Genomic DNA, 60,000 nt, shown 5'->3' on the forward strand with positions numbered 1-60,000 from the left:
GATTGGGTGAAAACTATTAAGGGCAGACAAGAGTTTTCACGAGAGTAGTAGAAGCTGTCTTAGAATTGGAAATGGAGAGAGCTAGTGGTTTGAAGTAAAGGTGTGACTGCGTCAGGGATGTGTCATGTCGCCATGGCTGTTCAATATGTCCATGGATGGGGTGATCCGGGAGGCAAAGTCGAGGGTAATGGGCAGGAGATTGGAGATGGTTAAAGAAAATGGAGAGAAGTGAGAGGTGAGCCATTTATTGTTTGCTGACAACACTGCGCTTGTGGCAGGGCCAGTTGGGGATTAAAGGGGTTAGTGACAGAGTTTGGGAACGTTATGCAATAGGAGAAAGTTGAAGGTAAATGCGGGTAAAAGCAAGGTGATGAGATGTACAAGGGGAGAGGATGGGAGTGAGTTGGAAGTCTTAAAGGAGAGAGGCTGAAGGAAATTGATAACATCAGGTATTTGGGATCACATATGGCAGGAAAGAGAGGAGTGGAGGTGGAGATAAATTGTAGACTGAGAGAAGCAATAAATGCCTTGGGGGATTAAAAGGTGTCACGATAAATAGGTTCTTAGGAATGGATGCAGAGAAAGTTGTATGAAGGGGTGGTTGTGCGACGGCATTGTATAGGGCAGAGACGTGGAAATTTTGGAATGCGTTTGAGATGAAATGTCTGAGAAATATGGTAAGGTCACTTGGTTGGACAGAGAAACGAGGAGGTGAGGAGGAGAGTGGGGGTGGAAAAGGAGATGGCAGATAGGGCTGATGAAAGAGTATTGGGATAGTTTGGACACATGGAAAGAATGAGTGAAGAAAGATAAGTAAATGAGGTCTGGAAAACAGAGGTGGGTTTAGTGATCTTGAGGGGACGACCGAGGATTAAATGGATGGATAAGGGCCGTTGAGCTAGAGGAGAATGTCTATTGAGTAAGGAAGTGAGAAGGCAGGAGATAGGGGTGAGTGGAGAGTGGTTGTGTATAGGTGATACTGTGATGCAACGAAGGGCAGTGGGGTTAGGGGGTGCCTATATGAATAGTATCTTGACGCAACTCGAAGGGTTTCTCCCCGTCTTCTCTTTTTATGCATGAGGGGGCAGGGAAAGGGGTCACCGATTAAGTGAAGCGGCCTTGCTGTGGATGTACTGAGTCTTTCTACACTGTTTTTGACCGAGGACATGAGGGGACAGGGAAAGGGGTCACCGATTAAGTGAGGCGACCTTGCTGTGGATGTATTGAGTCTTGCTACATTGTTTTTGACCGAGGACATGGGCGGGATACAGGGATGACCCGTCATCCATGAGGAGCTGAGAGGGGAGAAGGGGGGTGGATGGGAGTAGAACGGGTGGGGTTGGGTATATGCCCTTTGAGTTTAGCTACCTCCCTGGAAAGAGGGAAAAAGCCCTTGGTATATAGATAGTATATAGATTATTATTATTATTATTGTTATTGTTGTTGCTATTATTATTATTATTATTATTATTATTATTATTATTATTATTATTATTATTATTATTATTATTATTATTATTATTATTATTATCATCATTATTATCTTTTTCTCATCATTATTATTATCATTATAATTTTTTATGCCGTGACGTCCTACTGTCGTCACTCAGGTCAGGTCAACCGGGTAGCTGCTTCAGTTAGTGATATGGCGAGTGAATGTGTTACTGTGTTCAGCGCCGAAGAGGTACAATCTCTACTTTTTAGAATTGAAGCCTTGGAGGATGCTGTTAAGTGCCTTAAAGAGGAGAATCGAGTTCTCCGCTCGAAGGCCCATAATACGGAAGACAAAATTAGCGATGAGCATGGATGGAATACGGTGAAAAATAAGATGCGGAAAAGTGGAAAAAAGTCCTCACCAGCTCCACTGAAATGCAAAAACGCGTTTCAAGTGCTGACGAATCTGCAGGAAGAAGAAACTAATGAAATCCAAAAGAAGAAGGAAAGGGCAGACGCTGGATCCCTGCCAACAGGTAAGATTTTGGTAGTAGGAGACAGTCAAGTGAGGTATTTAGACAGGGTTTTCTGCGACAAAGATAGGAAACATAGGACGCAGGTGTGTTTCCCCGGCGCGGGCATAGGAGATATTAGAGATAGGATTGAAGAGTGTCTAGTAGGGGAAGGTAAGGACCCAGTAGTTTGCTTAAGTGCCGGAGGAAATGATATAGGTAAGTTAGGGAGTGAGGAATTATTTGCGCGGTACCGGGATGCGCTAGACAAGATCAGAAATAGGGGAGGTGTTCCTGTAGTATGTGGAATCCTTCCGAGGTGTAGAGTTGGAGGCATGTGGCATTCCAGGGCTATTGCAATGAATTGTAGGCTGGCAAAACATTGTAAGGCCAATGGATGGGCATTTGTCGACAACTGGGACCGCTTTTATGGTAAGAATCACCTATACACAAGGGACGGAGTGCACTTGTCTCCCAGAGGATTTCGGCTCCTTGCTGAATCCCTTGAGCGAGAAGTAGGCATCCTACAGGTTTTTTTCGGGTAGATTACGTGGGAGTAGGGGGGGGGGAGTATCGGGATATAGTTTAGGCAATAGAAACAACTTAGAGGACTGTGTAAAAAATCACCAAAGCAGATGGTGGGAAGATAAACTTAAAGTTTACTATACAAATAGCAGGAGCATAATTAACAAAATTGATTTGCTGCGAGGTAAAGCATGCGTAGAAAATTTCGATATTATGCCTATTACTGAATCCTGGATCAACATGGCTGATAAACATTTCCTTCCGGAAATCGAAATAGAAGGATACAAGTTTTTTCACAAGGATAGGGTCGGCAGGAATGGGGGAGGTGTAGCACTTTTCGTTAAAAATACATTAAACTGTATTATCAACAATTCGATTAAGGAAGAGGACTGTACGGAATCTATTTGGGTAGAGATTATAGGCAAGAATAAGAAAGTTATTATTGGCGTCTTGTATACACCTCCTAACCTCAGCATTGAGCAGACTGATTCCCTGATTCATGAAATTCACAGAGCGTCCCAGTACAAAAACGTTGTAATCATGGGAGATTTTAACTATAGAAACATTGACTGGGAAACTTTAATAGGAGATCATGAAGCGAAGAAATTCCTAGATGTGGTGCAGGATAATTTCCAAAAACAAGTGATTACCGATCCTACGAGGGGACAAAATACCCTGGACTTAATTCTAACAAATAATGAGCACCAAATTAGCAGCGTAATAGTGGGAGATCGTCTAGGCTTTAGCGATCATTAAGAAATAAGATTTAATGTTATTTGGGAAAAATTAAAAAGTACGAATAACGTTCAAGTACCAGACTTCAGGAAAGCAAACTTTGACAATATAAAAACCTATTTAAATTGAATACGAAAAGCCAGGCGGACGTTTCAAACATTCTCGATTCTCGTTGCGGGGCTGGTAGTCAGGTCTGGGTCACGGAGGGTAATATGCATACCTTAGGCCAGGTCATTTGTGGGCGAGGGCCCAACACTCAGGTCAGCAATTTAGAAGAAATGTATAACAATCTAACTGATCTAACTATTAATGCACAAAACACATTTATCCCCCTAAAGTCAATCCGGAAAAATAGTAATACTCCCAAATGGATGACGGACAGATTGAAACATGAGATCGGAATCAAAAGAGGACTTTACGTAAAAATAAAAAACGGGGAATCACACCTTAGATCAAGATATAACGAAATGGCAAAGCTGGTTAAAAGGAATACACGTTCAGCGAAACGTGATTATGAAATCAAGGTTGCCAGTCAAGCAAAATCCAACCCAAAGGTTTTTTTTTCACCTCTATAGAACAAAAAATAAAGAAAGAATAGGACCAATTAAAAACGATGAAAATGTCATGATAGAATCGGAAGAAAAAATGAGTGAGGAGTTTAACAATTATTTTCTATCGGTGTTTACTAATGAGAGGTTAGATAAAGTATTTGACTGCGATCCGATTTTCAGAGGGGATTAAGAAAGTAGTCTTACTAATATCAGCATTAGTAAAGAAGAAGTAGTCAAGCAGATTGACAGACTAGCTACAAAATCTCCGGGTCCAGACGAAAGTTTTCCAAGAATGCTTAAAGAGTGTAAATTTGAAATCTGCGACCAGTTAACTGAAATATTCAATAAATCGGTAGACACTGGTTCTGTTCCAACTGCTTGGAGGCAGACAAACGTTGTTCCTGTTTTTAAGAAGGGAGATAGATCGTCTATATGCAACTACAGGCCAATCAGTTTGACATCGGTTATAGGAAAAATGCTTGAATCAATAATAGTAAATAGACTCAGAGAACACATTGAAGGGCATAATTTAATTCGTGATTCACAGCATGGTTTCTCCAAGGGTAAGTCATGTGTGACTAATCTTCTATCCTTTTACACTAAAGTATATAAGGCGTCAGACAACAATGAAAATTACGATGTTATTTACCTTGACTTTAGCAAAGCGTTCGACAAAGTGCCACACCAGAGACTACTAAATAAAATCAAAGCCCATGGCATAGGAGGAAAAGTGTTAGAATGGATTAGAGCTTGGATTAGTAACAGAAAACAGCGGGTCACCATAAATGGAATAAAATCTAGGTGGGGCAATGTTACTAGCGGGGTCCCCCAGGGCTCGGTTTTGGGTCCCTTGTTGTTCCTTATGTATATAAACGACTTAGACGATGGCTTAAATAGTGATGTTAGTAAGTTTGCGGACGACACTAAAATAGGACGCCTAATTAGGTCAGGAGACGACGCCCAGATTCTGCAGGATGATCTTAATAAACTGTTAACATGGTCGGTGAAATGGCAAATGAGCTTCAATATCTCTAAGTGTAGCGTGTTAAACGTAGGCTACACAACCCCGAAAATAGATACAACTTAGATAACACGTTTTTAGAAAAATCTGAGTGCGAGAGGGACTTGGGAGTTCTGGTGAGTCCGGACCTTAAAACCAGGAAGCAGTGCATTAGCGCCAGAAATAAAGCTAACAGTGCATTAGGCTTCATTGCTAGGACGGTAACGAATAGAAGTGCAGAGGTAATTATTAAACTCTATCTAGCGATAGTTAGACCCATCCTTGACTATGCGGTACAGTTTTGGTCTCCGTCCTACAGAATGGACATAAATTCACTAGAATCAGTACAGAGAAGAATGACCAAAATGATACAAGGACTCGGAAATTTGCCTTACGAAGAGAGGCTTAGGCACCTAAACTTACACTCTCTGGAAAGACGCAGAGTGCGGGGTGATCTAATAGAAGTGTTCAAGTGGATCAAAGGCTATAACAAGGGTGATACAAACAAGGTCATCATAATAAAACAACAGGGCAGGACTCACAGTAATGGGTATAAACTGGACAAATTTAGATTTAAGAAGGAAATAAGCAAGAATTGGTTTACTAATAGGGTGGTCGATGAATGGAATAAACTTAGTAACCATGTAGTAAGCGCTGAAACTATCAGTTGTTTTAAAAAACGGGTAGACAACTTTATGGATGGGGATGACAGGTGGTGATGGATACGGAGCTGCCTAGTGTAGGCGTTATGGTCTTTTGCAGTCTCCTTTATTCTTATGTTCTTATGTTCACTTCTGTCATAGACCCTGAACATTCCGATCATGTCATCTCTCCTCTCTTTTATGTGATAAAGATTGGGCAAGGATAGGTGACGTGCCAGTACCATAGATAGACAATTCTTAAGTACTACAATGCCACAGTAAAGCCAATACTGTTCTTTAAATTCCTATGATCTATTTTTCGTATTTATGTGTTACTACTATATATCTATTTATTAATACGCTTGTACCTGTGTGTCACGCAGGATCAGAACCGATTGTTATAGTTCAGTTTTTTATTTAGTAGTATTCAAACGTCTATACAAGTTTAATCATAAGTTACATGAAGATAATCAAATGTCTATAAAGTTTATTGTGACATGACATAAACAGTTAAAAAAAATATTGCTTTTATGATTGACCTAACGAGAAAGAGAGATAGATAGATAGATACATAGATAGAGAGAGAGAGAGAGAGAGACGACTCGAGAGTCCGCTGCGCATTCCGCGCTTACAACGGGTAACGTGTGACGTCATGTCGCGTTGCTTTCTGAGCTCCTGACAAAACCTCACGAAAATAAGTAGATAAATAAAAAATAAACAGTATTCAAACATCTATACAATTTTAATCATAGGTTACATGAATATAATCAAACGTCTATAAAAGTTTACTGTGACATGACATAAACGATTAAAAAATTCTATTGCTTTTATGGTTAACCTAACGAGAAAGAGAGAGAGACGACTCGAGAGTCCGCTGCGCATTCCGCGCTTCCAACGGGTAACGTGTGACGTCATGTCGCGTTTCTTTCTAAGCTCGTGACAGAACTACATATTAATATCCGTCTTAAGATATTCTCAGGGATTTTTAGCTTAGGGTGGAGTTGTCCCTGCTACACAGCGATTAGCGAGATCTTTAGAAAGTATCTCCAAGAAAATTATTAATGCAGAAAACAGCATCACCTTCAACAAAATTTGTGTATTAGAAGACTTACTGCCCGTATATACTATATATATATATATATATATATATATATATATATATATATATATATATATATATATATATATATACAACACTGAATGGGTCCCAGTGACTAGAGATACATTTTTATCAACCACAATGCACTTTAATTATAAGCCATAATGATCGAAAGAACCGTGGAGGCATATGCAGAAATTGAAACGTGGTACGCCCGAGGACTCGAACCAACGGCGGCAAGCACGTGACCAATACACCATCAAGAGAGATATAAGTTGAGCGCAACTTTTCTTATATATATATATATATATATATATATATATATGTATGTGTATATATATATGTATATATATATATATATATATTTGTATGCTCGAGTTACATACACATACACGAAAGTTTGCGTTCAACCATCTCCACTATGATAGTACATTGGTAAGTATACGAACGCGGGAAAGTATTTGTACAACACTGAATGGGTCCCAGTGACTAGAGATACATTTTTATCTACCACAATGCACTTTAATTCTAAGCCATCATCATCGGAAGAACCGTGGAGGCACATGCAGAAATTGAAACGTGGTACGCCCGAGGGCTCGAACCAACGGCGGTGTATTGGTCTAAGTCACTACGGCACTGGTCACGTGCTTGCCGCCGTTAGTTCGAGTCCTCGCTTGTACCACTTTTCAACTACTTCAGTGCCCACAGCGACAGAACTAAAAGTGGTATACTAATAGGATTATTCCTGAGAGCACTAAGAATATGCAGCCCAGAATACCTTCAAGACGAAATAGACCACATCACCACTACATTCAAAACCACTTCCCAACAGGAATCATCGCCCGAGCCCTACACAAAGCTAAAGAAACCAAACAAAGAAGCATATCAGAACCACAAACCAAAAATGAAAATATCCTCCTCATAGCACTATCATCGGACCTAACTCACCTCCTAACTAAGAAATTAAAACCCATAGGCATCACAGTAATATCAGGCAAAGGACGACAAATACGCGACTTCACAAATAACAGACAAAATCCCACTCAACCCGACTGTGTTCTATACAAAATCTCCGGCTCGGGATGCACCCTTGCCTACTATGGTGAAGCGTACAGGGGATTAAAGAAACGCCTACATGAACACAAAGCTAATGTCCGTCACCACCGCACAACAAACACCTGGGCAAACCACACAGAAGAAAAATAACATTTATCTCAATGGAACCAAGCAAACATTTTACATGAAAACCTAAACAAACCACAAAGAAAAACATTAGAAGCAATATACATAAACACCAATGATTGCATCAACAACAGAACAGGAGATATCAAGATTGCAAAACATACCGCCAAATACACCATGAGACAGTTGCTCACACCTGACCCCATATGACCACCAAGCCAAGCAGCATACGGAATCTCACCCCGCATCCCTCATAAACCACAGCAACTGCCCTATAAATACAAATGCTTTCATTCTCTGTAAAATATTATCTCTGAAGAGGCCTCAAAGGCGAAACCGGTCAGGAATAAAGTCTCTTGTTCCCAATCGTGTCTTTCCATTCTTACCATTCATACACTCGTCATGATGTCACGATACATATATATATATATATATATATATATATATATATATATATATATATATATATATATATATATATATATATATATATATATATAAAATCTTGGTTATACATGCCCCTTAATTTCCCTTGTTATTTTCGTCCATTTATTCCCATAATTTTTCGATCATGTTCTGATCCTGTTTCATGCCCGTTCTCCTGTCACAACATCTTAAAGTTTGTTTTCAAACGTCGAAATGTATCCCACTTCCTGTGCAGCTGTACTCGACTCTCCTCGCTCCAACATCTCGCACTCAGCACCTTATTCTTCTGTTTTCTCGCCTGCAAATACCCTAAACGAACTTTGAAGATTATCCTGTCATGTGCGCTTCTATTGTAATCCATTTATATTGATGCCGATGGATTATTGATACTGGGTCTTTAATATAAAATGTTCTTGGACATGACCTGAGCCACGCGACCGGGATAATTGGTTTTCTGATTCGTCGCTCACTTAAAATAATTAATCCATCTCTCTCTCTCTCTCTCTCTCTCTCTCTCTCTCTCTCTCTCTCTCTTTCTTATTTTTTTCTCTCTGTCTTTCTCTCTCTCTCTCTCTCTCACTCTCTCTCTATTCAAGTTGATACATTTATGATCACTTCCATGATATAATATCTACATTATTCGTTTAAATACGGCAATGATTAATCATATGAAAAATCTCTGACTTCTTTTTTATCCACGCAAACCACATGAAAACATGGCACTGTAACACTGCCGCCAGTCTATTTTATTCATATCCGTGCATAGGTTAGAAACACTGTTAAACTACAATTCATTAAAAAATAAAGGATATTCGATGCGCTACATTTTTTTTATTTCTGTAGTGACGCGCCGCTGGTCAAAACCAGTCTGGCCGTCACACAACTCGAGCTAGACCTATATACTCGCTGTAGTTGGCAAGCATAGTTACAAGCCAAACCTAACCACAGCAGTTCATTCTGCTTGACGCCAGACAATTTTATTTTGATTTTTTTAAATTCCCTCCCTTGTGGTAAAGATTATGCAGAATTCTATAATTATTGTGTCCATGCATCGAAAAAAACAAACGAAAAAGTAATGTCTATTGTGAATTACGATATTGGAAAATTATGGTATCTCAAAGACAATGACGCGACGCTCTCGGCCGTTGCGATGACATTGACGACGACATGACGTCATGGTATTCCGAGGAAACACATCGAGAGGGTGCCAGTTCCTTAATAAAATACCATATAAGAGGAGGAATATTGTACAAATTACACCTTGTTTGGATCACGCACCAGCCACAAGGAAGCAAAAGTGACAGGTTATAGGTCAACACCTGTGCCTTATGTGCTCGCAATGACAGGGCGGAAAGATCCAAGCTCAGCCTTGAGTAATAGTAGGTGGACAAATGCGAACCAGCTATGTTATGCGCAGAGAGATCGATAGGGAGGTGGTGGAGGGGCCCCAGGTGGATGGGAACGCCCGACGTCCGCTCCTCTCTGGGTGTGGTGATGATTCAGAACCACCTGTTCATTGAGGTCGGAGAGAGAGAGAGAGAGAGAGAGAGAGACGGAACATTACAAGATTTACTCAACCCCTGCCCCGTTTCTCTCCCTCTCCCCCCCCCTCTCTCTCTGTGTGTGTGTGTGTGTGTGTGTGTGTGTGTGTGTGTGTGTGTGTGTGTGTGTGTGTGTGTGTGTGTCCTTTCCCCTTTCCATTAAGGCAATGTATAGGATAATCGATCGCTCTGAAATTGGCAATCTGGGAAGGAGAGCCGGGCAGGAGTAGGAGGGGAAAGAGGAAGAGGAGGAGAAGGAGGTGGAAGAGTGAGAGGGGTATAAGAAGGAGGAAAAAGAGGGAAGAGGAAGGAGGAGGAGGAGAAAGAGGAAGAAGAGAAGGGAGAGGAGGAGAAGCGAAATGGACATAAGAACGAGCGTATTTTCTCAGCGATAACCAACGATTCTATCCTTGGAGGAGGGAGAAATATTTAAAAATGAAGAAAAGAAGAAGAAAACTGAGCAAAAATCAAAAGAAACCATCATTCATTTCAGAGTGGAGATGTGTCTCCAATCCCAAGAGGATGCTGCGTAGCTGTGGTCAGTGGGGGGTGTCGCTAAAGAGAGACATGACTGTGTTTAGTTATTTCTTGATCTTAACCCAGCCGGATTGTGGAAAAACAATACATTGTAATGTTATTATTATTATTATTATTATTATTATTATTATTATTATTATTATTATTATTATTATTATTATTATTATTATTATTATTATTATTATCATTATTATTATCATTATTATTATTATTATTATCATTATTATTATTATTATTATTCTATGCCTTTTTCTTTTTGGCTACCCCCCCCATGTAGGGGGAAAAAGCCTTTGGTATATGTATCATTATTATTATTATTATTATTATTATTATTATTATTATTATTATTATTATTATTATTATTATTATTATTATTATTATTATTATTATTATTATTGTTATTATAATTATCATTGTTATTATTATCTTTATGATTATCATTATCAATATTGTTATTATCATTATTGTTATCATTATTATTATCATTATTATTATTATTATTATTATTATTATTATTATTATTATTATTATTATTATTATTATTATTATTATTATTATTATTATTATTATTATCATTCTATGCCTTTGGTATATGTATTATTATTATCATTATCATCATCATCATCATCATCATCATCATCATTATCTTTATTATTATTATTATTATTATTATTATTATTATTATTATTATTATTATTATTATTATTATTATTATTATTATTCTATGCCTTTTTCTTTTTAGCTATCCCCCATGTAGGGGGAAAAAGCCTTTGGTATATGTATTATTATTATTATTATTATTATTATTATTGTTATTATTATTATTATTATTATTATCATTATTATTATCATTATTATTATTATTATTATTATTGTTATTATTATTATTATTATTTTCATCGTGTATATCCATGTGCTTGAATATTCTATTTTTAAAGTAGAAATTACTATTTGCTATTATTTATTTATGGTGTTCTTCATTTCATTATTATCATGGGGCTGTTTTTTACTTGTAGTCATATGAACAGACATATTTCTTATAATTATTTGATGTGAGCGTGTAAAACATTTCTCCCTTGTGTGGATCAACCTTCAAACACACTGTTGCTGGATTGAACAGTGAAGTTAGATTACCGTGTTACAGAAATCATAGTTTACCAAGAGAAAAGGAAGAGAAGTCAAAGGGATGGTTGAGGAACTTGAGGGAACGGTTGAAGGAAGGTGGAGGGGGAGAAAGGGGGAGGGGGATGGAATTTTGAAATTTAATCATCAATCCATTTGAAACGAAGCCTAAATTCTTCAGTGCTCTTGATTGTTGTTTTAGCGTGTGCCTGTTGCAATAACATGCGTCCATTTTCTTATTATATGGGACAGTAATAGGACACAGCATACTGAGTTATTGATTACAGTCTAGGTGATAGTGATGTATTGCTTCGTGACGTCAAAGCCCGGATGGAGTACAGTACATCATTGTCATTAGGCTCTTCTTCCCTCTTCCCTTCTCTATCACTCGTTTTATATATATATATATATATATATATATATATATATATATATATATATATATATATATATATATATATATATATATATATATATATATGTATATATATATGTATGTATATAAACGTATATGTATACATATATACATACATATATATATATATGTATATATATAAACATATATGTATACATATATACATACATATATATATATGTATATATATATATACATATATATATATATATATATATATATATATATATATATAGATATATATACATATATATTCCGTTCCCTCTTCTGGATCAGTTTCCATCTTCATCCCCTGTTCCTTCTACTTTTGCTGTTATTAGGTCCACCTCTCATTTTTTTTTTTTTTTATTAATTAACTTAGAAATATATTCCATTAGTTTTCCTTTTATTCCTCTTTTGAATTATCATCTCATCTTCGTCCACTTTTTGTTAACCTCTGTTCTGGGTTATTTCTCCCTGCGTATTCCGCATGGGGTACAAACTGCACTAGTTTTGTGCAGGCAATATTCAAAAGGTTTTAGATTATTACTATTATTATTGTTATTATTATTATTATTATTATTATCATTATTATTATTATTATATTATTATTATTATTATTATTTCTATTATTGTTGTTGTTATTATTATTATCAATATTATTATTATTATTATTATTATTATTATCCTTATTATTATTATTATTATTATTATTATTATTATTATTATTATTATTATCCTTATTATTATTATTATTATTATTATTATTATTATTATTATTATTATTATAGAAAATTTATCAACATTAAAAAATGTTTGATCACTTTTAATTTCTACTATCATCCCTCCATTATGTCATTTTGCTATCCTGCCCTCGAAATCTTTACCTCCATTGAGAGGGACTCCACCTCTTCGGTGCAACGTCCCCAAGAACAGTCGAGTTCTGGTCATTGCTGACAAAATAATGATTTCCATTTTTGGCCCTCTTACCCCCACTCTCCAGGTTATATAATTTCCATATATTATTTTCTATTATTTCTAATATTTTCTTGTTTCTTCATCTCGCCACACGTCCCATCTTCAAGGCCGTAGCCAGGAATTAATATTTGCTGGGGCTAATAATGCCGTAGGGGGGGCTGCTGCTGTACTGTACCCCCCCCCCCACAAACACACACAAGGTACCACACAATAAACTAATAAGGAAGATAGGATCAATAGGTGGCATCAAAAGAAAATTATTGGAATGGATGAAAGACTTCCTGACTGGAAGGAAAATGAGAGTAGTAATTAGAGACAAATTCTCAAATTGGGAAGAAATGAAAAGTGGTGTCCCGCAGGGATCAGTACTGGCCCCGATCATGTTTGCCATATACATAAATGACATGGATGAAGGAGTAGAGTGTTATACGAATTTCTTTGCAGATGGCGCAAAAATACTATAGAAAGTAAGCATGGAGGAGGATTGGAACTCATTACAACAAGACTTGGACAAGATCTGGAGATGGACTCAAAAGTGGGAAGTAAAATTCAATATCAAGAAATGTAGTATAATGGAATTTGGAAAAAGTAAAAACAGAAAGATCTTGGAGTGATGATCAGTAAAGACTTAGCACCGGATAACCATATTAATAAAATAGTCGGAGAAACCTACGATTTATTGAAGTCAATAAAAGTGACATTTGCCTCTTTGGACGAGGAAATTATAAAAAAGAAAAAAGAAAAATAATAATAACTACACTAAGAAGAGCAAAACTCGAGTACGCAGCAACACTATGGACACCCAGTACCAAAAAGAATATAAAAAAAATCAGAAAGAATACAAAGAGCAACAATAAAACTGGTACCAACTCTTTCCAAAATGACATATGAACAAAGACTGTCCAAATTAGAATTAACACCTCTGGAACAAAGAAGGGAAAGAGGAGACCTACTATCTATAAAAATATGAAGGGGATGGAAATCTTAGATAAGAACGATTTATTAAAATGAGACAAGAGGACACGAAAAGAAACTAAAAAAAAATATAATTACAGAAGAGATCTAAAAAAAGTAGCTTCCCACACAGTGATAGATACTTGGAACAAATTAGACAAAGAAACAGTGTGTGCAAACACTATTCAAGATTTTAAGAAAAAACTTAATGCTGTGAGATACAAAGACGGGTCACCACGAGCATAGCTCCCTTCCCGTATAATACAACTAGGTAAATACACACACACACACACACACACACACACACACACACACACACACACACACACACACACACACACACACACACACACACATATATATATATATATATATATATATGTATATATATGTATATATATATAATATATATATATATATATATATATATAATGCATATACATCATGTATCACAAATTCACCATACACTTAGGTTATTTTTGTATGTTTTCCGGTGTAGTGTATTTATAATACTTTTGAGAAAAAATAAATTAGGGGGCTGATTGAACTTAGGGGCTAAGCCCCCCATAGCGCCTCCCGTGGCTTCGGCCTTGCCTATCTCCCACGTCTTCCAGCTTTCTCTTTCTCTCTTTTTCTTTTTCTTTTTTCTTTTTTCTTTTTTAAGGAGGACGTAAGAATAATCATGGACTAGTCTCTGACCAACATGATAGCTAAGCTGTGTTGCAAGATTTTTGAAGGGCAGGACTCTGATATCTCGACAACAGGAATGCTTTGGACTAATTTTTCAGGGCTTCAATCCTAACGGACAATCGCGCTTGAAAACACGAAAAAAAAAAAAAGTACAGATGCAGCAACTTGTGGAGCAGCCATATATATATATATATATATATATATATATATATATATATATATATATATATATATATATATATACATATATATATATATATATATATATATATATATATATATATATATCCACATATAGATAGGACCTCAGAAGTATGGCTTTCTTCCTATATGTCACAATTAGAATGAGAATCTGACAAGAAATAATGGTCTCAAACTGTCAGGAGATAGATTTAATTTGGAAGTGGGTAGAAACAACTTCGCCAACCGTGTAGTTAATGAATGGAACGAACTGCCTGCAGAGCCAGTGCAATGTAGTTCATTTCGAAGCTTTAAGATTCATTTAGATAAAACCTAAGCAAGATGCTGTAATGCCTGCTATTTATTTTATATTATTTATTTATTTGCTATTATTTGTCTGTTTGTTTATTATCATTTCCTTGATTATCACTTATTATTATTTACCTGCCAATTTATCATTACTTATTATTTAATTTACCTATTTTACTTTTATTTATTATTTATATTATAATTTTCATTTCTTTATTTATCATTATTATTATCTATTTATTTATTTTATTATTATTATTTTTTTTTTCATTTTATTTATTTATTTATTTATTTATTTATTTTTTTGCATCCGACCTAGTTATGGACCAAAATGTCTCATGTCGGCATGTTCCTGCTTTGTAAATACAAGGTCATTCCTATACAGGGGTGATTTACCTTTAGTGCTCAGAGGCTCCCTCCTTTTACGTCACAATTTGGTAAATACAAGGTCATTCCTATACAGGAGTGATTACTTTTCGTGCTCAAAGCAGTGTTTCTCAAACTTTTGTTTTATACCAGGGCGCACCTATGAATCAACCAAAACTTTGGGGCGCATCATTGATTCTACCCCCAAAAAATTAACTAGTTCATTACAAACTCCCACAAATCATGTAAAATAAAAATGTAAAAAATAAACGGAAGGTATTAAAAGGTCCGGATTGTCATTCAATAATCAGTTGAGAGAGAGGGGGAAGGGGGGATCAGAAATGACTAATTTAAATCCCCTAGGAAAGAAAAAGGGAAAGGATTATCCATCATCCATGCCATTGTTTTTTTAAAGATTAAGGAATTTACCTTTCAGTTCAAAATGTCAAATGGCGAAGAGTTGACGCTGATTATTAAACCACATTTTTGGTGAAACACTGGCTCAGGGTTCCAAGGAACATATGGTCAGATTTTAGGGTACAATATTAAATGCAGACAAGAGGTAAGGAGTATGATTATTTTGTGTAAAACTGTAAATTCACCTTGCAATTTGCAACGGGATTCCTGTGCCATCCTCATTTCAAGATCGAGGGAATCCAAACACCCTTCAAGTACCACCCAAATGAAAATAATATAATAAACTTCAGGATAACAGAAACACTTGAATGAAAAAGTCTGTTCAAGATTTATTCCATTATAGACATTTCACTGTACATGTATATACAAGTGTTACATGCACTTATAATGCAATGCATATACAATCAATTAATCCATTGCCCCAGTCCTCTCTTGCAGGAAACCTACAGCCCCAGGAAATTGGTTTAGCCCACAAGTCACTCAATGAAGACATTTTGTGGTCTTGTATTGGAAATGTAAAAGGCAATGTAGTTGTAGGTGTTGTGTATCTTCCATGTGATGGTTGAATCTTGTGCAATTAATATCAGTTACCAGGCTAATTCTGTGTTGGTGCAATTTCATTCCAGAGAAGTTATATGAATGACAGTGTGCCACTGCTACTATTTGTTTTGGGAGCGAGTTATCGGCTGGGCTGATTTATAAAGGAATATGTGTAAAGAATTTGGAGGTCTATCATGAAGTTTGTTTTGTGAGCTATGTATTCAATTGTATGTGGATGTATTGTGAGGGTGTTCATATAGGTTATTGCAGATCCTGGTGGAATACTGCTGGGTTTGTGCTTATACTTCATGTGGAAAGCTGTATTAATGCAATGTGATGTAAGGAGTGGGTGGAGTTGAGGGCTCTTGCATAGAACTGTGTGCCTGTCATTCTCGTGTTGCTCCCTGGAGAGGGTTTTGGTTTCTAAATGTTAATGTTTGTTTTATTTTGGTGCAGCCTGTTGTTCTTAAAGGCTTTACTTCGTGTTTGTATGCTGTCATCATTTTCTTAATTGTCAAGTCCCTTGATGTGGTGGTGAGCTGCTTATGACAGGAGGTACATAGGTGCAATTAAAACCATTACCTTTGCCCTATATGCTTGGACTATCGAGGCAGGTAACAATTACTACTGGGAATTGGAGAGAAGCACAGGACTCAAACCAATGACTAAGACGACCTGCACACTTCTGACTGCAGCACCAGCCCACCTTGGTGTGAATGCACAATTAAATGTATGGTAGCCATTTTTTGTAACGACTTACGTTGCAGTTGCCCTTAATTTTCTTATTTGCTTTTCCTGTTAAGTCTTTTACATATATAATTACCTAGTTGTAGCATACAGGGAGCTATGCTCGCATGGTCCTGCCTTTTAATCTCCAGCTGTCCTACCTTGTGACCATGATTTCTTGAGGTCCCCCTATCCTTTATCAAGAGATCTGTCACTTCTGATCACCCCTTGAATGCTCTGAACACCTCCATCAGGCCCCCCTTTTCTCAATGATTCTTTAACATTGGCAGGTTGTGTCTCTCATGTAATTTATCCACAAAACTCTGAATCATTTTGGCTGCTGCTCTTTCCATTCTCTTAATCTTGCTTATATCTTTCCTTTTGTTTAGGGCCCATACAACTATTTCATACTCCAGTCATGGACGGATTAGGGTCTCTACGATTTTCATCGTCTCTTCATCCACAGAGTCAAAGGCCACATTTATTTTTCTTCAGGGCATTGTATATCTTCTCTCCCACAATCTTACTGATATGTTTATCAGGTGACAGATATCCCATGTCCACACATCTAGATCTTTCTTCTCTTTTACCTTCACTTCCCATTAATTCAGCAATGGTTTCCCTGAGCTAATACCCACATCCTGTCTATTATTTTTCAACTCTCACAGCTTTGAATTTTATTATGGTTTTAGCTTAGGCTACATCGGTGGTCCCCAAACTATTGTAAGCTGCGGGCCACTCCCACCGTCGTAGATACAATGGCGGGCGCAAAAAGTCTTTCCAGATGAACACAAGTTAATATTATGAGATTATCTTTCTGGTGACACCTCGTGGGTGCCATGACAGAGTTCTGAGGGCGCCATGGCACCCACGAGCTACAATTTGGGGACTACTGGGCTATATCATCTAAGTTATTCCTGGAGTTCATGCATACCATTCCATTTCAAACAATGAGATCTTCTATGTCAGTTTTATCTACTACATTTATTGTGTTGGTTCTGGTACAATGTTAAGTGATATCCTGAATACAGTCATGGTTCTTGCTTGTCATGGGAGGGATTTTTGGGTGGGCTGTTATAACATAGGTCTAGCTTTACAGACTAAAATCACAGAGAAACTCAAATTACAAGTAAAGAGGTATTTCATCTATCTTCTGGGGTTAGATATTATGACCAATGGAGTATTATCTTCTATTTTGTGTGTTGGTTTGGTTAATTGCAGGTGAACCCATATGGTGTGTGTATTTTTCTTTGGCTGTGGGAGTGTTGTGTATGGTGTCAGTTTGCTGTGGGGTGTTTGTAGCTTTCTACTTGTTAGGGCTCCACTTTCTTGTGGCCACATTTTGTGGAAGTTTCCACGTTTATGTACAAGGGCAACGTGGAGGTTTCCACATGTACAAGGGCAATATGGAGGTTTCCACATTATACTTTTGAGGCATCTTGCTACTATTGACTCACTGCCAGCAGATTTTGAGACCCAGTCTTGGGTTGTCCAAGGCAGGGCTCACTTCATCTTGGTATGAGTTGAATTGGTGGCTGGTAAGATTGGGCAGGTTTACAAATGTGATGTTGGTTAGTGGGGTCAGGCCTGTGGTTGTTGTTCAGTGGCAATGACTTCCCTTCCATGTGGAGGGTGGGCAGTTGCTCTAATATTATCAATGTAGATTGTTCTTGTGTGCATTGTAGAGAAATGGTGTACAACCTTGGAATGGAGAATCAATATTATTTTCTTTGATCCTGCTTTATCAGTTTTTGGCATATGCCTGGTTGGCACTACATAGCTAAATTGCAGTTCTATTCTCTGCATTACCTATATTCTTCTACGAACATAAAGGAAGGTTACTTTTTCTTAAGCATAATGTTCATATGGCAGCCCATTACAGTATACTACAGCTGTTGCCCATGAACAATAACAGGCTGCTTGTCACTGTAACTTGGCACTATCATTCTTCCATCTAATTTTAAGTAGATACCGTATCCAATATTGAGGATAAAATACAGCTTCTATTTACCTACACAACTTATTCCAAGCATTACCACTAGGCAAGGGAAAACAGGATTTTGTATTGGGACCTATGAATCAAAAACTGAACACTGCACTCAATACTTTATTGACTTCTCCTTATGCTTTATACATCCCTCTACATAAGCAGGAACACTGGCAGGAAGCACCCTAAAGCCGGGTCCACACTTGTTGCATTTCCACATATCGTATCATCTTAGCGTACCACCTAGTGATACGATATGGTGCAACAGGGTATTGTACCCACTTGTTGCGTATCCACCTGTTGTATACGGATACGCAACAAGTGGGTACAATACCCTATTGCACCGTATCGTATCACTAGGTGGTATGCAAAGATGATACGATACGTGGAAATGCAATAAGTGTGGACCTGGCTTAAGATGCCCACTGGTGTTGCAATACATCTGCCAAAGCCTGGTCAGAGATGAATTATTATGAAGAAGCATCTTAATGATCAACTGATGATTGAAAACATGAACCAATATTAATATTTACACTACTGTCTTTTGAAATGTGAGAGGCAACAAACTTACAAGGAGGGTATACCTTGCTCCACTATCACATCCATAAAGGAGACATTGTTACATAATGTTTAGTAACTGATTTGGGTATCCTCCAACTTAAAAACCCATCAAAAACTTGGTGGTAATCATCTTATGAATACTAGTTTTGACACAAGCACCTAAAAGTACTTGCTGACAGTGTTCCTGAATTTCTGAGGGAGTGCACAATGCATATGGGAAGGCCAATGGAGCATCAGTGGAATGTTCAGCTTAATATTCCCATTACCCTGTTTACACTTGCAGAAACTTGCTGCCACATTCTTGATGACAAATGAGGTGATGAGTTCTCTGTGTGCATGTATGTGTGTGTGTGCATGCGCACATGTATGTGTGTGTTCTCTTAACAATCCTTTTACCATCACCAGAGCATGGGCAGTTGATTTTCTGAAGTACAGAACTTTTTCTAAGTCAAATGAACTGATGTTAACCAATATTGTACAGGTTCATCCTCGTCACATACACAGTTTTCTTCTCCCATTTCCTACATGCATACAAAAAAGAGGATTTAGGATTTCACAATCTTTGGGATGAAATATAGGCATCTGCAAGACATGTCAGAATTATTTCCTTAAAGCACCAGTCTACAAAGTCAATCATCCACACCCCTATCTAGAAGAGCAAGCCTTTAGCTCTGGTACCTTAGATCTTATAAATTATCATCTTTACGCCACTCTCACACAGAAATGCCAAAACTGCCCATTGGTCTCTCTTTTCCTTTCCACTTGCTGGTAACAAAACCTGTCCTGTACATATAAAGCTGTCCAACATTTCTTGTTGATGGGGCTGAGGAAGGTTGCCAATGGCTGTGGAGCTACAGGTTTTCCAAATTAAAGAACCATTGAGCAACAATTGATATACATCTTCACCATATTACTGGTACCTTCCATACTCATTGCCATTCACTCCTCCTGTGCATTCTTTTTCACACTTGGTATGGACCTTTTCTTACACACACACATTTATATCTATGTATATATGAAGAGAGCTCTAGACCTGCAATTGTAGGACTGTAGAGAAAGAGGGAACCTGATTGCGGTGTTCAGATCATGGAAGGGAATTTGGACAAGTCTGGGATCTGGGAAAGGAAGCATCAAGAGGTTGCAAGCTAAAAAAAAGACCACTTGTCTGAAGAATGTGAAGAAAGTCTTCCATACACCAGCATAACCTGGAATAGCTTAGATGGTAGCTGGAATTGTATGTGAATTCATCATGGTATGATAACTGAAGATTAAGAGGCAGAACCCCACAAGCATAGCTCCCTTCCTGTATACTACGATTAGGTGTTTATGTATACTGTACATATGTACATAAACAAGCATACATATTGTCTTCACTCATAACATGCTGGGGCATGCATGAGTGTATACACACAAGCTTTCCATGTAAGGTCATGCCTACATGTTGTAGAAATTGTTGGACCTTTTTTTTTTTTTTTTTTTTTTTTTGTAAGGTCTGTTTAAAGACATCACGCAAGCCTGATAATGTACAAATATGTAGTACTTTGTATGAAGCCTTACTACCAGCAGCACTATTTTGTGTACCCATGTGTCTCCTGCATGAGATATTGGGGCAATGGACTGACTGACTGTCCACCCTGGGTATTTGAACTCGGTCACCTGCGCACAAAGCGAGAGTGCTACCTGGGGCTCATATACACACATAAGTGTGTATATGGATACACTAACATTTGCATAAACAAAGGCATATACCAATAGTAATTTTGGTACTGATTCTTGCTTTTCAGTGGTTATAAAATGTTTCGAATCAGTAGACCAAAGCCAATGATGTTTCTCTCTGCTACAATGCTACTGGCTGATACACAGACACACAACTCAGCCTGCAGCAGCAGCAACAGCACACGCATTTCAATGCACAAAGAATAAACATTGGCAGCACATTTCACAGAGATCCATCTTTTATTACAAGTGTCAACAGCACTAATGAGAATATAACTATTACAAAAAGAAGAATCTACAGACTGTGCGTTTCATGAAACTGCAGATGATGATCACATACCACACTTGGCATAAAAAGTCCCACACGCATGGGAAGGATATCATTCAGTCTCCAACACTATCAGCATAGAAAATAGTAGTGTCTAATCACACTGTGATTTCTTCAGCATGGTAAACGGTAATGACGACTAGATGTGTCTCCTACCAAGAGGGAAGAAAATTTATCTGCAATACTCTACAGTATATGTTGAAGTGGAATGTTTTTCTTCTTTTTTTTTTAACACTTCAGTAATAAACATTCGCTGCCCCATGATAAGCCAAATTATACAAAATTGTCATGATAGTATTTGGAATGAACAAAATCCTAAAGAGAAAACAAGTTTGACTTTTGTGAATAGTTTTGAAGGAGCCACAGAGTTTTTAACATTAGGAAGACAATAACTGCTCATATAAATGTAAGAAAAGCTTGAATGGTCCTTACACAAAAATACATACAAATTTTGTATCACATGATCTCTCATATAAAGCGTATATATTTTTAACCTATAAGTATTCATGACTTGTTAAACACACAATATGAGAGCAGTGTAATCTTCTATTCACATTGGGTTATACACTCACTGAGATTGGCGACTACTGCTTTCTAGTTTGGGAAAGGATTCTGAGCGAATAGGTTTACTGCTGCACCTTGCATTGATCTCAACACTAGATGCCCTACGTTTCTTCCTGCTGGCCTTCTTTTCCTTGTTCACTTGTGGCATCGAAGATGATGCTTTGGCAATCTGCTGCACCGATGACAACTCTTTCACAATTTGGTGCTCTGCAGGAAGTGAAGTCTGGCACACCTCAGGGCCTTGCTTCTCATCTCTGAATACCTCATTGTCCCACTGTTCCTGAGGCATCATCACTGCATTATCACTATCAACACTGAGATGTGTTTCGCAAGAGTTCATACGATCTCCCTCACATTTTCCTTGTCTTACTTTGGCTCTGACCGAGTCATCAACAACTTCCACTGCATTCACTGACCTACCCTCCACATCAAGTGCATTTATCGAGCAACCTTCCACATCATCGTCGTCATCATCATCTACCACCAGGGCAACATGCGATGACTTACTACCTTCCTCCTCACATAACTGAACACCACGTAATGCTGATGACGTGTGCCTCGAGAGGTGTCTTGCATTAATTATAGCACTCACACTATCCAAACGAAGAGGGTCGTTTGTATGAAGGGAGTCACTGGTGTGGTCACTAGGAAGAACAGCAGAGTTGTTCTCTGAAGCTGATGGAGGAATGGTGTGGAGATACAAATTGGTTATGTGTATATTACCTGGAGCTCCTTCTACCATCAAACCACTAGCACTGTCAACATCAGCTGATGCTTCTGCCTCACTTTCAGACACCTGTTTTGGGAGAAGAGAAGATAGCTAAAGTACATTATATTTCCAATAACCTCTTCAATATTGGGGAAGAGTGCATGGACTTTCTTGATGAAAACTCCAAACAATTCTACTCAACTGGGGTGCAAGGTACCCAGCCAATACAGGATCTCAGCTGTGGTCCATCTTTCCACTAAGCAAAGCCTACACAGTGAACCATGGTTGTACTATGTTATAAAAATACAAAGGCAATTCCAATACCTACTAAATTACCTTGGGCATTATAGAGTACAACTTCAAAAATGTGTATCCACTTTCTTACCTTGTAGTGCAAAAGAGAGCCAGCTAATGCCCTAATTGAAGCATTCTCCGTGTCAACTGTGTGTGTGGACCGTTCAGATGTGGCAAGTGAAGCTGTATCTGCAGCTGTGCTACACCTGCCACCCTGAGCAATGTCCACATGGACTTCCAATCTATAAATGAACAGAAAAGAAAATATATATATATACAATAACATGTATGTAACTAACAAGGTGTGTATTTCCATTTTGGTGACCTACAAGTGTCCTGCAAAATGGACATTAGAGCACTGCTTCCCATTTTTAAGCCCCTCACTTCCATTTGGAGTTACAGTTCTGAAGGGCTGACACTCTCTGGAATGTCTCTACTGACTGGATTTTCTTCTTTTTACATAAAATTGAGCTGACAACTGGTGACTGCTCCCCTTTTCCTACTACTCGGCCAATGACATGAAAAGTCCCAAAATCAATAAATATAGAAAACAGTCCAATATCCATTTTTCAGCCAAATGTGATACACCTGTTTAATTTTCATTGTCTTTAAAGGGTTGAGGGGAAGTGGAATATGTTGGGGATGAAGTGGGTGGGAGTGGTTTTCTATGCCTTTTTCTTTTGGCTACCTCCTGTGTAAGGAGGAAAAAAGCCTTTGGTATATGTATGTATTTTTATTTAGTTTTAGTATACATACATACATACATATACCAAAGGCACTTTCCCCCTTATAAAGGAGGTAACCAAAAAACAAAGTCATAAAAACCACTCCCACCCATTCCATCCCTATCACATTCCACTCCCCTCCAACCTAAACTATTGTACTCTTAAACTTTCAAGTTTTTAAAACATTAGTGACTACAACTGTCTTACTTTGAATTTAGTTATATGTAATATTGTAAGAATTAAACCAAATGTTAAATGTACACATTAAAATACTTTATTACTATATGTAGAAAGTCTTGAAAGTATCTGTGAACCTGAATTATAATCTCCTTAAACCTGCCTGTGTGTTCTGGACACATAAGATGATGCGATTGATGCTGTGAGGGACGCTGGTGCAATAGCAGTATTACTGGCACTCTCTCGATCACTCTCAGCCAAAACATGAGCGGCAGAGTCAGCTGATAGGGAGGCACCACAAGAAACTTCACCAATACTGGCTGTGCCCCCTCCAACATGACTTGATTCTGCAAGAAGTTATATATTCTATTAGTTTCTCACTTAAGTACCCCATTACAAGGGAGGAAAGACCCTTTGAGAGAGAGATATATGTACATACATACATACATATACCAAAGGCTTTTTCCCCCTTACACGGGGGGGTAGTATATATACATTACTTCTGATCCAGGGCAGTGGGTGAGATGTAGGGATAACCCATCATCTAGGACAAGCTAAGAAAAGAGGGTGGTGAATGGGAGTGGAGTATGTGGGGATGAAATGGGTGGGAGTGGAATTATGCCTTTGACTTTGGCTACCTCCATCATTAGGGGGGAAATGATGTTGGTACATGTATGTATGTATATATATAAGCCAGTTGTTGTTTGCTGACAACACTGCGCTTGTAACAAGATCAGAGGAGGGATTGAGGAAGTTAGTGACAGAGTTTGGGAGAGTGTGTGAAAGAAGGAAGTTGAAGATAAATGTGGGTAAAACTAAGGTGATGAGATGTACAAGGGGAGAGAGTGGCAGCAGACTGGAAATGAGTATTAAGGGAGAGAGACTGGAGGAAGTGGATAGTTTTAAATACTTGGGTGCAAATGTGGCAGGAAAGGGAGGAGTGGGTGTGGAGGTAGAATGTAGATTGAGAGAAGTGAGTAAATGCCTTGGGGGATTAAAAAGTGTAATGAAAAATAGACATTTGGGAATGGGTGCTACGAGGAAGATTGTATGAAAGAATGATTATGCCAACAGAGCTGTATGGGGCAGAAACATGTAACATAAGAAAGGAAGAGAGAAGGTGTTTGAATGTGTTGAGATGAAATGCCTGTGAAGTATGATAGGGGTTACTAGGCTAAATAGAGTGAGAAATGAGGAGGTGAGGAGAACAGGGGTGGAAAGGGAGTTGGGAGATAGGTTGATGAAAGAGTATTAGGATGGTTTGGACACATGGAAAGAATGAGTGAAGAAAGTTTAGTAAAAGAGGTGTGGAAGGGAGAGGTGGAAGGAGTGAACATGAGATGTCCTAAGATGAGATGGATGGATGGGGTAAAAGGGGCATTGAGAAAGAGGGGAATGTCTGTTGAGGAAGGATGGGAGAGGACAGAAGATAGGGGTGAATGGAGAAGGGTTGTGTATGGATGATGCTGTGATGCATGAGGGAAGAGGGTGGAGGGGAGTGGAGCTTGATAGGGTTGGGGAATGGAGGGGAGTGGAGCTTGATAGGGTTGGGGAATGGGTGGGAGTGGCTTTTATGCCTTTGTTTTTTGGATACTTCCCTTATAAGGGGGAAAAAGCCTTTGGTATATGTATGTGTATGTTCATTTGGAGAGGTAATGGTTCCAAGGGTGTTAGGATGCATCATCATCTTGGCACGACATAGGATTTTGGAATTATTTGGGGCATCCCACATCGCACCAAGACAATGACACATCTTAACACCCTTGGAACCATTACCTCTCCTAATGTAACAATTCTAATACTTAAAAACATTGTATGTATTTTAGAAAATAAATTTACCAGAAGATGCCTGAGGCATAAGCAAAATGTCGTAATGTGTTAGTTTTTATATCTAAACAATCATGGACCTATTTGGGAATATTGTGTATTCTCTCCCATTCTCAGAAAAGAAAATAGTGAGAAGGGTAGAAAGTCTAAAGAAAAAGATCACCAATGCTGAATATGCTGGGATATTTAATAGAAAATGTATATATATATATATATATATATATATATATATATATATATATATATATATATATATATATATATATACATATACATGCACACACACTCAAAGCTTGGAAGAAATGGAAAGACAAGAAAACAAGCAAATGGCTAATGTACATCAAACTAAGAAACAATTATGTAAAAATATGCAGAGATGGGAAAAAAAAAAAAAAAAAAAAGCAAGAACCCAAACTATTTTACAGGTATGTAAATGGCAAACTGGAGAATAAACAAAAAATAGAAAAACAGCGCCAGGGTAAATATGAATATACAGAAGAACTGGAAATGGCTGAATTTATGAACCACTTCAAATCAGTATTCACATATGAAAACTCACCTAACTGTGAGGAAATAGAGAGCTATCTCCCTCAATGAAAGAAATAATTGTAACAGAAGGAAATCAGCGACCAAATCAAAAACCTTTGATGTCAGAAAATCACATGATCCAGACGGAATTGCAAATTGGATACTGAAAGAATGCATGGAGGAATTAACAGATAAAATATACAATATAATTAAATTCTCACTTCAAAAAGGAAAGGTGCCACAGGACTGGAAGAATGCAAACATTGTAATGATTTATAAGGGAGGAAACAAAGAAGATCCATCAAATTACAGACTGGTCTCCCTGACAAGCACAGTAGCAAAAATTTGCGAAAAGGTCATCAAAAACATTTGGAAGAAAAAACTATATGAATCCAAATCAATTTGGATTCAGACAAGGAAGATCATGTACAACAAATTTGATCTGCTTCTACTCGTGATTAATAGATATAATACAAGAGATGGTTGGGCAGACTGTGCCTTTCTGAACCTACAAAAGGCATTTGATAAGGTGGGCCAACATGCGTCTATGTGCGAGAGCCAGAGGTCGATGTCATACGTGAATGGGGAAAGTTGGACGGCCATTGTGTATGGTGGATGGGGTCGAACTGAAGAAGAAGAAGAAGAAGAAGAAGAAGAAGAAGAAGAAGAAGAAGAAGAAGAAGAAGAAGAAGAAGAAGAAGAAGAAGAAGAAGAAGAAGAAGAAGAAGAAGAAGAAGAAGAAGAAGAAGAAGAAGAAGAAGCGTCAAGAAACTCCCGGGGTCACCAATGTAACTAGTGAGCTGTCACTGGGCTAGTGACACCAGGAAAGATTGACAGTCGGTTTAGGTTAGGCACTTTATTGGAATGACACTGGTATACACACATAGACGCATGTTAGCAGGCCCGAGTCTGAAAGGATACTGACTGTGACCTGACCTCACATGCCTTTAAGTGGCCTCGGGGCGTACTGAAAAGTAGCGTCCCTCTGGCTGGGACATGGTTGCCGGACAGGGGCTGGACTTCGTCGTGGTATACATCGACGACATCCTTGTCGCGTTAGCATCCCACCACGAGCATTGCCAACACCTCTGCCTTCTCTTCCAACGACTCCATGACCATGGGTTGCGGATTCACCATGTAAAATGCTGGTTTGGGACAGAGTCGATCGACTTCCTCGGCCATAGGGTTTCGGTGTCGGGTATTTCGCCCCTTCCGCAAAAGAAGAAAGCCATCGATGACTTCCCACAGCCAAGCACAGTCCGAAAGCTGAGGCAATTCCTAGGACTTATAAACTGTTACCAACGGTTCATCACAGGGGCTGCGGGCCTTCTCGCGCCGCTGTACGATCTTCTGAAGGGAGCGAAAAAGCACTTGCTAAAGCCGCTACAATGGTCTGCGACTGCAGATCAGGCCTTCCAGGCTGTTAAGCACTGCCTTGCGCAGTTGTCCCTCCTCGCGTATCCAGTTCTGGGAGCGACGGCGGTACTCACGACAGATGTGTTGGCAGAGGCAGTGGGCGCTGTCCTCCAGCAGGAGGTACAGGGCGTCCTTACCCTGATGGCATTCTTCAGCAAACAGTTGGATGACACCCAGCACCACTACAGCGCTTTTGATCGAGAAGTTCTCGCCATCTATGAAGCGTTGTGTCACTTCAGCCATTTCCTGGAGGCGAGGACGTGTAGGGTGCTTACAGATCACAAGCACCTTACGTATGCTATGGAGAGACCAGGGAACAAGCTAACCCCGGTGGCCAGACGCCACCCCACCTATATATCCGAATTCACCACGGATATCAGGCATATTCTGGGTACGGATAACGCTGCTGCATACACACCGTCTCGTAGCGCCAATGTAATCACGCACCCCGCAACGCTGGACTACGCTGCAATCACGCAGGCCCAAACAGAAGATGAGGAGTTACGGGAGCTGCAACAAGGAACCACGTTGCTCTGTCTAGTGCTGCAGCAGACTGAGAGACTGGCAACCCCGTTGTGGTGTGACATCTCCATGGGGCACACGCGCCCTTACATCCCGGAAGTATTCCGCCAAACTGTTCCGCCATTTCCATGATATGGCCCACCCTGGAATCCTCGCTACACAGCGCCTAATTCAGAAATGGGCTGTGTGGCCAGGTATGAAGAGGGACCTCAATTCATGGGTGCAGACATGCATTCCGTGCCAGACAGCAAAGATCCATCGGCACACCAAGCTACTGCTGCATCAGATACCCACACCAACCCAGAGGTTTCACACTGTGCACATTGACATTGTGGGACCCCTCCCCCCCTCCCAGGGGTACTGCTTCCTCCTCACCTGCGTTGACAGATCAACTAGATGGATGCAGGCGATCCCCATGGCAGATAGTACTGCAGAGTGCACAGTGTTCCACTTCCTGCATGGTTGGGTGGCCAATCTGGGGGCCCCTCACACGATCATCACGGACCAGGGCCCGCAGTGGGAATCGAAGGCATGAACAGATCTTCTACTATTCCTTGGTACCAGCAGGCAGCGGATCACAGCCTATCACCCACAGGCCAACGGCATGGTGGAGCATTTTCACAGGAGACTTAACCCCTTCCATACGGTGCCGCACACATAGGCTTCATGAGGAGCAAGTGGATTTGCGACGCTGCCATATCGGCGTCTTGATTATATTTATTGTAGTCGCCCCTGTGTTTTTACATTCTCTCAAATGTGCCCTGAATCCCATTCTCTGTGGTTTTCAAAATTCGCGGGTGAAAGAGAGAACGATCAATATAAGCGGTGACTATATTTTATGATGCGAGTATTATTACGACACGTCGTACGGCTGGCATTGGCTGCTGCCCGCGAGATTTAAGTTCCGTACTGAAGTGGTTAAAGAAGCCCTTCGCGCCCAACTTCACCCAACATCATGGGCGGACGCACTTCCAATTGTTCTCTTGAACATCCGTTCCACCGTTAAGGAGGACCTCCAGCTCATGCCAGCGGAACTAGTCTATGGCGAAGATCTACGCCTACTCTCCCAATACATGCCTGCCCTTGAAGCGCGCTCTGAGCTCGTGTTCATGCTTGCCCTTCGCCAAGCCATGAGGGCTTTCACACCTCAGCCGCCTAAGCCTCCTGCAGCATCCACCACATACCAACACCCCACGCTCATGTCGGCAGACAAGGTGTTTCTCCGCGTTGATGCGCGTACTGGTTCCTTGGTGCCTAAGTACACGGGCCCCCACCAGGTACTAGCACGCGAGGCCAAGCACGTCACCCTTAAGATTGGTTCTCGCCATTCCACTGTATCCTGGGATCAAGTCAAGCCCATGCACGTTGACACAAGTGCCCAAGCACCCCTTACAGTTACTCCTCCTCCCCCAAACCCTTCTCCTCCTCTTGTGCCTCCCTCCCAGCCACACCATTCACATCGCCCTTCTAATATTCCTCCACCTCTTCCTCACCCTCCGCACGCAATCGTCATACACCCTTTCCCTGAACAGAACGAACCAGTAAACTCCTCTCCCCCACATCATTCACCCCCTTCCCCACGTCTTTCCAATACCTCACCCCCATCCTCTTCATCCACCTCACGCAGTCCTCGTTCATCCTGGGTCAACCCAAGACAAAATGGGACAGCTCACTCCTCTGCGTTTCTCACCCCCTTCACCTCGTCCTTCAACCACTCCTCATCCTAACCCCGATTGTCCCACTCCCTTCTCTCACCATGCAGAGCTGCCACCACAACACCCTCCACAGCCGCTCCCTGGCATTCAGGACCTTTCGCGACTCCCGCCACCCACACAGGATACACAAGAGTCTGGCGGGCTCCCCACAGCGCTCAGTCCTCACCAGGAACACTTCCACATAACCCCCGAGGAAGGGGAATTCAACCAGGAGGGCACAGACTTGCAGTCGGGCCGGGTGGTGCGTAGACCCCAGCAGTACCAGGTCAACACTAGGTCTCCTTCCCCAGGGGGGCCGATACCTGGTACAGTGTCACAGGCACCCTCTTCCTTCCAGTATGCGCACCAGCCCCGTGTGTTGTGTTTCCGGGCACGTACATGCTGACATCTCCCCACACTTTGCAGGGGAAAGGGGGTAATGTGGTGAACCAGAGTCCCCCACAAGGACATATTGAGGCATAGGTGTATAGTCGCAGGATGTGGGTCAGCCTCTTGTGAGAAAGTGTAAGGACAACCAGCCTTATGCGTCAGAGCATGTATGTTTGGGCTACGGCCATAATACTCTTGTGAGAAATATATTTGTAGGCTACCAAAAGCACAATTCCGGGCTACGCCCAGCAACCCTGTCCCAGCCAGAGGGACGCTACTTTTTGGTACGCCCCGAGGCTACTTAACCACTTCACTACGGGACTTAAATCTCGCGGGCAGCAGCCAATGCCAGCCGTACGACGTGTCATAATAATACTCGCATCATAAAATATAGTCATGGCTTATATCGATCGTTCTCTCTTTCACCCGTGAATTTTGAAATCCACAGAGAATGGGATTTAGAGCAGATTAGGGAGAATGTAAAAACACAGGGGCGACTACAATAAATATAATCAAGACGCCGATATGGCAGCGTCGCGAATCCACTTGCTCCTCATGACACCTACGTGTGCGGCACCGTATGGAAGGGGTTAAAGGTGTGTGAGGTCAGGTCACGGTCAGTATCCTTTCAGACTCGGGCCTGCCAACATGTGTCTATGTGTATATAACAGTGTCATTCCAATAAAGTGCCTAGCCTAAACCGACTGTCAATCTTTCCCGGTGTCACTAGCCCAGTAGAAGCTCACTAGTTACACATCCATCCAGACCAGGTGCCTTACCTGCTCTCATCATCTTAACAACTGCCTTCACTTCATCCTTATTTCTCCTCCATTTTCCTCAATCAGTCATTTTCTTAGCACTTCCCACTGCCACTACCTTTCCCTCCCTATCCTCCTTCACATTTAGCAACTCCCTAAAATATTCTGCCCATCTTCCTCTTACTGCCTTCTCTTCCATTATCATCTCTCCATCTGCACCTTTTACCTTTTCTTCTCTATTTGATTCGCCTCCTCTTCCTCTCCTAATTTCTTTCCAAAACATCTTTTATTACTTTCAACATTTTCTGTCATACTCTTACCCCATTTCACTTCTGCTCTCCTCTTTGCCTCCTTTATCTTGTGCTTTACTTCTCTTTTCTTTGTACCTCTCAAACGACTCCCTTGTCCTATTTTGTAACCAATCTGTGAAAGCTCGCTTCTTCTCTTCTACAACCTTCTTTGTTTCCTCATCCCACCACTCCCTACCCTTCCTTCTATTTCCTCCCGTACTTCTTGTTCCACACCCCATCTCTGCACACCTTGTGACTCCCTTCTTGAACCATCCCCATTCCTTTTCCTCTCCTAGTTCTACTCTATCCTTCACTCCCTCCCACTCCTCTCTTAGCTTCTTTTTGTACTCCTCCTTTTCCTTCTCATTTAAGCAGTTCACTCTAAGTGCCTCCCTACCTGTTGTCCTTTTCCTCTTTCTCCATCTATCCTCCACTCTCAACTTACCTTCCACCAAAAAATGATCTGATATTCCCACACTCTCTCCCCTTAGAACATATACATCCTTAACTCTTCCTATTATACTCCTATCTACCACTACATGGTCTATTAATGCTCTATCTACCACCTTTCCATCCACCACCCTCTCCCATGTGTACTTATGCTTGACTTTCTTCCTAAACACTGTATTTGCTATCATCAACTCTCTTTCTAGACATATCTCCACCATCAATTCTCCTCTACGATTCTTTCCTGGAACTCCACATTTCCCAACCACTCCATTTATTGGTTCATTTCCTACCCTAGCATTAACCCCTTCGATACGATGACGCCTACATAGGCGTCATGAGGAGCAAGTGGGTACGCGAGGATGCCGATGTCGGCGTCTTGATTATATTTATTGTAGTTGTACCTGTGTGACCCCCATACTCTGTAAACTGGCTTCATCATATTTTCTATGGTTATCAAAATTCATGGGTGAAAGAGAGAACGAACAATACAGCGGTGACTTTATTTTTTATAATGTAAGTATTATGACGCAACATCACATGTCAGGCAGCTAATGCTGCCAGCGAGATTTTGGCACGGAGTGAAGGGGTTAAGGTCTCCCAATACTACTATATTGATGTTTCTCCCTAATCCCTCTAAGCACTCATTTAAATCTATCCAAAAAGGCTCCCTTTCTTCTACCCTCTTCTCACTACCAGCCCCATATCCACTTACAAAAACCCACATTTCCTTTCCCAGTTTCACCTTCATCCACATTAACCTCGAAGAAACCTCATTCCACTCCAGTACACATTTACTTATCTCTTCACTTACTAGTATAGCCACCCCTTCTCTCCCTCACCCTCTCTTCACTCCTGAGAAACTCCCAACTACACTCCCAAACTCATACTTACCCTTCCCTTTCAACTTAGTTTCACTCAAAGCCAACACATCCATCTTTCTTCTCACATACACCTACCTCTTCCCTTTTACTCTCATCTGTACTACATCCACGCACATTAAAAGACCCAAACTTTAGAGTACTGGTTTGAAAACTCCTAGACCCTATTATGCCTTTACTTTTTTTAGGAATGTCCCCTGTGGGGCTACAGGGAGAGGGATGCCTAGTCCTAATCCCTGTCCCATTTTTATCGCCTCTTTGCGATTCAAGTGGGAATACTTGGTGGCAGTATTCTATCCCCCACCACAGGGTAGGCAAAAAAGGGAAATGAATATTCAGAGAAATGGTACAGGACAGTAACAAGGGTTTGAGGGACAGCATAATGGAAGGACAGTCGCAGTAAAATAAAAGTGTTGTCATTTCTCTATGAACAGAGTACTCCTCTATCATAGACAAAATGATGTGTGGCTCTGATCTGTAGGGATGCCCTGTATAGATCCTAAAGTACCATCTGCTTGCTACTTTGTCACAATAACATGAGCCAATACTTAAAACACATTGTATGCATTTAAAAAATAACTTTACCAGAAGATGCCCAAGGTATTGGTGAAACGTTGTAATGTGCTAGTTTTCATATCCAAACAATCATGGACACATTCAGGAATATTGTGTATTCTCTCCCATTCTCAGAGAAGAAAATAGCGAGAAGATTAGAAAGTCTAAAGAAAAAGATCACCAATGCTGAATATGCTGGGATATTTAATAGAAAATGTATCAATGAAATCCTGTTCACAAAGTTTACCTATATATATATATATATATATATATATGTATATATAACTTTTTTTAAATCTGAATCATCTGGAAACATGGGAAAACTGCTCAGCATCACTTGTGCTTGAAAAGGAATAATCAGAATCAACAGCAAGCTTGAATATTTTCTGCTGAACAAGCTCTCCCTATGTCAAAGCAGTGATACACTTTGACTAGCGACTGCCTTCCCAACAAAGTGTGTTTCAGATGATGTCCAATCAAACTTAGGATTCACTAAAGTGAGCCTACTTATTAAATGTGGTAATATAGTCAGTCTAAAGTATTTGACTGTATAAGTAACCAACATCCCACTTTCCTACCACTATCCCAGATAACTTTGTTTTGGAGGGAATAGATGTAGCTGCCTTGAGTAACTTATATGGAGAGAACTCTAGCTATGTCCTAGCCCAAAGACAATCTTTGGCTAATGTCTGACCTGAGACTGAACAGAGCAATCTACATACATATACCAAGGCTTCTTCCCCCTTCCAAGGGAGGTAGCCAAAAAGGGAAAGGCATAAAAACACTCCCACCCATTTCATCCCTAAATACACTCCACACCCCTCCCACCCTTCCTCTCATCTGAGCACCTCCTGGATGACGGGTCATCCCTGCACCCTGCCCACCGCCCTGGGTCAGAAGCAGTGTCGCAAGACACAGTACATCCACAGCGAGGCCGCTTCATTTAATCGGCGACCCCCCCTCTCCGTCCCCCTTTGCATATAAGGCGAGGACGGGGAGAAATCCCTTCGGGCTGCGTCAAAATTTACTCACACATACTACCCCACCCCCCACTTCCCCGCCCATTCCTCCTCATGCGGGGAGCAATCTGACATTGATAAAATTATACACCATGTCATGCAGGATATGAGTCATCAGAAAAACCAATGAATATGATGAGGGAGGAGCATCTTATGAAGCAAGGAACATGATGAAGGAGAAGCACCATGTTATAAAAAAAATTAGAGATAAAACAGCTCTGGCTATTAGGCCCTCCTGCAGAAGTGCTGTGTCTTGTTGCACTGTCTGACCCAAGCAATGTGATAAGGAAAAGGGCATTTTTCATTCCCAAGGTGTTGAGACAGAAAAGGAAGTTGAATGGTTTTTTAATGATGTGAATGTGGAGAGTGCTCTGACTTAGCCAGTCTCTTATAAATGGGAAAAGACCTTCCAAACAAGCATATAACTCACCTGATTGCCTCCCTGGTAGTCCAAAGACCATGTCGTTTTCATCATCAAAGGCAATCCTTACACCTGATGCTGAGGTCGTAACACCACACCCCCCGGAGCGACAAAGTGATATAGGCACCACACCATACACATATGCCAACAAGATTGGTACCCCAATACTAACAGCCAGACCAGCCAGCACAGGTGATATCAATGCCTGGAAAGAGAAGAACAATATAAACTCTCATTTCTTTCTAATAGTACTAACAATTCAATCCCTCTTCATTGCCCCATTCACCAGTTGATGGTGGATTTTGTCAAGGTGTGGGAGAAGAAAAAGCTGAAGGTTAACATGGACTAAGAGATGAGACATTCAAGTTGTGGTAATGGTGGTAGGTTGGCCATGAATTTGAAGGGTGAGACGCTGGAAGAAGGGGAGTTTTATGTATTTGGTGTTGCATGTAGGAGTTAGATATGAGTAAATTAAGGAGGTCCAGACTGAGTACCTGCATATAAGCAACCAACTCCCTGCATCACCTAAACTTACCCACAGCATGCCCTAGGCAGGTTGGTTTGTGATTGGTCCAGATCTAAAAGTTATGGTGACATAAGCACCACAACTGGCATCTACATACACCACTATATATATGTACATACATACATATACCAAAGGCTTTTTCCCCCTTATAAAAAAAAAAAAAAAAAAAAAACATTCACACCTATTCCATCTCCAATACACTCCACCACTCCCCTCTACCCTCCCTCCTATTTTGGCACCTCCTGGATGATGGGTCATCCCTGCATCTTGTCCACTGCCCTGGGTCAGAAGCTGTGTCACAAGACACAGCACATCCACAGGAAGGTTGCTTCATTAAATCGGCGACCCCCCCTCTGTCCCCCCCATGCAGAAAAGATGGGGGAGAAATCCCTTCGGGCTGTGTCAAATTTTTCTCATACATACTACCTCACCCCCCATCCATTCCACCTCATGCATCACATCATCATCCATATACAACCATTCTCCATTCACCCCTGTCTTCTGCTCTCTCCCATCCTTCCTCAACAGGCATTCCCCTCTTCCCCAAAGCCCCTTTTACCCCATCCATCCATCTCATCCTAGGTCGCCCCCTCATATTCATTCCTTCCACATCTGCCTTCCATACCTCTTTTACTAGTCTTTCATCCACCCTATCTCCCGACTCCCTTACCACCCCTGTTCTCCTCCTCACTTCCTCATTTCTCACTCTATCCAGCCTACTAACCCCTATCATACTTCTGAGGCACCTCATCTCAACACGTTCAAACTCTTTCTCTCTTATGTTCCATATGTAGGTTCCCTAATATAAACAGCAATAAATGGAGTTATGGAGATGGAGTTTAATTGTATGGTAAAGGAGGCAGGCAAATGTCTGGGGGGAATACAGTGATATGGGAAATTGGTATCAGGGAATTAATGGACTGTATAAAGCAGATAAAGCAGAGTGGGTGGAGGATAGGGGAGGTTAGGGAGTGGTTATATGCAAATGATATTTTGACACAGCCGAAGGGATCCCTATCTTCAACGTTACTGCATGATAGGATGGGGAGGGGGGTTGCTGATTTAATGAAGCTGCCTTGCTGTGGATGTGCCATGTCTTGCTGCATTGCCTATGACCCAGGGTAATGAGTGAGATGCAGGGATGACCTGTCATCCAGGAGGAGCTATGATGAGAGGGAGGTAGGGTTGGTGAATGGGGTTGGGAGTGGAATTATACCTTTTTATTTTAGCTACCTCCCTTGCTGGGGGGAAAAAGCCCTTGGTATATGTATGTATGCATAAAATAGATATGTGGAATCCACAAGATCCAAAAAAGAAGAACCTAAACATGTTTCCATGAAAGTCTTTGAGAAGCATGGTCAGGGTTGTCAGGATGTGAGAAATGTAGAGGTGAGGCAGATGTTGTGGGTGGAAAATTATTGGATAGTATAGGGGGAGTGTGGAATGCAAAAATGGAGTAAATACGAGTGCAAGCTCAAGGAGGTGAATGAATGGAGCAATGGGAGCACTGAACGCAAGAGGAATGTCTGTTGATCAAGGAAGAGTACAAAGTAAGAATGAATGGAGAGTAGTTGTAAATGGATGAAGAATTAAGATAGCCCAAATGGATATTCTTTCTGTCTACTTTTTTTTTTTTTTTTTTTTTATAAAGGGTGGGTGGGTGGGGTGTCGCCATATAATGAGGCAGTGGGGGTAAAACAGCTCTGCTGGGCTGTAGGAGATGATAGGAGAATGACTGATGGGTGAGAAGAATATTACAAGAATGGAATGCTGCTGGAAGAAATTAAAATTGGCAAGGTATTAATGATGTGGAGTGTCTGACAAAGGGTAGTAATTATGAAATGGCTGATCAATCTCTTGGTTTTGTGAAGACTACTGATTACAATGAAATATGATGAATAACTAAGAAGTATGGGAAAATTAAATTGAAGAACAATATAACAAAAACTATAGTACAATTGTACTTCACAACCTACCGATGCTGTGACTCCACCAACCATAGCAAGGTTACGGCGATGTTTGCTACTGTATGTGTATCGTGCGTGCAGTTTCCTCCCAACCCAAATTGGAATACCTGTAAAGAAAACATAAGATATAATTTTTTAAAATATCCTATGAAAATTCATCAGCCTTACTTAAACAGGAAACAATCTTGGATATAAAGAAATGTGTAATACTTTTACAATGAACTTGGCATACAAGATGTCACTGAAAACATGCAAACTGCACTATGGGATACTTTACAACCACCAACACATTTATGGGACAGCTCTGTTGTAACCCCCCTTCTCTCCTTTGGTACTGGGTTACAATTTGTGGTGAAGGTGTTACAATTATCTCAACTATAAGCCCCAGGGATACTATGTCAAACTTTTGAGCAGATCATGAATTTAATTCCTGGAACCCACTGCATACTCCTTGCATTGGTTTCCAACAGCTCTGGCCAAGCAGGGAGGTCACCCAAACAACGGCCCAAAAAACCCAACAGCTTGCCGCAACTGACAAGGCTTGCCCTACCTGGGAGTTCTCACTTCCCACTTAATGGGAGTGGGATGGTGAGTTTTATATCACCCAATAAGATGACAAATTTACATATCTTGTTCAGATTACTTCCAGATAACTTCTTTAGCTTGTTTACATCCCCAACATGAAAGGACAAGGTACAATGGAACCTTGGATAACATACCTAATCCATTCTGTGACTCAGTTCTTAAACTGAAACATTTGCTATCCAAAATGATTATGACAAATACACCAAAGTACTACTGATCCTGTGGGATTGTGTGTACAGGTGTATGCATATGTTCATACCTTAAAGTATCATTAGTTAACAGAGACAAATTGTTTACAAAATTTGTTTGTTAACTGATTTGTTCACTAAATGGGGGCCTTTATTATCTAAGGTTTAATTGTATTTACAACTCAAAAATGATAAGCACTTCACTAACCTATAATCATGGCTGGCACTGCAAGCCCAGCCACAAGTCCAATACCAAGTGGAGCACCTACTAAAGTTCCTAATTGCCATAATATCTTCTTCTTGCGTGACCATGGCTTCTTACCCCAAAATGTACATCCAGAGGGGCTGCAAAGAATAATATTATATGACTCGCACCACGATGTTTATTTATGGATTGGTGAACATTTCAAAACACAAATATCTTTTCAGTCATTAAATATTTTAAACTGTCTTTCCTTCTAATAAGAGGAAATAAGTGTCAGAACAAGCAAGAGGAAATACAATTGTACAACTGTATTTTCTCAAGTCACCATTAACCAATGCTTCTATTCCTGAGAACAACAGTGTTGAAGAGGTAGTCATGGATGTGGTAATTGAGAGACTTTAACCACTTCAATACGGGACTTAAATCTCGCGGGCAGCAGCCAATGCCAGCCGTACGACGTAACGAAATAATATTCGCATCATAAAATATAGTCGCCGCTTATATCGATCGTTCTCTCTTTCACCCGCGAATTTTGAAAACCACAGAGAATGGGATTAAGGGCGCATTTGGGAGAATGTAAAAACACAGGGGCGACTACAATAAATATAATCAAGACGCCGATATGGCAGCGTCGCGAATCCACTTGCTCCTCATGACGCCTACGTGTGCGGCACCGTATGGAAGGGGTTAAGAGTGTAGTAGAAACAAGGGATAGTTGAATTTAAAGTGTTAAATATTTCTTCATTCATGAAGATTCATAGCCACAAGAATATATTTTTTTTTCTTTACTAACGAGTGCTTTTTTCTTTTAGGAATGTGCCCTGTGGGGCTACAAGGAGATGGATGCCTAGTCCCAATCCCCATCCCTTTCTTCTTGCCTCTTACGATCCAAGTGGAATTACTTGGCGGCAGTATTCTTTTCCCCCACCACAGGGAAAGTAGGCGAAAAAGGAAATGAATTTTCAGAGAAATTGTACATACATATACCAAGGCTTTTTCCCCATTACAAGGGAGGTAGCCAAAAAGGAAAAGGCATAAAATCATTCCCACCCATTCCATCCCTGAATACACTCCACACCCCTCCACCCTCCCTCTTATCTTAGCACCTCCTGGATGACGGGTCATCCCTGCACCTTGTCCACTGCCCTGGGTCAGAAACAGTGTCGCAAGACACAGCACATCCACAGCAAGGCCGCTTCATTAAATCGGCGACCCCCCCTCTCCGTCCCCCCATGCATAAAAGGAGAAGACGGGGAGAAATCCCTTCGGGCTGCGTCAAATTTTGCTCACACATACTACCTCACCCCCCATCCAAGGGGGGTGAGGTAGTATGCATCACAACATCATTCATATACAACCATTCTCCATTCACCCGTCTTCTGTCCTCTCCCGTCCTTCCTCAACAGACATTCCCCTCTTCCCCAAAGCCCCCTTTACCCCATCCATCCACCTCATCCTAGGACGTCCCCTCATATTCACTCCCTCCACATCTGCCTTCCATACCTCTTTTACTAGTCTTTCTTCACTCATTCTTTCCATGTGTCCAAACCATCCTAATATTCTTTCATCAACCCTATCTCACCTCACCTCCTCATTTCTCACTCTATCTAGCCTAGTAACCCCCATCATACTTCTCAGACACCTCATCTCAAACACATTCAAACTCCTTCTCTCTTCCTCTCTTATGTTCCATGTTTCTGCCCCATACAGTGCTGTTGGCACAATCACTCCTTCATACAGTCTCCTCTTAGCATCCATTCCCAAATGTCTATTCCTCATTACACTCTTCAATCCACCAAGGCATTTACTCGCTTCTCTCAATCTACATTCTACTTCCACCTTTTCCTGCCACATTTGCACCCAAGTATCTAAAACTATCCACTTCCTCCAGTCGCTCTCCCTTAATGCTCACTTCCAGTCTACTGTCACTTTCACCCCTTGTACATCTCATCACCTTACTTTTACCCACATTTATCTTTAGCTTTCTTCTATCACATACTCTCCCAAACTCTGTCACCAACTTCCTCAGTCCCTCCTCCGATCCTGCTACAAGCGCAGTGACGTCCGTAAACAACAGCTGGCTCACCTCCCACTTTTCTCCATTTTCTTTAACCATCTCCAATCCCTGACCCACTACCCTAGCATTTACCTCTCGCACTACCCTATCCATGTATAAGTTGAACAGCCAGGGCGACATAATGTATCCTTGACGAAGTCCCACCTTTACCTCGAACCACTCACTCTCTCCATTTCTAATCCTGACACAAGCTCTACTACTCTCATAAAAACTCTTGACAGCTCCTAGAAGCTTTCCTCCTATCCCACAGTGCCTTTCTGTCTACCCTATCGTAAGCCTTTTCCAGATCCATAAAAGCCCAAAAAACATCCTTCCCCTTTCCTATAGCTTTCTCACATATTTGTCTTACCACAAAGATCTGATCTACACAACCTCTACCCGTCCTAAATCCACACTGTTCCTCACCAATTACTCCCTCTGTTCCTCTCCTAATCCTCTCAATCAAGATCCTCCCATAAGCCTTCCCAACTACACTTAACAAGCTAATCCCTCTGATACTACTACATTCACACTTGTCCCCTTTTCCTTTGTAAAGTGGAACTATACAGGCACTCCTCCAGTCCTCGGGCACTCTACCCTCTCTCCAGCAAACATTAAATAACCTCACCAGCCAGTCCACTATCACTGTACCTCCTTTTTTTAGACATTCTGCATGGCATCCATCCAGACCAGGTGCCTTACCTGCTTTCATCCTTCCTTATTTCTCCTCCATTTTCCTCACTCATCATTCTCATTTTCTTAGCATTTCCCACTGCAGCTATCTTTCCCTCCCTATCCTCCTTCACATTTAGCAACTCCCTAAAATATTCTGCCCATCTTCCCCTTACTGCCTTCTCTTCCATTATCATCTCTCCATCTGCACCGTTTACCTTTTCTTCTCTACTTGATTTGCCTCCTCTTCCTCTCTTAATTTCTTTCCAAAACATCTTTTTATTGCTTTCAAAATTTTCTGTCATACTCTTACCCCACTTCACATCTGCTCTCCTCTTTGCCTCCTTTACCTTTTGCTTTACTTCTCTTTTCTTTTCTTTGTACCTCTCATATGACTCCCTCGTCCTATTTTGTAACCAATCTGTGAAAGCTTGCTTCTTCTCTTCTACAACCTTCTTTGTTTCCTCATCCCACCATTCACTACCTTTCCTTCTATTTCCTCCTGTCCTTCTTGTTCCACACACCATCCTTGCACACTTTGTGACTCCCTCCTTGAACCATCCCCATTCCTCCTCCACACCTAGTTCTACTCTATCCTTCACACCCTCCCACTCCTCCTTCAGCTTCTTCTTGTACTCCTTCTCCTTTAACCTCTTCAGTACGGGCCTTAAATCTCGCGGGCAGCAGCCAATGCCAGCCGTGCGACGTGTCGTAATAATACTCGCATAAAATATAGTCACCGCTTATATCGATCGTTCTCTCTTTCACCCGTGAATTTTGATAACCATAGAAAATGTGATTACAGACAGTTTAGAGAGTATGTCATTACGGAGGGGCAACTACAATAAATATAATCAAGACGCCGATATGGCAGCCTGGCGTATCCACTTGCTCCTCATGACGCCTACGTATGCGGCACCGTATGGAAGGGGTTAAAGAGTTCACTCTAAGAACCTCCCTACCTTTTGTCCCTTTCCTCTTTCTCCATCTATCCTCCACTCTCAACTTACCTTCCACCAAAAAATTACCTGATATTCCCCCACCCTCTCCCCTTAGCACATGTACATCCTTAACTCTTCCTATCATAGTCCTATTTACCACTACATAATCCATCAACGCTCTATCTACCACCCTTCCATCCACCACCCTCTCCCATGTGTACTTATGCTTGACTTTCTTCCGAAACACTGTATTTGCTATCATCAACTCTCTTTCTAGACACATTTCCACCATCAACTCTCCACTTGTATAGGACAGTAACAAGGGGTTGGGGGACAGCATAACAGAGGGACAGTTGTAGTATAAAAGTGTCATAATTTCTCTATGAACAGAGTTTTCCTCTATCACAGCCAAAATGATGTGTGGCTCTGGTCCGTAGGGGCGCCCCATATAGACCCTAAAGTATCAACTGCATGCCACTTTGCCACAATAACATGCAGCCAATACCCCAGACGGGGACAGGTGGAGGGGTGTGGAGTGTTTTCAGGGATGGAATGGGTGGGAATGATTTTATGCCTTTTCCTTTTTGGCTACCTCCCTTGTAAGGGGGAAAAAGCCTTGGTATATGTATGTACTAACAAGTGAGTGAAGAAAGATTTATGAAGGAAGTGTGGGGGGTGGAGGCAGGTGGAGTGAGCGTGTGGGGGCAGCTGGGGGTGAGATGGATGGATGGAATGTGGGGGGTGTTGAGAGGGAGGGGGATGTCTGTTGAGGAAGGAAGGGAGAAGACAGAAGATAGGGATGAGTGCAGGATGGTTGTGTATGGATGATGCTGTGATGCATGGAAGGGAGTGGGTGGGGGATGGGGGAATGTGTGTAAATGATATTTTGATGCAGCCTGAAAGGATTTCTCCCTGTTTTTTCCTTTTCTGCATGAGGGGATGGTATGGAGGGGGGGGGGGCACTGATTAAATGAAGTGGCCTTGCTGTGTCTTGCTGCACTGGTTCTGACCCAGGGTGAGGAGAGAGATGCGGGGATGACCTGTCATCCAGGAGGAGCCAAGATGAGAGGGAGGGAGATGTGGTGAATGGGCGTGGACTATGTGGGGATGAAATGGGTGGGAGTGGATTTATCCCTTTGACTTTGGCTACCTCCCTTGTGAGGGGGAAAAGGCTCTTGGTATGTATATGTGTGATGAATAATCCTCAACCTTAATAGAATGCTAATCATTGATTGGATTCAACTTGTAGGTTCTTTTGAGATGTAATGGGTGTATACTTTGGTTTGGCCACCCCCTTTACAGTGGGAAAGGAAAGGGCCTGATGTATACTATTAGATTGAAAACTTGTGTTGTCAACACCACATCAAAGGCATATATAAAAGTAAGGAAGAAAAGAAAATGGGGATCAAAACAGAGAAGACAAAGGGGAGGGAAAAAAGAGAAGAGGAAGGGGACAGAGAAAATCTAAGAAGTAGCTGTTTATCCCTAACATGCTGGCCCTTCATACCTTAAATAGTGCAGATCTGAGATTTCCTTCATGCACAGCCAGCAGAATTCAGCACCACAAACTGTGCAGGTCATGTGGTTGCAGGAACCATCATCCATCTTCATGATGAGGACCTGGCATCGTGGACACGCCTTCACATCATCACCTGAAAAGAACATACTAGACCATCAGCCATACCCTTGCAACAACAACAAACACCTGAATGGGATGAAGTTATTCCATTACTACATTGCAAGAAGATAATAGACTGCCTCCCCCCATCCTTAGAGAAAATCCATATAATGCCACTTACTTCATAGCGACACATAACTGCTAAAACACCTGTGTATCTATTTATATACAAAAAGATGAAAGGTAGTCAGCCAAGGCATGGACCCACCCACCCAACACCCACTGTTTACATTTCATCTTAGCTCCTTGTAGATGAGTGGTCATCCCTGCCCCTAAAACATCTGACAAATCTAAAATCTTTATACTAGCCCAGAAATATTAATTTGATCAATAACTACTATACATAACATGCTTAATTTTTCTTTAAAAATGTACATTATATAACCAACAAATAAACTGTTATACTTACTACCCTGTACATCATGTAAACAATTGAAAGATGAGAACATAATGTTGGGAGATCGCTGAGCTCTTGCCATGTCACATGTCTGATTAGGATGCCACTTAGCCTTGCAGTGGTAACAAAAATTGCTCTCACAGCCTGGCCGTTCACACTTCAACTTGGGGCAACCGGCACATCCAGAAGCAATCACTGCATACCTGGACAACAATTATACTTTAACATATATAAAGGCATACTTTAACACAATTATTATTTTTTTTTAAACTAATCACCTGCAAAGCTAGGCAACTTGCCACAAAACAAAAGTCCTCAAAGTCAAGGACCACCTCGACTTGAGAGGCACACAAACACTTGCTGCAGCCACCACAAACACATCAGACCAGCTACACTACATAGCAGAACACCCACACACACCAAGAAACATTAAAACAACACCCAAAGACCTGTATCACACACAGATACTCTCTTCTCTTCCTCCACAACCACCAAATACCAGCCTCCAGAAACATATTCATAATCATATCACTCACCGCTCCATTAACACACTGAAAGACAACACACTGCTGCATGCCAGACCCCCTGATATCCACCCTTCTGAATCCTCTCTCCCACGAAAGGACAGAGTCCACCTGGCCAGACTGCGGTGCGGCCACCACCCAGCACTTCTAAGCTACCAGAAGAGGCTGGATGACTGCATTGTGAACAGCTGCCCAGGATGTAACACTTCACCCCATACCATACAACACATAATGGAAGACTGCATTATACACAATCATGCACGCAAACAACACAACATACATACATATACCAAGGCTTTTTCCCCCTTCCAAGGGAGGTAGCCAAAAAGGGAAAGGCATAAAAACACTCCCACCCATTTCATCCCTAAATACACTCCACACCCCTCCCACCCTTCCTCTCATCTGAGCACCTCCTGGATGACGGGTCATCCCTGCACCCTGCCCACCGCCCTGGGTCAGAAGCAGTGTCGCAAGACACAGCACATCCACAGCAAGGCCGCTTCATTTAATCGGCGACCCCCCCCTCTCCGTCCCCCTTTGCATATAAGGCGAGGACGGGGAGAAATCCCTTCGGGCTGCGTCAAAATTTACTCACACATACTCCCCCACCCCCCCGCCCATTCCTCCTCATGCAGTCACAACATCATCCATATACAACCATTCTCCACTCACCTCTGTCTTCCGTCCTCTCCCTTCCTTCCTCAACAGACATTCCCCTCTTCCCCAAAGCCCCCTTCACCCCATCCATCCACCTCATCCTAGGACATCCCCTCATGTTCACTCCCTCCACATCTGCCTTCCATACCTCTTTTACTAGTCTTTCTTCACTCATTCTTTCCATGTGTCCAAACCATCCTAATATTCTTTCATCAACCCTATCTCCCAAATCCTTTTTTACCCCTGTTCACCTCCTCACCTCCTCATTTCTCACTCTATCCAGCCTAGTAACCCCCACCATACTTCTCAGACACCTCATCTCAAACACATTCAAACTCCTCTCTTCTTCTCTTATGTTCCACGTTTCTGCCCCATACAGTGCTGTTGGCACAATCACTCCTTCATACAGTCTCCTCTTAGCATCCATTCCCAAATGTCTATTCCTCATTACACTCTTTAAACCACCAAGGCATTTACTCGCTTCTCTCAATCTACATTCTACCTCCACCTTCACTCCACCTTTTCCTGCTACACTTGCACCCAAGTATCTAAAACTATCCACTTCCTCCAGTCGCTCTCCCTTAATGTTCACTTCCAGTCTACTGCCACTTTCACCCCTTGTACATCTCATCACCTTACTTTTACCCACATTTATCTTTAGCTTTCTTCTATCACATACTCTCCCAAACTCTGCCACCAGCTTCCTCAATCCCTCCTCTGACCCTGCCACAAGCGCAGTGTCGTCCGCAAACAACAGCTGGCTCACCTCCCACTTTTCTCCATTTTCTTTAACCATCTCCAATCCCTGACTCACTACCCTAGCATTCACCTCTCGCACCACTCCATCCATGTATAAGTTGAACAGCCAGGGCGACATAACGCATCCTTGACGAAGTCCCACCTTTACTTCAAACCACTCACTCTCTCCATTTCTAATCCTAACATATGCTCTACTACTCTCATAAAAACTCTTGACAGCTCCCAAAAGCTTTCCTCCTATCCCATAAATCTGCATAACCTCCCACAGTGCCTTTCTGTCTACCCTATCATAAGTTTTTTCCAGATCCATAAAAGCCCAAAAAACATCCTTCCCCTTTCCTATAGCTTTCTCACATATCTGTCTTACCACAAAGATCTGATCTACACAACCTCTACCCGTCCTAAATCCACACTGTTCCTCACCAATTACTCCTTCTGTTCCTCTCCTAATCCTCTCAATTAAGATCCTCCCATAAGCCTTCCCTACTACACTCAACAGGCTAATCCCTCTGAAATTACTACATTCACACTTGTCCCCTTTTCCCTTGTAAAGAGGAACTATACAGGCACTACTCCAGTCCTCCGGTACTCTACCCTCTCTCCAGCAAACATTAAATAACCTCACCAACCAGTCCACCATCACTGAACCTCCCTTTTTCAGACATTCTGCATGACATCCATCCAGACCAGGTGCCTTACCTGCTTTCATCATCTTTACAACTGCCTTCACCTCATCCTTCCTTATTTCTCCTCCATTCTCCTCACTCATCACTTTCATTTTCTTCGCATTTTCCACTGCAGCTATCTTTCCTTCCCTATCCTCCTTCACATTCAGCAACTCCCTAAAATATTCTGCCCATCTTCCCCTTACTGCCATCTCTTCCATTATCATCTCTCCATCTGTACCTTTTACCTTTTCTTCCCTACTTGATTCGCCTCCTCTTCCTCTCTTAATTTCTTTCCAAAACATCTTTTTATTACTTTCAAAATTTTCTGTCATACTCCTACCCCATTTCACATCTGCTCTCCTATTTGCCTCCTTTACCTTTTGCTTTACTTCTCTTTTCTTTTCTTTGTACGTCTCATATGACTCCCCTGTCCTCTTTTGTAACCAATCTGTGAAAGCTCGCTTCTTCTCTTCTACAACCTTCTTTGTTTCCTCATCCCACCATTCACTACCCTTTCTTCTATTTCCCCCTGTCCTTCTTGTTCCACACACCATCCTTGCACACTTTAAGACTCCCTCCTTGAACCATCCCCATTCCTCCTCCATACCCATCTCTGCTCTATCCTTTACTCCCTCCCACTCCTCCTTCAGCTTCTTTTCGTACTCCTTCTCCTTTTCCTTTTCATTCAAGGAGTTCACTCTAAGAACCTCCCTACCTTTTGTCCCTTTCCTCCTTCTCCATCTATCCTCCACTCTCAGCTTACCTTCCACCAAAAAATGATCTGATATTCCCTCACCCTCTCCCCTTAGCACATGTACATCCTTAACTCTTCCTATCATAATCCTATTTACCACTACATAATCCATTAGCGCTCTATCTACCACCCTTCCCTCCACCACCCTCTCCCATGTGTACTTATGCTTGACTTTCTTCCGAAACACTGTATTTGCTATCATCAACTCTCTTTCTAGACACATTTCCACCATCAACTCTCCACTACATACACTCTATAAAGGATTTGTGGGAAAACCCCGTTTCGGCTGTGGCATTCCTTGGGGAGACGGGACTGCTCGGACAGACAGTCTAGGGAACAACAACTTGCCATGGGAAACTGAACATCTTCACCTCTTTCTCTGTACCACTCTCTGGGAAGCTTCTGCCTTTGCTTCCTCCCTTACTGTAAGACCTATCTCTCTCTCTCTTGACAGTCATTTATACTAGTTCCCACATATTAACAAGTTTACTTTCAATTTCACAGCAACTGCAGGACCAAAGTCATTCTCTCAACTGTGAATTTTTGTTACGAGTGAATAAGAAATAAAAAATGAGAGAATCAATAACAATAATTGTATGAAATAAATGTATGGACTAATGTGATGACCTACTCCATGGGAGGGGTACACTATGGATGAATTGTAGTATTGCTGCGAGTGACATGCCTTTACTTGATTTAAGCAAGAAGGAATGAAAGGGATGTATGTGACAAGAAAGGGAAAATCTTCCTCTGTCACACCCATCTACTGTGCTCCTAAAGTAAAAGCTGAATGAATGGGAGCATCAATTAATCATAACATCATTTGCACACAAGGAACTAAAAGCACAAATCCAGAATAAAAATACAACTACAGAAAACTGTGGAACTTTCAAAATCAAATATAAACAAGTTCAAACTTACCCACAATCTGGTGCTGGACACCATCGTGTGTCTGGGTCCATGGACAGGACTCTCCTCAACATAAAGTCCTCAAACTTGAAGGACAGCATCTCGTTATCAACTATATTGTGTATATCTGTAAATATGATGCTAATGAGTGGAAACGAGTTTTAGTGAATATTTTTCATATGCATTATCACATTCCAGTTAGTTGTTATTGTCGTTATTCCCTAGTGTGTCTGGCTGAGCAATTCCATCCCAGTTCTGATGATACAACATAAAAATGTGCCCTGAATGAAAAGGTTTCATAAGATGATGACATTATTTGTAGGTACTAATTCTCATATTCATTTATGAGAAATGTGATCCAACTTAAATCCCCAACCTGTTGGATGCATCAGTTCATGGCATTGCGGGCAAGTGATGTTGACACGGGACTCCATGATCTCTACAGTGAGGTACTTTTTGAAGCACTGCATGCATGCAGAGTGGGGACAGGACAGAAGCACTGGGAAATAGCAGCCTGGTACTTCTTGCAAACAGAGAGGGCATTCTCGTAGCTCCCCTTCATCACTTCCACCCTATGGCAAGGAAGAACAGGATTCAGTCACAAACAGGACATAATTAGATAGAACTACAAATCATCCCACTGCCTTAAAAATTTTGGCATGTGAACCAACTTCCTTTTTTCTTAATTTCAATTCTCACAGCCTTTTCTGTAGTACCAACTACATAAATCTTTTGTTGTCAATACCAAAGGGACTTTAGTGATATCCCCGAGGATAAGCACCGTATGGAGTATGCACAATATTTATAGTTAATATTTTTTAGACCTTGGTGACACTCTATATGGACCAGAGGCACACAGCATTCTTTTAAGATAGAGACTAATTTCCACTCACATGAGACTGTGTATTACTTAAGTCTTACTATCCCTCCCTTGAAGGGGTATAGGCTGGAGGTTAAAGTAGACCTGAGTGTCAAGGTGGTTTGGGTATATATGGGAGGACTAGCAAAGAGTGCGAAAAGCACAAAGGGATTTTTCACTACCCATTCTTGTAACAGTTCCCATACTTCTCAAACACATTCAGGCTCCTTCTTTCTGCCACTTTTAGTTCCAATTTTGGCTTCATACAATTCATAACCTGCTCTTTGCATTCATGTCTAGATACCTATTTCTCATAACAAATTTCATTCCACCCAGACATTTACTTGACTACTTTACTCCACAGTTCACCTCTATTTCCATACATAGGTGGAGATTAATCTACAATCATACAAGAATGCTCTTGGACTCTGGTCTGTAGAAATTGTTACTAAAGTCATAATGCAGACTGCACAAAACTTGAACCAGTCAATACCCTTTATACAGGTACTGGTTATAGTGATAATATTCTCACCCCTACTGATGAACAAGATCCTCCTCTAGATGTGGCTGCAGTTGATGATGCTGCCCGAGACCCTGAAGTAGATCCACGACGACTACTGGTATTGGTGGACGGTATGGTGGTGGTGGCAGTTGCAGTGGAAGCTGCAGCATTAATCTGGACACACTTTCGGAAAGAGCCCCCACTGTGGTGCTGGTGGCTGTGGTGAGTTGGCGCCTCATTGCTGCTTGTTTCACCTGCACAACTTCCAACACCTGATGATTCTGGGACCCCATCTCCATCTATAGTCACTTTGTCTGTAATATGAAATTGAAACATTACTAGAAACTAGACTTCTTTTGTAAACATATGTTTTTCCTATTTAATAGCCTACTACAAAAATCATGCACCCATGAATAATGTCCTACTGAAGTGAAAGATATATTCTTTTTTACACCAACCTATAACTCACTGATATTTTCAAAACCCATCAACCCCTTGCACACTCCTTATTCTGACTCCTGGGACTGCTCATTCATGACTTCTCAAAAAATATCTACTCCCATCCATTTTCATAACATGAAGAAACATCTTCAGTTTGGCCTCTTCTCCCAATCCCATCTTTATCCCAGTTCATTCAAGAATTTTGTTTCCACTGCTTCCACACAGTGGGTACCCTCCACCTAGTTTTCTCACAATATATGGTCATTCTTTTTCTCCTGTCTTTCATTTTCAAGTATATATATTTCCGAATATCTAAATTGTACCCACTACATTTTAGTCCCATAAAATTGTATCAACTTGAGCACTCAACTCTCACATGATATCATCACCTTATTCATCCATGCATTAATTATCAGTTTTCTTTTCCAATAAACCTTGTTATATTTACTCACCTTCCTCTGCAAGCCCTCTCACATCTACTAGCAAACAGTGCCATTTGTACATACTAGGCAGCTCATTTTCTTTTTGAGCCCATTTCCCTACAACCTCACCCCCCTACTCAAACTATAAGAAAATACATCTTACATGATGCGGTAGGTACTCGTACTCTCCTGGACCTTGGACGGCGCGAGAAGGGACTACTCATCAGCAGGGACCGCAGTGACATTCTAGGGAACCCAGAAGAACTGCCACCGCCCCTGTCACACATGCGGGCACTGCCAGTGCTTCGAGTACCCCTGTGATGGTCCTCACTCATTCTGACAGTTGAAACTTAAACCTATAAATTTTATCTGAAAAAAAGATTAGATCACATTTATTTTCTACATATAAAACTACATAGTATATGTACAGCAGGTCATAATTTAACAAACATGAAGACCAATGTATCCATTATCTTCTAAATCCAAAAAGTAACCAATGGAGCCCATTGGGAATTACAGATCCATCAATTACCCATTGATACAGAGAGGCCCTTAGGCCGTGATTTTTCAGTTACTTCTGGATTCTTCAAGCTAAGGCTGAACTATGTCTACTTCCCCTCATGTCTTCAGTGATGTTGCTTAACCCCTGACTACCATGAATCGCCTTACCCAACAGTCCCAACTACCATGGATCAGATCGAAGCACCCAACAGCCACCATAAAGGGCCAACCTCTCCTACTTGACCAAAAATCATGGGCCTCACTGTTTGTACACACAACCTTCAGCCTCCACATGTGACACTGAAAACAACCAAGAAACTGAACATACTGCAAACAGTGGCAGGTACAGGATTTGGACAACAGAAAGAAACACTAATCACCACTTAACTATGCATCCACAGCATGATACTTAACAGTTAACAAAGCAAAGATATCCAGCAACCAACACAACACTCCTGAGTAGACCTAACACCATTCAAAACTACAACAAACAGCACCTTTGCTCCATTGTCAGCAATAATGTAATGAATGAAAATGGATTTGCTGAGAGGGGACACTAAGTGACACCTGTGAGAACCAAACTTGCTACATGAATGATTGGAATAGGTGCACATTGCATTATCATGTTATTCCAAAGTAGGGTAATTATAAAATCCATATATAATTCATGAAGTACTTATAATCATAAGGCATCTGCATGGGATACAGTTTGCATACTGGTGTCTTTGAGGGTAAGTGTTGTTATGTCATTATGTCTAGGTTTGATTGCATGGGTGAAAGAACAGAACCTATCATGCATATTTTTTGTGTAACAGGATTGGTGCATATTCCATGTAAGTAATTTGTGCAGTGATATGTCATATCTTGTAAGACCACATATTAGCAAAGACAGATTGACACACACACATGAAACATAAAAAGAAAATTTGAGAAACTTGAGTATTACAGAAGAAAGAAGAGTAGAAATATGTTCACCTTGTACTAATTCACTGGAAAATAAAACTCTCATGTGAGATACTTTGTAAGTAAAGATGTACGACGATGGAAAGGGCTCAAGCTGAAGTTCAAACCTGATGGCACAACATATAGGTGTATCATAACAATATGCCCCCATCCCATGATTGAAAGGACAAAAGGGGAACATCGGTCTGATGAACATAAAAAATAAGTTCTTGATATGCTGTGATTGTACTTTTTTTATTACCTCAGAAATTTATGCCGATTCTTTGAATTTTTTCTTTTGCCTCCAAAAACCATTAAACAAGTAGTCAATTCACATTTTACATGTATAAAAATTATGTGATTCTGGAGTATTGCATTTGTTCATGGTTTCAGTATACATCTAAATTCAAAATAATGCATGCGCTACCACCAATTTCCTCATATTCATCATGATCCCATGGTGGATACAAGTATAAGCAATTCACAGTTTGTCTCTATTAAACAGTTAGTGTCTTGCTGGCTCTCAACTGCATCAGTTCTGCTGATATACCTCTGTTACTGTACTTCCACAAATACTGTGGTTGCTGTACTGGGGGGAACATGGCCAACAAGCATCAATCTAATAATAGACAAAGTGGTGGTGGTAGTGCACCAAAGCATTGCCAAAAAATTTAACTTAAATCAAAACTGGATATGTTGGGATGGTACGAGCATGGAGTGCCCGTTGGTAATATAAAACATTAAATCAAATAACTTTTGAGTGAAAGCACTTCTCATATAGGCTGTGATCTTACTAATGCTGCATTCAAATTTTATCATGATGATTTGTTGCTATTAATATGTTGATGAAATGTTGAATAGTTTTGGAAATTGTATTTTCTTTGAGCCAGTATACAGTTCCTATACTGGGTTACTGACTGCATATCACAGTTACAAGCAATCAATACTTCATGTTGTGACCAACAAAGGGTCTGTAAATGGTGGTCCTTCAAGAAGTGTCAGAGAGAATCATGCTGCCTATTTTATTCTACTTCCTCCACACAAGACATTAACCCCACAGAAAAATTAAGAAGTAAGAACCACACTGTTACACTGATGTTCAGGACAGCACCAAAACAACAATAACACAGATTAGACCTGGCCACAAATTCAAACTGCCCTGGACACAACCACCCCATCCCTGATAAAGCACCTCCTGTTACAATGCCCAGCACTAAGAATCCCCACACAAATACACAATATATGTTTCCTCAGTGACTGATGAGCCTACCTATTGGTCATTGCCGGTTACCTAGTAGCCATGGATCTCCTGCAAGAGAGACTTGGAGGCAACAGATTTACCGATTGATAATTTCAGCCACAACCCAACTTTGAAGCAGCACCAATACAGAATAGGCTTGGCCACAGAATCAAATTGCTCCAGATGCAATCACCACCCAGAAAACATAAGAGTGCCTCATTCTGCACTGCTCCACTCAAGCCATACCCACACCACAAATAAATATCTCTTCATTGAGTGGTCTATGGCTCAATCTGATGGCCATTGCTGGTGACTTGGGGTGTGTGGGTCTCCTGCAAGGAAGACCTGGGGCAAAAGATTGTGTGACACTTTGGGGGTACTGGCCCCTCAGGACCACACCTTCAGGTAAGGGGTACCAAGTCAGACCAAAATTGCCCCACATGCAATCACCTAAAAGATGACACAGAACACTGCCTCACTCTCATCCTACCCAAACATTTTTTTCCTTAAGTGGCACATGGGTCAATCCGGTGGCTATTGCCAGTCATTTGGGAGCCTTGGGTTTCCTACAAGACAGATCTGGGTCAAAAGACTCAATCCAGTGGCTATTGCCAGTCATTTGGGAGCCTTGGGTTTCCTACAAGACAGATCTGGGTCAAAAGACTGACTGACTGATACATAAGGCCCTTCAGGAGCACATGTAGACCAGTCATGTAGCAATCTTTCATGTTTAGAGACAAATCCCCTATAACAGAGAAATGATGAGCCACTTTAAAACCTTTACTATCCCTTGTTTCAGCTGTTCTTAAATCTCTCTTATATCACTCCAGAGGTGCTGCCCCAAAGGCCTGTTACCTGGTTTTTGGAACAGGCCCAAAATTCACTATTTCAATCTCCAACTTCCATTAACCTGTCTTCACAACATTGTTTTTTCACATAAGGATGGTGCACTGGCACTTGCCCTCCCACATCTACAATGACAAGGCCAGGATTCTACAAATGCCCAAAATGTACTTTAACTACACATCAATCCAATGCTACTCTTGCAAATCCTTGGTCCCCCTGACATGTGCCAAACTTACTCCAATCAATACACAGCAAACTGGACCTACAGCCAACACATACTAAAACCCACACCCAAACTTGTGGTGACCAACTAGATTCTTGTTCTTATTGATTTTGCCATGTCTAGAATGGGAGGGATGGGTGACCAAATATTGTTGGGACCACATTTCTAAAATTGTGCCACTGTATAGTATCAATTATGAAAGTCAAACTGGAGAGAGAATATTATATATATATATATGCAAACAAATAACATTGCTGTAATGGGACAATGTGGTAATGGGGTGGATATATACTGTGATTTGGCTACCCCCTCAATGGGAAAAAGGCCTTTTGGTATTATTTATATACCTATCTATATACCAAGGACTTTTTCCCCCTTACAAGGGAGGTAGCAAAGTAAATTAGGAGGAGGTAGCCAATTATTTACATAAATGTTATAAAAAGGAATGGAACATTACTCATGAGGTCCTGTCTCTTACTTTCCAGTTATCATACCTAGCTTAAAATGTACATACACCATTGTCTTGGGTCACACATTGAACTCATGATTGACAGCTATTACCCTCCTGGATGAGAGGTCAGAGCTTATATATGGCCATATATATGGGTAATGCTGTGACCACACCCACACAAAACGCTTTACCCACAAGAGTTCGAGCGCAGCTCATAGTGCAGAGATGCTGACTTTTTTTCTGCCCTGGACAGGACTCCAACTCAGATAACTGAATTAGCAGTCGAGGATGATACCACTGCACCATTGAGCAGTGTATGTATTACATATATAGTTTGAAATTTAACATCACAAAGTACATGAAGCAATACAAGGCAGTAATATATAAAATTTTCTTTTTCCTAATAACTGCCAGTTGAAAGGAATCTGTTAGAGAACAGGGCTCATCATGCGAATCCTTTCTACTATTATTGAAAACTGCACAGCCATGATAAGACTGGTCTTCACACTCATTATATATACAGTACTTATCAGCGAGCCAAGAATTAATCACGTCAGTCATTGTCTTGTTGGTGAGGAGGGAGGCTGTGTGCCGCAACCCCTCCATCCAGGGCCCCTCTCTCGAACCTGACCATGACATCTTCTGAGCTACCTTGTGTTACCAATATAAGCAATACTAAGGATCTGAGTGCAGAAACCATTGTCCAAATGGTTGCCCTCAAGAAACTGGCTGCCAAATGAAGAAAATTGCCCCTGCTTATGGGTCATACAAGGCTTCTTCATTTGCTTGCCAGATTTCTTGAGGGCAACCATTTGGGCTATGGTTTCTGTACTCAGATTCTTAGTATTGCTCATATTGGTAACACTGGGTGGCTCACAAGATGTTGTGGTCAGGTTCAAGAGGCCCTGGATGGAGACGCAGCCTCCCTCCTCACCATAAGACAATGACCGACGTCATAAATTCTTGGCTTGCTGATAAGTTCTGCCCCTTCCCTGTTCTCTGTGTCATGGTGCAAAACCATGACACTCATATGAGTCTTTCCAGATTCGACAAATGTTCTGTTCACTTCACCCTGGGCAGACAATAATTTTGTCGAACACTACTGCATGAGGATTTAAGGAGGGAGGGTCACCATCTAAATGAAGCAGCAGGCCCTGCTGTGCATGTGCTCTGCCTTGCTGTACTGTACTGCTTCTGACACAGGCTATGGGTATAGGTACAGGGATGACCCATTTATCCACAAGGAATTAAGATGAAAGTGAAATGGCTGACGGATGGGAATGGGATAGTGTTGGGTACATTCCCCCATATGAGGGGGAGGGAGGCTATTGATGTATAGATAGATGTGGATCTTTTTATCCAATTAATTATTATCATTATTTCTTAAAAAAAATTAAGATCATTGTGGTGGTATGTGTGTGTATGTATTGGGGAGCAAAGAATATTGCATACCTGAAGACAGTGGATATCCTGACGCCCTCTCCTGGTCCAATTAATTATATACATGGGAGATTACTTTTTATCATAGGCTTGTTATACCTTCTTCTATTGCTTTTATTGATTAAAAACCACAAACTGGAGAAATGATTGATATTATTTTAATCTACTTCTGATAAGGTAGAAAAACTGCAGTTATTTGGGCAGTTTTGTATCACTACACTGGCAGTACACATCATCTCCATTGATATGGGACTATCCAGAACATTCCAGCCAATAAATAGCAATTTTCTAACAAGATAAAATCTAACCTAGACTCCTAAAAATAAAATGGGAAACAGCAGTGAGATTAGCAAAATGTTATCTAAATTGTTCTCATTTTACTCAAATATATTTCATAAAAAAAAAATCTTAGCATCTAAATGGGCCAAAAGGTTATGCTCTTTTCGACTTTTGTAATAATTTATAAAAATGGGAGTGAAAAAGATGATTGAAAATATCAATAAATAAATAATCAATCATACATTTATTATACATAATTATTCTCTCTCAAACTTACTGGGATAGAAGTTAACACTTGGACATTTAAATGCATAAAACACTAGTACACAAAGTCAAACAATATTATATATACATACTATATACACCAGAGATTGTGTATATATCTGTACACATTGGTCAAATAAACATGTACTTACATACTCATTCTAATCCACTGGAATCTGGATACACTTCATTGATGAAGGCTCAATTTGAGAATAACTTTCCAACACACCTTGCCAAAACGTAAACGAACAGAAACCCTGCATATATGTCAAACAAACAAACAAAAGAACAAATGGAAATAAAATGCCTATACATACCAACCCTGCTCTTAAATAATGAAGCAAGCAATGCATAACTTATTTTTGTGTTCGTCTTCCACTCATTCAGTTTCCCGTAAGAGAGAGGAAGGCGTAAATATTTCAACGAAATTTAAGATATTTGGTGTTGGGCGCTTTCCCGTTGCCTGTCATTCCGCCCCTTGTCGGGTCAACTCAGTCTGTTGTCTCACCAATAAAATAACCTAACAAAACCATTACTCATGTTCCTACAGGGAAAATGTGATCAGCTGGGTACTTCACATTCCGTAAACACGTATCAGGCGTCAATTTTCATTCCAAGGCCACCAACAATTTCTTATTCACCTTAAATCTTGGCACTGCAGTGCAATCGAAACAAAACTAACCTCTTACGCATATATGAGGTATTAAGCCGTGAAATTATGGTAATTTTTGATGCACGAGAATAATCACAACCATTTCACTTTTAACCTGCATCGCATCTTACTATTTAGCTTACGGGGAATGAAAAAATAACTCACTAGCACATCTCCCACAGAAGTCTGTCGCCATTACTACCTCAAATGCACCACGAAATGTCGATATTTTGTATTTGTTAAATACAAATGAAAGAGTTGCTTCAAATTTGATATAAGAATAAATGTTATAAAATTAATCAAACAAATATGAAGTCTCAAAATTAAAATTTACCCGACATCTGAATAAGTGGAACATGAATGACAGTCAGCAACTTTTTATCCTAGTCTACAAAATGTACCTCTGATCAAAACGTTCCAAATGTCAAAGTAAATTATTCTATGTGTTTTTTAGATGACGTGAATTATAAATCTAACCACCACACATCTTTTGTCACATATATTAAATTAAACTAAATATATTCTCAATCCGAGGTAGGAGGCAGATATATTTATCGTGTTGAAACATTTTTTCATAATGTATTCTTTATTTTTCACAGTGAGCTTCTTACACCCTTTTACACATACATTGAAATCGTACATAAGAAATTAGTCTTTTCTCCGAAATTTGTATGCGTATTTATTATCTGACATTCCGCAGTTCTTGCGTCATTGTAAGTGTCGATGTTAGAAGAAGTGTCAATATATATGATATCGTTACAGGCAGTTTATATATAACAGAGGTGAAATGTAATGCCCCGCCTAATTCAGTCTAAACAACGTCGTCAGTAAACTGTTAGTTTAGCGGTTACAGACAACAATTATCGGAAAACGGACTAGGAAAAAATTACATACTACTAGGAATCTTATCGCAATAGCTATCGCCTGTCATTGGTTGTAAGTTTGCCATTATTATTATCATTATTATTATTATTATTATTATTATTATTATCGTTATTATTATTATTATTATTATTATTATTATTATTATTATTATTATTATTATTATTATTATTATTATTATTATTATTATTATTATTATTATCATTATTATTATTATCATTATTATCATTATTATTATCATTATTATTATTATTATTATTATTATTATTACTATTATTATTGTCATTATTTATTATCATTATTATTATTACTATTATTATTATTATTATCACTATTATTATTGTTATTACTATTGTCATTATTATTATTATTATTATTATTATTATTATAATTATTATCATTATTATTATTATTATTATTATTATCATTATTATTATCATCATTATTATAATTATTATTATTATTTATTATTATTATTATTATTATTATTATAATTATTATTATTATTATTATTATTATTATTATCATTATCATTATTATTATTATTATTATTATTATTATTATTATTAGTAGTAGTAGTAGTAGTAGTAGTAGTAGTAGTAGTAGTAGTAGTAGTAGTAGTATCATCATCATCATCATCATCATCATCATAGGCATTATTATTATCACATTTTATTGTTATTAATTGCTACCATTATCTTCTAAATAATAAAAATATTATCTGATGTTTCCACACTTGTCGCCAACTCTGGCAAAGCGGCGAGGTAGTGAAGTCCCCCTCATGTATAAATGTCCACAACTCATTCCTTTAACAGAGCCTACCTGCAAAACTAGTCAGGAATAAGCTCAGTCTAAGACTCCTGTGTTTCCCACTCCCATTTTCGTCATATATGCAGAGCTATGCGCGTTACCGCCGGACATGACCGTTAATCCGTTACCGAAAAATCTGGGGTACATTTCCGTCAATGCGTTACCGATTTTAATTTCCTTAGAGCGGTCGGTCCGCGTTACTGCGTTTGTACACCCCCCCCCACACACACACGCACACATATACATACACACACACATACATATATATATATATATATATATATATATATATACATATATATACACATGCATTTATATGTATATATATATATATACACACACACACATATATATATATGTATATATGTTGGTACATTGTGACAAGTTGGTGAAGGTGGAAAAATAAGTCACGGGTCTAGTTCCGAGTTCCTGAGTTTATTCCTGACCGGTTTCGCTCTATGCTTCCTCTGAAGAAGCATAGAACGAAACCGGTCAGGAATAAACACAGCAACGCGGAACTAGCCCCGTGACATCTTTATCCACCTTCATCAACACATATATATATATATATATATATATATATATATATATATACAGTCTATACTGTATCTAGAGCTGTGTGTGTGTGTGTGTGTGTGTGTGTGTGGGTGTGGGTGTGTATGTGTGTGTGTGTTGTGTTTACCTAGTTGTATTTTGCGGGAAAGGGAGCTATGCTCGTGGTGTCCCGCCTTTGTATCTCGCAGTGTCTAGTTTACTTTTAAACTCATGAATGGTTTTTGCGCATACTATTTCATTATCCAGTTTGTTCCAAGTGTCCACTACTCTATGTGGAAAACTGTTTTTCTTCAGTTCTCTTCTGTAGCTATGTTTTTTTATTTTCTTTCCATGTCCTCTTGTGTTTCTCTTGTCCCAGTTTAGTAAGTCCTCTCTATCGAGTATCTCTGTGCCTTTCATGATTCTGTAGATGGTCAGTGGGTCACCTCTCTCTCTTCTTTGCTCCAGCGTCGGTAACTCCAATTTAGCCAATCTCTCCCCATATGATAGGTTTGTAAGTGCAGATGCCATTTTGTTGCTGCTCTCTGGATTCTTTCT

The 60,000-nt window shown here is 40.4% G+C and overlaps 1 protein-coding gene across 4 annotated transcripts; it reads right to left on the reverse strand.

Moving 5' to 3' along the window:
- Positions 1 to 15,902: 15,902 nt before the first annotated feature.
- LOC143020622 (E3 ubiquitin-protein ligase RNF19B-like) lies at positions 15,903 to 57,450 on the reverse strand. 4 transcript variants are annotated; one of them, XM_076177094.1, is made up of 13 exons: positions 57,382 to 57,450; positions 50,542 to 50,747; positions 49,546 to 49,829; positions 48,531 to 48,726; positions 48,167 to 48,281; positions 43,896 to 44,086; positions 43,316 to 43,460; positions 38,143 to 38,279; positions 37,171 to 37,268; positions 34,678 to 34,873; positions 24,084 to 24,267; positions 23,110 to 23,260; positions 15,903 to 22,811 (listed from the first exon to the last, which is right to left on the reverse strand). In XM_076177094.1, the coding sequence occupies exons 2-13, from the start codon at positions 50,711 to 50,713 to the stop codon at positions 22,020 to 22,022; spliced, it is 2,661 nt and encodes an 886-aa protein (XP_076033209.1). In that variant the 5' UTR covers positions 50,714 to 50,747; positions 57,382 to 57,450; the 3' UTR covers positions 15,903 to 22,019. The 4 variants fall into 4 exon arrangements, with proteins under 4 accessions (XP_076033209.1, XP_076033219.1, XP_076033238.1 ...); XM_076177104.1 differs by lacking the exon at positions 57,382 to 57,450 and adding an exon at positions 57,247 to 57,265; XM_076177123.1 differs by lacking the exon at positions 57,382 to 57,450 and adding an exon at positions 56,882 to 56,900.
- Positions 57,451 to 60,000: the final 2,550 nt, after the last annotated feature.

This window comes from Oratosquilla oratoria, chromosome 3, assembly GCF_046742065.1.
Source record: "Oratosquilla oratoria isolate Oo_2021 chromosome 3, ASM4674206v1, whole genome shotgun sequence".
Lineage (NCBI taxonomy): Eukaryota > Metazoa > Arthropoda > Malacostraca > Stomatopoda > Squillidae > Oratosquilla > Oratosquilla oratoria.

Excerpts from the sequence above, each read along its gene's own strand:
- LOC143020622 (XM_076177094.1), bottom strand. The coding sequence starts at position 50,713 with ATGAGTGAGGACCATCACAGGGGTACTCGAAGCACTGGCAGTGCCCGC. Across the intron at positions 44,087-48,166 it reads TGTCCAGCACCAGATTGTGG|GTATGCAGTGATTGCTTCTG; the intron begins GTAAGTTTGAAC and ends ATTGTTGTCCAG. Across the intron at positions 38,280-43,315 it reads TCAGATCTGCACTATTTAAG|CCCCTCTGGATGTACATTTT; the intron begins GTATGAAGGGCC and ends TATTCTTTGCAG.